The following is a 72,089-nucleotide window of genomic DNA, read 5'->3' as shown; positions in this document are numbered from 1 at the left end:
CAGGAGCCTTTTGGGCTACTTATTTTCCTCAGTTAAAGGTGATATTGGGGCTGCTAGTGGTGTTGATATTTGAGCTGATGTAGATGGTATTTATGGGGCTAGTTTGGCTAGGAAATTATTAGGTTTCGCTGCCCCCAAACAGGAGGTATTGCTAACCACAGACAGACAGGGTTGCTCTCAAAAATCCTGCTGTCCACTGCTATTGCCTTCTCCTATGGCAATCTCTTGCTGAAATTTGAATGCTGAGAACAGCCTTGAACTGGTGCTGAATGTTGGGTAGACTTATGGGTTGATTTCTCAAACGATTAGATCGAGAAAAGGCTCAGAATTGCTGCCCATAGAACTTCATTGTATTGGCATTGTATGGATTTCTGAGAATTGTTCATAGGGATTGCTACCCAGCAGAACTCATCAAGCCTATGTGCCAATGGCAGAACTGTCTTCGAACACCTGAATGCAAAGCTAGTTATGAGATACTACAGATTTTTCTGAACATGGACCTCATGTAATTTACTTGACAAGGAATATAGTGAACTTTGGCATCAAAATTTTGATTTCTTCTTGTTAGCTTCTTTCCTTGCTGCAACTTGAACTCCGTGTTCAGCAGCTCGTACACGAAATCTATGACATTTCTGGTGAACCCGACATGAAAGCACTGCGTCAATTTTCAGCAAGATGGGAGACTGCCAAGAAGAGATGACAGATGACAATGTCATGAAGCATCTGTTTCAGTCATTTACAACCTATATGCAGCAGCAAGCTCACGCGATATGCGATAGTGATGCCATTGATGCCTTGAAAGCTGTCCAACAGGAGATGAAGCAATTCAATGGCCAACAAGGTTCAACTTACCTACATTTGTATGAAGAAAAGATGAAGTTTTTTGGGGTTTCTTAAGATATTTGGAGCCGCTACTTCTTGCGGATCGTGGTCCGCGCTCTTGAAGTCCGAATTTCAGAAATTCAAGGAACACATGCTGGTTGGACAGAGTTTAAGAAGGCATTAAAAGATGAATATTTCCTGGAGGATACAGGTCTTATGAACCGCAGGAATTTCTTAGCATGGGTTTTTATGCCTAATAAAGGACTTTCAGTTACCGCCCTTCTGCGAGAGTTTGAGAGCCCCTGTGATTAGTTGGATGGAACTGAGCAGCAAGCTTTGGAGATGCAGAAAGTGGAATTATTTTTACAAGCTGCTGATGCTGATTTACAGGAAAAGTTGGATGATCTTTTGGAAGATCAAGCTACCAATTCAGGTTTAAAGACCGAGTGGAGACATGTCATTGATGCTGTGAATGCGCTTGTTAAGAAGCAGTGCAGGAGGGTACGATTGCATCGTAATATAGGATCTGCTTCTGAAAAATCCTTGGAGACCTCTACTTCTACCCCTGCTGCAAGTTCTATGCTTAAGCCTACTCCTCCTGTTGTAAATCCACCAGTCCCTGCTGCTCCAGTGCCATTATTCGTAGATGATGTTATTAAAGGCTTAGCAGATTTGACGATAGAGACTTCAAAGCTGAAGTTGGGAAGTTAAAAGAGCAACTTATGTCAGTACCTGCTGTAGCACCTTCTCCAGTGAGCTGCTTTTCCAGCTGGCCAAAGAAAAGGGAGACGATGTATTTGGTGCGATAGTACAGAGCACCAACACTGCAGAGATTGTGATGCTTTTCAGGAAGCGCGTAAAAAGAACGTAGTGTTTTGGGGACAAGATGGGAAGATATGGCTGACAGAGACTGGTACTCCTATTGACACGAACTTTGGTAAGGGAGGCATGAAGAAGCTCGTTGATGATATGGCTGCGGGATCAGCTTATGTGAGTGTTAGAGGAGATGCTTCAGCTTATGGAGTCCAGCTTGAGCAGAAATCAGATGGAGACTCTGCTTTATGGTCCTCTGCCTTGGAGATAGCGAGAAGAGGGAAAGTTCAGGCATCTACTATGGCTTGTGTGGGCTCCAGCATCCGAGGAGAAAACGGGATGGGATTCTCATGTTGATAGGTATTCTATTTTTGCTTATATGGCGAAAACACAGGGTTTAGATGCCATGGTTGAGGAAAAGAGAAGAAGACATGAGGAGGGTCTTAGCACCTCCAAAAAGACTAGAGGGGGTGACTTTGTTTCACCACCTGTTACAGCTCCACCTATGACGAGTTCTCTAGCTCAATCAAGTCCTGAACAACCTATGGGAGACAAGGAGATGAAAGAAAAGAGACAACCAAGAAAGGAGCCAGGATTCAAGCTCTTGTCAGACCTTGATATGCAGACAGATATGAGTAAGATTTTTCATGAAAGAATTTTGAATAGTGAAGTCACTTTTACTGCTGGTGAAGCTCTTGGGATTGCTAGAAGAGAAATACAGGATCAGATGCAGGATCTTTTGCGTAGGAAACGACATGCAATGGAAGGACCTCTTGGGGTTATGGCATGGAGCTCTTGGGGAAGAGCATGATGCTGCAGTGATGGTGGAGAATGCTTCTGTCAATCCGCAGTTGGAGAAAATAGTTCAGGCTATGCAGTATGAAGATGATCATACCCCTATCCTCATTCCTCGCAATCATTTTTCACGCAGTCATTGGGCTAGAGCAACCACTGAGACGGTGGTAAGGATTGGAGAGAAAGAGATTCCTTTGGTCGCTTTAGTCGATCATGGTTCCGAGATTAATCTTATTGCTCGAGGTGTTTATGAGAGTGGCAAGTGGCCTATGGATGCAGAGCATGGCTGGCGCATGAGAGCAACCAATAATACTTCTAGAGATATGTATGCTGCTTGTCCGAGCATCAGAATTTCTATTGGTAATGTTGAGGAGGATTATCATTGCTTTGTTCAGGATTCTTGCTCTTATCCGATTATTCTTGGACAGCCTTTCATTACAGAAGCAAGAATGGAGACGAAAGTGATGGATGATGCCTCAGCCTATGCACAGATACGCAGTAAGGATGGTATGCGAGCTGTTCAGTTTATGATTGTTGGAGTAAATCATCCGAGAAACAGGGACTCCTTGCGTGAGGCACCACTACTTGCGAAGGAGTTGGATTTTCATTAGGTACCGCTGTCTCGCGAGACGCCAATGGTACGGAACGGAGAAAAGAGGAGATCTCGCCTCCTGGCAGCCAGTCTTTCTCCACTAATTTTGTTGGTTTTTCTTCAGATAGTTCAGTGAGTTATCAGAAAATTTCAGATTTGTCTAGAGCTGTCAGGCAGTACATTGGTCGTAAGGAGAAAGAGTTGAAGACTGCAGGTATTTTGCAAGCAGAAGAGCATGTGGATGGGCTGTATGAAGGAATGTCTTATGCAGATACATTGTCTAAGATGGAAAATATGTTGAAAACTGATGTATGTAAGGGTTCAAAGATCATACATGTGCAAACCTTGGATATGTATCAGGAAATTTCTGATTTTATGCTGAAAACAGAGTTAGAGGCTGAGAAAACTCAGCAAACCGAATCTATGGCTGATCTTGATTAGCTTTCAGAGTTGCAGAGGGCTGAAACCTTTCAGCCAGCAGAGTTAAATGTTGTAGAAATTCAGCATATAGAGTATGAGGCTGCATCATGGTAGTCCATAGAGCAGAGGGCTGAAACCATTCAGCCAACAGAGTTTAATGCTGAAAAATTTCAGCATACAGAGTTTCAAGCTGCACCCATGCAGTCCATAGAGCAAAGGGATGAAATCTTTCAGCCAACAGAGTTGAGAGTTGCTGAAAATTTGCAGAAATTGTAGCAAAGAAAAGAGTGCCTGACTGATGCCAAGGTTGACACGAAGTATAAAACAATTGATAAGAAGGTTAAGCCGGTTGCAGGGCCACTTCCTCCTGATAGTGATGTGCAGATAGAAAAAGCTATGAAGCAGCCTATGTTGAGAGATCCTACAAATATTGGACATGAATTTACAGCTGAAACTCTTGTAGAATTGAAGATTGGGAATGATGATTTCTTACTTCCAGTGGAAAAAGAATGTTTTAGAGAGATGTGGACGACATGGTAAGGCATTTGCTTTCTTTCCTCATGAAATTGGCTGCATTAGTCCCGAATTGGTTGCGTCTATGGTCATCTTCACTATTCCTCATGTGCCATGGAATATACGTCCTATACCTATGCCTAGAGCACACTTGTCAAAGCTGATAGAGTTTCTGAATGAGAAGATTAAGATGGGAATTTTGGAACCCTCTTCTACGCCCTATTCTAACATGTGGTTTACTGTACCAAAGAAGAATGGAACCTTGAGATTTATTTAGGATATGCAGCCCGTGAATAAAGTGACAATCAGAAATTTGGGAACAGGTCCAGTTGTGGATGAGTTTGCCGAGGCTTTTGCAGGACGAGCCATCTATTCCTTAGGTGACTTGTATTCTGGTTATGACCAGTTTCAGCTTGCCTTGGAAAGCAGGGATATTACTACTATGCAGACACCTATTGGTATTGTGAGGATGTGTACCTTGTCTCAAGGTGCCACCAACTTAGTTGCTCATATGATGAATGCTATGCATAGAGTTCTACAAGACTATATTCCGTAGTATACCATGCCTTTCCTAGATGATGTGCCTATTAAGGGTTGTGTAGAAGAAGAAAAGAATGAGAGTCTTGATTTGCGAGGATGTAGAGAGTTTGTGGCTGAACACTTGGTTGCTTGTGAGCAAATATTGACACAACTAGAGGAGGTGAATTTGACTCTTTCAGGGCTGAAATCTGTCTTTGGTGTTAATGAAGTCATCATTGTTGGGCATATGGTTAGTTATTATGGCAGGAAGCCTTCACCTGCAAAGGTGGATGCCATAAGCAGGATTGCAGAGTATTGCTCAACTACTTCAGAGGTGCAGAGATTTGTGGGAGCTTGTGTATTTTACATGATTGGATTCCTCATTTTGCTCACATAGTAGATGTTCACTATCAGCTGCTTCGAAAGGGGCTGAAATTTCATTGGGATGAGAAGCATTTGAAAGCCATGCGTAAACTCAAGAAACTGTTGCAGTCAGCTCCTACTCTTGGCAAGGCGGATTATCAGTGTGGATGGCCAATCATGTTGACAGTTGATACTAGCCCTATTGGCATAGGTTGGGCAGTGGGACAGGATGAATCTGATGGAGAAACAGGTCTACCGAAAACTCATGAAGGATGCGCAGGTTTAGAGATCTGGCCGTTGATGGATACTAGTTCAAGTATAGGGTTGTTTGGCATAGATACTTTTCTAGCCAGAGATCTGGCCGTTGATGGATTCTGCAAGATTAGGGAATTTAGGAATGCCTTGCGAGACTGAGTGCATCGGCAACTACATTCTCCTTCCCTGGTCGGTACTTGATTTCAAAATCATATTCCTCCAATAGTTCAATCCACCGACGTTGTCTCATGTTGAGCTCGTTCTGGGTAAAAATCCATTAGAGACTCTTATGATCGGTTACTAGAGTAAACTTGTTACCCAACAGGTAGTGTCTCCAAAGATTTAGAGCATGGATGACAGCTAGTAATTCCAGATCATGCATGGCATAATTCTTTTCATGACTCTTCAATTTTCTTGAAGAGTATGCTACTGGATGACCTTCCTGCATAAGTACACACCCCAAGGCAAGAATGCTAGCATCAGTTACTACCTCGAAATCCTTATTGAGGTCAGTAAGTTTTAGAATAGGTGCTGATACCAAATTTGCTTCAATTTGTCGAAGCTATTTTGTTCGAAAATTGACCATGTAATGGAAGTCTGCTTCTTTAGTAAGTCTGTAAGAGGTGCTGCAATCAAAGCATAGTTTTTGATGAAGACCCTATACCATCCTGTCAATCCAAGAAAGCTACGTATCTCTTTGACGGATACTGGTATTGGCCATTCAAGCACATCTCTGAACCTTGGCTGGGTCTACTGATATTCCTTCTGATGATACTATGAATCCCAGATATTCAATCTGATGCTTGAAGAATGCACACTTCTTCATTTTTGCATACAGATTATGAGACCTCATTGTCTCAAGGACAATCCGAAGTTGAGGTTCATGATCTTCTTCTTCCTATTTAGAATAGACTAAAGTGTCATTGAAGAAGACAAGTACGAAATCATCAAGATATGGTCTAAAGATATCTTGCATTAATCTATTGAAGGTGGCAGGTGCATTTGTAAGCCCGAATGACATAACCAGGAACTCAAAGAGCCCATATCTTGTATTGAAGGCCGTCTTTGGAATATCTTCTTCCTTGATCCTTATCTGATAGTAACTTGACCTGAGATCAATCTTGGAGAAGATCTTTGCACCTTGAAGACGATCAAGAAGCTCATCTATTCTAGGAATAGGATACTTGTTCTTGACTGTTAATTGATTCAACCCTCGGTAATCAATACATAGTCGAAGTGTCCCATCTTTTTTTTTTCTGGAATAGTACTGGAGCTCCCCACGATGAGTTGCTAGGCCGGATGTAACCCTGATCTAACAGTTGCTTGAGTTGTTTCTTCAACTCAATTGCCTCCGGTATGGACATTCTATAAGGTCTCTTTGCAATTGGTGCAGCTCCAGGTACTAGCCTAATCTCATGATCTACTTCTCTTTGAGGCAGAAGTTCAATCAATTACTCAGGGAATACGTCAGCGTATTCCTTTAGCCAAGAAGGTCCTTCATGAGACTCTTGCTTTTGATCTAACTTGTTGAGTTTGATCAGGTAAATGGGTAATCCTTTTCTGACTCCTTTTATGATCCGAGATACTTTGGCTGATTGGATTTTTGGCACTCCTGCCTTACCTTGAGTTGTGACAAATTCCCTTTCAGCGTTTCGAAAGGAAACTTGACCCTTTCCACAGTGGACGTGGGCGTCGTTAGGCTTAAGCCAATCCATCCCGAGTAGACACTCATGGATACCTAAATTCATGACTCTGAATTTGACTGAAGTCTTCTTTCCTCCCAGAAAGAATTTCACCTTAGCAGTTTGCCTGGTACAAGTTACCTCACCACCGTTTGCCAACTCCACGAGCAGGGTAGGTGCTTCTACTGTGGTTATTCCTAAACTTTTTGCACATGCTGGTGAGATAAAGGAATGTGTACTGCCACAATCAATCAAGGTTTTGAAACCTTTACCTTGATAGTCTGACGGTGTCTAAATCACCGAGAACTGGCGATTTGGCCCTTTCTTGTGTAAAGCGGCAAGGACTGTCGCTTTTTCGAATTCAGCTTCCATAGTCGGATCTTCCTCTTCTTCTTCTTCGCATATTTGCCTATTGGAAATGCAAGCAGTTCTTCCTCTTCCATGGGTAATGGCTCCTTGACCGCGGCCTGCACCTTGGAAAGGCGTTTGGCGATGTCCTCCGCTGAGCTTGGGACATTGCCTCTTGAAGTGACCGGTTTCGTTGCAGTGGAAACAACAGAGGTTTCGGCCGTTACTTTGAGTAGGAACAAAGTTGTTGACATTATTTGTCCTTGCTTTCTTCCTTTGTCCCTGATTATGACCTTGAACTCTCTTCATTTGAGGTCTGAATGCTCCTCTGTTCGGGTCACTATAGGACCAAGTTTTGTTACCTCTTGGTCTAGCTTGCACCTCCTGAATTATAGGCGCTGCTCGAATGAGTGCATCCTGAAGATCTGATGGACGCATAGATTCGAGACGGGTATTTACGGGTGGATTTAAGCCCGCACAAAATTTGGACACTTGCTGTGTCATGTCCATCTGTGGCGCATACTTTAAAAGTGAGACGAATTTAGAGTAGTATGCGTCAAGAGTGAGTCCTAGCTGTTTTAGCTTGTAGAACTCATTCATTTTCTGCATATCTTCCCTGCACGGCTTTCTTCAACTTCTCCTAGGTAACGGACCCCTCTGAAATCCCTTGATCCCTGCACCATTGCTTCCACCAAAGTCTGGCTTCACCGGTGAGCTTTAACTTGGTGAGCATGGCCTGATTGGTAGGTGCAGTACCAGCTGCTTCAAAGTAATCCTCCATGGATTCAATCCAAATTTCAACATCAGCCTAGACGAATCTGCCTCTCCCGTCAAACTCGGGTGGCTTTATCTGCTTGAGGAGGAACTTCTTCTCCTGGGTCACAGCAGTACTTGATGTAGGAGGCGAATTTGGAACCTGTACCTAGGGTTGTGCCCGGATAAAAGTTTTCTTAACGTTATTATATGATAATCGACGTTAGCTTATCTTTCATTTTTAGTTCAGCTATCTCGTAAACAATGTAGCTACTTAACTTTTTAACAACTCTTATGCACAGCCAGATATTGATAAAAAGAAGTCTTTATTTGTATTTACATGGGCATAGCCTTTTTGAATACAACGTTTCGTGTGATGATAGGCCAATCATTACATTCAATTTGGGGAGAACAACGTTGTATTGCATTTGTCTACAGGAACTGTGTAATAGTAGGGTTTTGGGTCATGGATCTTTAGGAATCGATAATTCATTGGAAGTTCAGGATACCCTTTCCGTTGGAATCCATACTTCTCATGGCGGCCCAACACTTTAATCCTGTCGACTGGGATTACGCGGGTTACTTCCTCATATACATATGAGTTCATTTCAACCCTCCGACCTTGAATATGTAAAGTTGAATTTACGTGAGCTTCCACAAAAATGAACAGCTTCACGACTTTCAAGTCTTCCAACCACTTCATCCTCTTTAGGTTGGTCTGTAGATAAGCAAACCGGTGGGCAGCTATATAGTAGATTCCTGAAGACCCCGTCCATCTTTATTCTATGTATAAAGGTGATGGATTATAAATCTGCTCCAGGATGTTCATCATCCCAATTCTTTGTCTATAAAGGGGAGAATGCATTGCAGTCATAAACATGACCCGAAATACCAAAAACTTGTTCCACGCTTCATAATTCTGCAAGACAGCATTGAAGATGAGAAAATGTTTGGACAGCAACAATTTCTTTACTTCCTTTTATTGAGATCTCATAAAAACAATTCCGTTGTTGGTCGGCTCTGATATCAATTGTAACGTGTCCACTAGTATCATCCAGGACATGTCTTAGCAGTCCATCAGAAAGGATGTCTACAAAACTCCGCCCGGCACTCCCATGGAATGTTATGGGTTTTGCGATCTAGGTCTTCCCGCGTTTGCCACGTAGCGGAAGTATCCTGGCCGTTTCCACTTAGGATCGACCGTAATTAGGGTTTTCATGATTGGTCATTAGCTAACAGCAACTAGCGTCAGACCCGAGCGAACTACTTTACGCAGAAACGGCAGGTCCGAAGCGGATTCACGCTGCACTTGGTTCAAGGAGAATGGGAAATGAGAGGGATGCAAGGCTCAACCTCTCTGCCATAAGGCATAGTCCCATTCAATTCCCCTAAAACAATATAAATCGGGTAAGACGTAACTCTAGGTCATCGCTCTCGTTATTCGTTTTGATGATCATCCCGCTGTTCTTCGAGATTTTTGAGGAAATTTCTCGACTAACCGGGACCACCCAATCGTAGGACGGACCCATGGCCCATCCTCCGCACTTTCCTCGCTTTGGTTTTAGTTATGTAATTATCTAACACAATAATTTGACATATAACAATCAGCTTCATTAATTAATCCTGTTAAGCACTGGTTCCTTCACGTAATCTTATCACTTGACATGGAAAAACAATATCAAGCAAGTTCTTTTTTTTAACATTTCATCATTTTATCATTGAAATACAATAAGTTCCGCCCATAGGCTTGTCTATAATCCGCCCGACGGCTATCCAGTAATCCCCAGGGATCACTATTCCAAGCTTCCGCTGGTAAACTAGTATGCGGGCCTCGAGATCCAATCCCGAGTCACATTAGCCTCTTGTGCAGGACCCGGAAGGCAAGGGATTTACTGCCAGAGCCCCCCTTGGCACCCAACGTCCTCCTACTCCAAGTAGAGCTCAACGGAGAGACCTCTCGTAGCGGGTTCAGTCCACGTTCCCGGTGCGGTGAACAACCGCCTTGATTAGGGTTAGGCAGGTAGTCGGGGTTAACTGCAACTGCCTCTTCCTTCAGCCTTTAACCTGAAGTATAGGTACTCATTTAATTTGTAATTCATAATTCAAACAGACCCCTTAAATCTCTAGCAAGCACAAACATTTCCATTAATCAACCGTGTTGTTTGGCAAACTGCTAAGGAAGTTTTCTTTCCTTTTTGAGTGTATCAGCACTCATTCCCAAGGTGTCTTGTAAATTGGCAAGATCCTTTACATTACGGTGTAGGGCATACCTTATTAACCCAACTTGGTCAACCCTAAAGTTCCTTAGATATGCTAGTTTCCGGTTTACAACTTTCCTTATTTAGAAGGATATCCAAAACTACCTCCTTTTGCAAGATAACTTGCGTAGGGATATGCCATCGTTATTGAGGGTTTTTACACTTTCTCCTTGTGAATCAATGTCAAGACTAAATGATTTCGTACTTGCTGCGCAAGTCCTGCGATGGAATAATCCGTTTTAGATCCTTTAAGCTGACGTATGTCGGCCTTAGGGTTTCTTTTTAAGGATCTCGGGGACAGCCCTAGTTCTTTATCTTTACAAATTTTTCTGACCCTACAATAAGGAAAGTAGTCAAGTGCTTAGGGTATGAATATTTCTATGTTTAGATTGGTTTGTATATCTTTTGGAAGGTAATATTAATTGTCTTGTCACAGTTTTGCTATCCTTGTGACAATTTACTTTTCAGTCAATACAGTTCAATTTAAACTTCCTTTTTTCTTGCAGATGAACTCATGCCAAATAACAAACATTTTCCTTGCTAAGATGTGCAATTAGCAATGATAACTTCCTAGTAATTTGAGCAACGAAAGAAACCTTTCATGAATTTAATCATTTACAATGATTCATTGCAAAAGGAATAAGACTAATGGTGCAAGATATAATTTCTATACCTTTAGGATTTAACTAAAATATACTACTATAGTAAATGGATAATCTTGCTCGTAATTTATAATGCTTGATGCAATTCGAAGGAAACTAAGTTCTATACATTATCATTCATTCAAATAAGCTAAACTCCTTCATTACAAATAACTCGGACAAATATATCCTATCCCTAACAATTTCTCTTTGCATGATCGACTTAAAACCGAATTAAAGCCAAGAAGAAAAACCTAGTTTTGGGGTGAGATATCCACATGGATACCAGGAGATGACCCTCCCGCGGCTACGCCTTGAACTTTCTTAGGAGGCATCGCAATTGTAGTTTTTCGAACGTGGAAGCAGCTCTACAACTCCTCCTAGGAATTCCACCGTCACTTCCTTGCACCGCTTGTCGATAGTAGTTTTTGGAAGGCTCCCTCCTTGGAAGTCAGGGAAATTTGAAAGGGTGTTTCAGAGTCTTCTACGATTAAGACCCATTGAAGCCATGGGGAAGGCTTAATGGTCTTTTAATGTCTCGCTCAAACGAGGAACGAAAATGGATGGAAAAAACACAAGGTGCAGGAGAGAACTTCTAAGGGGATATAGTAACCATAAAGGTTATAAATAAGGTCGAAGGACCCTTAAGTCAAACTTAAAAAGGGGGTTTCAATACGCCACAAGGGGAGGGCTAGGGAAGGTATAAATACGGAGGAAAGAGGGGTGGTTCCAAAGAAAAGGGATAGGGGTTTAAGGGATTAACACGGGGGTGTGGTTCCAAGGAAAAGGGATAGGGGTTTAAGGGATTAACACGGGGGTGTGGTTCCAAGGAAAAGGGGGCTTGAGGATTTATAAAATATGAAAAAGGGGCTATGTGACTTTTAAAAGCACGGGGGGGGGGGGGGGGGGGGGGGGGGAGGGGGAGATGGTGGTTTTGAGGCCAAGAGAATGGGAGCTAAGGGGATTTTAAAACGGGGGGGGGGGGGGGGGGGGGAGAGAACAAAGGGTATGAAAGGGGGCTTCCTAAGGGCTTTGGGAGCTTCCCAAGAAGCTTCCAAAGCTTGTAGAGGCTGAATTCGCCACGTGGAAGAAAAGGGGATGTTGATGGCGGCAGCTTGCGATCCAGGCGACAGTTGGCGACATGTTAACGGCAGGGCAGACTGCACTTCGAGCTGCTGGAGGCGTGAATACGGGCAGGGGGTCGGACTGCTGCGGCAACTTAGAAGTGACTGCTGGCGTGTCTCGTTTCCCAACATCCAGCTTAGCTCCTCCCTCTCTCCTTCACGACCACCCTCTCTCTCTACTTCACGGCGGTGACAGTGTCTTCTCTTGTTCCATGGCAGCCCCGTCTCAGCAGTTTTCCTCCCAGCCTGCACACCCTCTCTCATAAATTAAATAGGGGAGGGGAGGGGGATCCTCCCTCCCTACGTGTCGACTCTATGGTGATTAGAGGTGAGGAAGCTCCAGCAAGGAGCTTGCTAGACATTCTATTTCCCTCTCCCCCCCTCTAGCACGACCGTCGGGGCTAGGGGGGATAAGGATTTTCCGGTTCTTTCCAACCAGTCATTCCTCGAATATACTGACTGGTGTTAGCCAAATCTTCTTTCAATGCTTTACCGCGTTTCATTTGATCTAGTGCCTGTATCCATACTTTAGATTGCACATTAGCTTTACATGCTTTTAAACTTGTTTTAATTGGCTCAATTTGTAGCCCATAGGTAGCTGCATCAATTGCTGCATAGGCATTCTTTACAGCTAAATCTTCTAATCTTTTCTTCATTCCACCATTGCCAAAATTTGGCTCCAGTGGAAGACCACTTTTAGCCGCATGAATTTTTTTGTCTTTTCAAAAGACGAGCTTCTGTGTGTCAGCCTCGTGGAAGGAAAAACACTCCCTCGTGTCATGTTGTTGACTGTCACACCAAATACAATATCTCTTAAAGTCTTCTCTCATGGGTCTTTGAGTTGATGCTTGTCCTCGCTCTTCGACTTTGACATCCACCTTCTCTACTTTGAAACTAATTTTTGTAAGATTTAGATGAAGGTCACACATGCTTTTAATGATTTCATCCATTACATCATTTTTCGAAGGAACTGAAGAAGAAAGAGTTGGTTGATTAGTCAAAGGAATAGGGGATTTTGAAGGTGGAAGAAGCTCCATCAATGGAGTTGTTGAAGTTGAAGTAGAGCCCAATCTTAGTCGCATCCACTCTCGTCGAGTAATCATGTTAGCTGCATGAGTAACATCTGTCCATGAAGTCTTGACTCTTGATTCAGAGGTAGCATCTTCTAGGTGATCAGCAAGCTTCTCTTGCTGATTGGGATCTGCAGCCTTAAGGAATAATTCAATCTTCTGACCTTCCATACTTTATTAGTCTTCAGCATCAAGTTGTCCAAATTTTCTTTCAAACTCATGATATAGAGCTATTGCAGCTAAACCATTGCTAGGGTTTTCAACCCATTCAGTGAAACTTTTCTTTATCATTAGGCCAGAGTCTTCTAAGAAGAATTCTTCACGTAGGGATTTTTTGAATGCAATCCAATTTGCATCTTGTTGAAAAAGACCATGGATTCTTTCTTAAAGACCATGCTTGGCTAGTGTGGTAAAATAACCACTCCATGCATGTTGTGGTACACCAAAGAAGAGCCTTTTTTAAACATATAAGCGAATAAAAACAGAGACATTTTGACCATTAAATTGTTTTAATTCACACCCAACTTCCTCTAGGGCCTTGATAGCTGTGGAATCAATCTTCTCATCGTCTTGCCTTTGTTGTTGTTGTTGTTGTTGTAACACTTGAATTTATTGTTGCTAAGTCTCTTGTAGTATGTGCACCAATTGTTGTAGAGTATCTCTTGAAAATCCCCATCGAAAGATGATATCATGGCTGCGGATCACTTTTCGCGCCTACGGATCCCATAGACGGTAACCCATCTCTCCTGCATCTCTATAGCTAATGAAAATGCATTTGACACTCTTCGGATCCAACTTATTGCGTTTGTCCTTGGGTACATGGCATAATGTCTCATATTCAAAGACACGCAAATGATCATAAGAAGAGGGGGACTTGCCTGCCCATACCTCCTCTCCAACCTGAAAGTCAATGCCACTGCTGCTAGGTGACCTATTAATGAGATGCACTACAATAGTAATTGTCTCAGCCTAAAAGTGCTATGGTAAGCTAGCATGGCTAAGCATGCTATGGACCCTTTCCTGAATGGTCCTATTCATGAGTTCAACCATACCATTCTGGGGTGGGGTGTAAGGGGCAATCAACTGACACTTAATACCCCGCTCATCAAAAAATTGCTCAAAAGCACATGATACATTCTCACCCCCATTACCTGACCTTAGGCATTTGAGCATTTTTCGAGACTGGTTCTTTGCTAGTGCAAGCGAACGCTGAAATGTGTCTAAGACATCGGATTTTCTCTTTATGGGATAAGCCCAAACCTTACGTGAGTAATCATCTATGAAAGTAACAAAGTACTTTGCCTCACCAAGTGACTAATAGGGAAAGGGCCCACATGCATCTGAGTGCATAAGAGCCAAGGGCTCACCCATGTGTTGCTTACGAGACTTTTATGTATATTTATAGTCTGCCTACCATACAAACAATGATCATAAGAATCAAAATGCGAAGAGTCAAAAGGCGGAAGATACTGCAAAGCACAGAGCATTTTCATTCCTTTAAGAGACATATGCCCTAAACGAGCATGCCAAAGGGATACATGGGGAATAGAACACAAAGACAAAACATAATCTAATGTAGCTCCAGATACAAGTAAGGGATAGAGGCTGCCAGACTTGACACCTCTTGCAAGCACAAGCCTCCCATGAGTAATCTTCCATGCAGAGTCTCCAAAAGACACAAAATACCATGCATCATCAAGCTGTCCAGCTGACATAAGGCTGTGAGTCAACACAGGTACGTGGCGTACATCATGCAAAACAAAAGAACTGCCAGAAAGAAATTGTAGCCTGACATCTCCAATGCCCAAAATGTCAAGAGACCTGTCATCACCAAGGTGCACAAAACCAAATATGGTATGATAGGTATGAAACCAATCGCGATAGGGTGTCACATGAAAAGAATGCATCCGAATCCAAGAGCCAGCACTGCGCATCCATAGAATGTATCTCAGAAGTCTCTAAGGCATTGCATGAAGAAGCTGCAAGTATGTAATCATCATCTGAATCAGTGGCATGCATGACATTAACCTCTTCTATCTTCACACTGGATTTTGCAGGTACAATACTACACTCAGAAGACTTTTTCTGCACTTTTTCTTTTCCCTTTTTCTTGCGCTTATCATCACACATTTTATGGCACTACGGCCTAATATGTCCTGCTTTTCCACAATAATGACATGTAAGATCAGACTTCCATCCACGGTGCTTCTCGGGGGGTTCACTATATATATATTCTCTATATAACATACGTTCATGGCCTATTTATAAATATCCTAATCTGTGAATTTTTCTTGAATCAAACACAACCCTTTTCTATTCAATCTGTAAGTAAATCCTTTATATGACACCCTTCTGTATGTAAAAATTATAAAATTGATTTTTTAAAAATCCCTTATTTTTAACTCACGTTATATATACATATATTCATGAGTGACCCTCCTGAGGCTCAGGGTAACCCTTTTAAAACGTTGATAGAGTCTTACAGCCTACCACAATTCTTCTATTGTTATTCCAAATCCTTATACCATAGTCATTGATTTGTGTTCCTATTATTGTCATATTTTAGTAGCTAAAAGCAAGACAAGGTCTACATTAAGAATGAGCAAGTCTCCAATGTTCAAAAGGATTAATATCATGATGTGGTAAGATGTGGTCTACTAGCTCCCAAATATTATTTTCTAGTAGTATTACCATTGTTAACATTACAACTTTTTTTTCAAGATTTGGAACCAAAACATCCTTCTCGTAGTGGTGCGAATTTTACTTTTTCTTTGAAGAGCTTGATCCATTTGAATTGGTTGCATCTTTATGGCACTACAACAGAAACGAGGCATAGACACGCATGTTAGACGCGCAAAGTCGGGCGCATCTATTAGAGCGTCTATAAGTGTGTGTAAATAGACGCGAATTTTGCGTCTATATATCCACGCAAATAGACGCTAATATAGACGCGCCAGTAGACGCACAATTATTTAACCACCTAAAATTAGCAATTCACATAATTAAAAAACCAAAGTTAATAATTATTTACCCACCTGAAATTGATTCTTGAGCATGCACATGTGCGCATGATAAAAACCATAGAATTAAGAATACACATTGAATCATTGAATTAAAAAAATAGAGTTAATAATTACTTTTTCATTGCTCTCTAATGAATGGCAGTTCCTCCAGTTGACAAGCCTAATATAAGTAATTAGCGGCAAGCGACAAAAACCTTACAATTAGTAGCAAGCATTGCAATATGTATCTCATAATTTCTCTACGTACTTGAAGATGATAAAAGATACTTCCTTTTTATTATGAAAAATTCAATTTAGCTTTAAAATTAACTATTGATTCTTGAGTATGCACGTGTGCGCATGATAAAAAGCATAGAATTAGGAATACACATTGAATCAATAAGCAAATTAAGTATGTTACAGTGAATGATCCATCTCATCTTCAATGAGATCAGCCCTTGCTAAACTATCTACTTCTAGGTCTATGTTACCAAGAGGTAACGAAACAAATAAGTCTATCCCACTATCAGATGTGTTGCTATATTGCTCAATAACTTCATCAATATCATCGACAATCACATTATTGTCTTCTTCTACATTTCCTTGAACATCCTCGCGAGGTTCATCTTGTACTATATCATGCATATCATCCATTATGGTGTCATCATGCACATCATCATTCATTGTTGGATTGTCATCTGCTATCTCCATGTCGGTAATATTACCATATATTGGTTTTGAACGATTAGATATAGGGATGACATACCACCATCGGTTATTGTTTACCATTGGATGATACACAACTTGTATTTGAAAAACAAAAGAAAAAAACTTAAGTACTTATTATATTGTGTATATGTATCACATGTATACATATAAAAAATTAGCCTTTGCATATATACCTGCTCGCATTGTTGAGGTAGTACTAATGTGTCATTCTTGTTTTGGTGAAATTTTGTAGAGTCAATAATTACAAAACCACTTGGATGGCGTCTGATTGTGCAATGCTCACCATTTGTTACGACTTCTTTAAACCACTTCACATCCAGTACATATATAAAGAATCGTCCGAAGTCAAGCTTCAGAATATCTTGGATCAAGCCACAATAACCTTCCATGGTACCATTGGCAGCCTCGAAGTGAGCAAGGACACCACAATCTTGGGTATTTCTCTTTTCATCTATACATTGAGTTCGAAGATGTTTACCCTCACACCAAAGTGCATTGAATAATGTGCACTAGTAGTAAAAGATAAAAGATCAAACATGTCAAATATTTATATAAAATAAAACTTATAGAAACAAATTAATTGATAGTACGTCTCACCTTTGATAAGCAACCTCGTGCGTATTCCCACTCTTCTTGAGATATATTAATTTCCTCCTCTTTTTCCATTCTCTCCATTTCCTCATGTAACCAATCTATATCAATATGAGATGGGAGCGCATTTAGATGATCTAGAAATGAGACATTACGTCCATATCTAGTGCAAAATTCTTGTCTTTCGCTTTTTATTATTGCCCTTGCTTCATTATATAGTGTCACCCATTTGCTCATTACATCACTATTGAGCACACAAAAACTATTTAACTTACGAAGTTCTTCTTTTGTTAGCACTTTACTCATTCCTTTTCCTTGAGGTACTATAGAGGTCATTCTCAAGTCTTCATCATCTTTCCATACTCGTGGTTGAGAGGGATCCACTTCAGCAAGATATTCAGAGATATAAACAAGGGATGATTTCACTAACAAACCCTCAGTCATGCTTCCCTCAGGCCGTGCTTTTTGCCTCACAAAATCTTTCAAGGTTTTCATGAAGTGCTCAAGAAAAAACATCCACCTTACATGAACTGCCCCACAAAGTGAGATCTCATCAATCAAATGTACGAGTAAATGTAATTGAGTAGTCAAAATGAATCGAGGAAAAATTTCCTCCACCAAACAAACCACCTCAACAGATAATACTCGAGTATCTTGCAATGTGTTTGGATCGATTTCCTTCGAGCTCACGTATCTGTCAAGATGTATTTGAGAATTGTTTATTTTTCTGTAGAAATTCAAAGATATATAATGAAAAAATACAATGTATACACACCTCACAAGCTCTCCCATCTTGTAAATGATATCACGTACATCTTTGGAGGCACAATGGGATATGCTAGTAGGAAGTACGAACTGAATGTAAACAATATTCATAGATCAAATGATTAGTTGAGGAAAAAGTCATCATACCCCAAAGTTTACACATAGTTACTCCACTAATTACTATATTCATGGTTAGAGATACCCTTACTTGAATCATTTTGTGCCAATCATGGGACTTCAAACCAGATAGTTTCTCCACACCTCTTTTCTTTTTCTTTATGAAGGCTCCCTTGAGACATCTCATACATCCTGTGGGTGTTCAAAAGCTATATATTTGTTCCTTCACTATTTTTTCCTCGTTATTTGACAACATCCAAGGTGCATGGGGTAGCTCAATCTTTCCTCTGGGTCCAATGCGTGGCCAGGCTTGTCTCATGCAACCAATGTTACGTAAATCCTCCCTTACATTAACTGAATCACGAGCCCCTATCAAGTGATCCCATAATGTAGACACAACATTTTTGAATATGTGCATGGGGTCCAACAGGTGATTGATCTTGAGTTCAGTCCAGTACGGAAGATGAAAATATAGAGAACCTAACAAACAAACAATATATTATGTAAACAATTCATCATGCTAAATACTTTAAAGTCAATCGAGAGAAATGCACTTCTTACTGACTCATGCCGGGTGGAGGGTGGTTGTCGGCATTAATCCATCTCTCCTTCCAATCTCGAATGGTTAGAGATTGTGGAGTCATTCCATTAGTAGGGAGAACATATTTGGGATGGTCAATAGGAAGAAATCTATGATGATTTTCGTAGATAACCTTCTTTAAACATGTCGGCCTAGAGGAAACTAGAGAGGGATCGCAAATAGGACATGTATGATATCCTGACGTGGTTAAACCTGAAAAAACAAGTGAATTAATAAAATGCAATTGATTCAAGTCTTGAATTTCAAATATAGAGTTATATACATGTACTTGAACACTTTCCGTATCCTGGAAAGTCGTGCATGGTCCACAACAACATGGCCTTCAATGTGAAATCTCTAGAGGATGCAGATGCACTTGTATCTTGCACCTCAATACATTCCCATAACATTTCTAACTCTTCAATCAAAGGCTCTAAGTAAATGTTCATGTTTTTTACCTTGTGCTTTCCAAGAATCAGGCGGGACAACATCACATGTCCCTTTTTAATTGCCATGGATGGAGGAATATTATAGTTCACCAATACCACTGGCCATACACTGTATGATGTGCTTTTGATGCCAAATGGATTGATTCCATCCATACCTAAACCAAATCTCAAATTTCTTGGCTCTTCTTTGAAAACAGGCCACAAATTATCTATATGTTGCCATGCGGGTGTGTTTGCAGGGATCCTCCATTTTCCATTACTTGAACGATGACTAACATGCCATGACATGAGCTTTCCAATAGACTTACACTTGAACATAAGTTTTATATGTGGAACAATCGGAAAATGTCGCAAAACCTTATGAGGCACATCCATTGACTTCATCTCCACTTCATATCTTGATTCACCACAAACAGGACACTCTCATGCGAACTCATGAATCCCACGAAATAAGACACAATCATTGACACATGCATGGATCTTCACATAATCGAGGCCTCCCAGAGATGTCAAGTAATGTCTTGCTTGCTCTCTCTTAGTTGGCAATTTGTTTCCTTTTGAAAGCATTTGTGATAATAACCTACATATATTTTTAAAAGTGTGTTAAAAAACCACAACATATATTTCTGTCTGATTTCAAAATAGAATTAACAATTAATATTATGATTCATATATAAGCCAAACTAAATTGATACCTACTTCAATAACGCATCCAAACTGACCTTACTCCATCCATAAATTGTTTGCAAGTTAAGTATCTCGAGGGATGCACGAAGAATGGAGTACGTACAACCTTCATACAACGGAGTAGATGATGCTACATATAGTGGATCATCTGGCTTCGTAGAGTGACCTTCTCCCTGAACCGGTTGCAAAAATAGATGGTGTACCATGTTGTCCAAAATCTCATCCTCTACGACTTGATGGGGCATTTCATGAGGGCTACTATCATGGTCGTCAGTCTCTACTCTTCTTGAAGACTCTGCCTCCTTGCGTCGACATTTTGCAGCCTCTCGACGCCCGGGAGGGAGCATCTGAGGATGTGGCACCGCATCCTGCTCAACCACAAAAGGGATTTTCATGTACATTGATATATAATTCCCGTATAAACATAGACATGCAATCTTAGTGGTAAAAAAAAACAATGAATACAGGTGATTTTTCTTGGTCCCATTCTCCATACAAGCTGAGGTGTGACATTGCAATTCGACGTGCTTCAAAAATACACCCTCGACAATGATCACATATGCATTTAGTTTTTCGTCATAGCCATGCATCTCGATTATGAAGACGCAAGGTTTCATCCTCACTTGAGGATGTGCTCATTGACTCACCAGCTTGCAACGCACTAGGTGATGACGACGTCGACATGATTAAACCTAATTCATGACAACATGATCAAAATATTTGTCATTCATATGTTTACATAAGATCTTAATTTTAAATATACAAAAATCATCATAAATACATTAAAACTTATGATAAGAATTCACTATCAAAACTTATCTTAAAAACAAAAAATTATGATAAATCAAACGCGCGTCTATATCCGCGTTTAACTACGCGTCTATATTCGCGTCTATCTGAACAATAGACACACATATACACGCGAAAATAGATGCACACGTCAAAATTTAAACCATACTTAAATCATTTCTTTTCAAACTGTGCCTTTCCTTTCCTACGTTTTTTGCGGTTCTGAAGCTTGAGTTTAGCCGACATGCAGTCTCTTCATGCCTCACCTCCTCATGACTCACCTCTTCTTTCATTTCAAACACACAAGAAGGGAAAAAGGAAAGCCAAGGAGAGAAAGAAAGAGAGAACAAGAAAGAGGAGAACAAGAAGAAGTAGCAACCAAGCAAGCAAGCATCAAGGGAGGGTAACGTTGTCGTGCTGCTGCGCATCCGAGCCGTAAACACCTCCATTTTTTTGTTGTGCATCTGTGTTATCTTTTCGCATGTGTTTCATTGTGTTTGATTGCTGCATTATCTTTCCGTCCTTTTCAGTATCCGCATCCAATGTACATACTCCACTTGTGTGTTTGTGTTTGTGTGTGTTTCAGTTTGTATGCATGTTGTGTGTGTATTAGAAAAATATGAAAAACTGATGCCAAAGAGTAATATCATGTTGTCAATTTCAATGATGAATTCCAAGAAAAGTGCAGGATACCGTGGAATCGAAGGAAGGCTTGGGAATTTGCTATGGATACTGCAATGAAGTGATTAGTTGTTCATCATTTGAAGCTCATGCTGGTTGGGGTTCTCGACGAAATCCGTATTTGAGTATATTTCTATCAGATGGGCAGTCACTACATGAGGTTGCAGTAGCTCTTTCAGTGAAGAGACAGGATAGAGCTGCTGGTATAAGCCCAATGATAATGATGACATTTGTGCAGAATGTGGTGATGGGGGAGATCTTGTTCTTTGTGATGGATGCCCAGCAGCATATCACATAGAATGTGTTGGTCTATCTTGCATACCGGAGGGAGATTGGTTCTATTCTCTCTGTCAAAACAATCTTGGGGGAGATAAGAGACAAGTGTCTAGAATAAGTGTAAGAGGTGGGTTAAGCTTCCTGTTTCAAAAGTTGGAGGGAAAGATCAAAAGCTTCGCATCCTCAATATAGCCTTACCGACGCTATGTTGAGATTGGGGTGCATTGCTATGGGAATTATGGACCAAGCTATGAAAAGCTTGTGGTTATGGTTGATGTCATCGATCAGAACAGGGCTTCCCCAGACATGATGCGTGGAGCCAGGAACTTCAGGCAGCTTTTCACTCACCGATTTAGAGATTGACATTCCTAGAATGAAAAAGAAAAAAAGCAGTTGATAGAGAGGACGGAGGCTACAGATGATCGATATGAGGATCTTAATGATCGGGGGACTTCGCCATCGCCTTTACTAGGAACCTCTCGATCCTGAATCGTTTGAAATCTGGCAAACTACAGGGAATTTTCCATTCTAGGGCATATCTCTGGTATTCTGAGAAGTTTAATTCATCGAATCCTATTCGCTCCCTCACCCATCCTCCCCTTTGTACATTCCTGCGTTCTGAAAGGAGGTAGATGAAGCTCTGCAAGCTGACGATGAAGGGTGAGCTCTCTGACATGGAGGCGATCGAAGATTAGTAGCGAAGAAGTTCAAGGTGGTGAAGCCAACAATGTGCCACAGAGAGCTGAAGAAAACGCCAACCTACAATCAAAGAGGAGCATTGCAACGTCTTCTACCCCGGTGAAGGACAACGTGCTGATGAGCTATGACGACGAGAGAATCGAAGGAGGACGAAAAGCCGAAGTTGACGAGCTCGGACGAAGGAGGAGGAGAGTGAAGATGAAGACGAAGACTTGAATGAGACTGCCAATAAAAGTTGCCTCTGTGACTCTCGTATTCGCTTGCCCTTTTCTGTGATGAAGATGGAGGCCAGTCTTTGGCTACTTTCCTAGAATCGGAGGTGCTAAGCTCCATAGACCAGTTTTTGGATTATGAAGACATCGAGGTATATGAAAGGAAAACAAAAAGGACTTGCATTGATATTGATGGTGAGGTGGTAAACCATAGCATTGATTAGATTGTGCCAACTAATGAGAATGGAAGCTTTGGTAAAAAAAACGATAATGGATTCAAGGAACAGGCCGCAGATGCTGGTGCACATCAGCAAGTCGCTCATCACCACCATCTACGACGCTCTCTGGGTGCCAAGAAGTATATGAGCTCAATGATGCTGATTTAAACAAGGTGTTGGCTGTCTTGAAGTAGGCACCAACAGCAGGAGCCTTTTGGGCTGCTTATTTTCCTCAGTTAAAGGTAATATTGGGGCTACTAGTGGTGTTGATATTTGAGCTGATGTAGATGGTATTTATGGGGCTAGTTTGGCTAGGAAATTATTAGGTTTCGCTGCCCCCAAACAGGAGGTATTGCTAACCACAGACAGACAGGGTTGCTCTCAAGAAGCCTGCTGTCCACTGCTATTGCCTTCTCCTGTGGCAATCTCTTGCTGAAATTTGAATGCTGAGAACAGCCTTGAACTGGTGCTGAATGTTGGGTAGACTTATGGGTTGATTTCTCAAACGATTAGATCGAGAAAAGGCTCAGAATTGCTGCCCATAGAACTTCATTGTATTGGCATTGTATGGATTTCTGAGAATTGTTCATAGGGATTGCTACCCAGCAGAACTCATCAAGCCTATGTGCCAATGGCAGAACTGTCTTCGAACACCTGAATGCAAAGCTAGTTATGAGATACTACAGATTTTTCTGAACATGGACCTCATGTAATTTACTTGACAAGGAATATAGTGAACTTTGGCATCAAAATTTTGATTTCTTCTTGTTAGCTTCTTTCCTTGCTGCAACTTGAACTCCGTGTTTAGCAGCTCGTACACGAAATCTATGACATTTCTGGTGAACCCGACATGAAAGCACTGCGTCAATTTTCAGCAAGATGGGAGACTCCCAAGAAGAGATGACAGATGACAATGTCATGAAGCATCTGTTTCAGTCATTTACAACCTATATGCAGCAGCAAGCTCACGCGATACGCGATAGTGATGCCATGGATGCCTTGAAAGCTGTCCAACAGGAGATGAAGCAATTCAATGGCCAACAAGGTTCAACTTACCGGCATTTGTATGAAGAAAAGATGAAGTTTTTTGGGGTTTCTCAAGATGTTTGGAGCCACTACTTCTTGCGGATCGTGGTCCGCGCTCTTGAAGTCCGAATTTCAGAAATTCAAGGAACACATGCTGGTTGGACAGAGTTTAAGAAGGCATTAAAAGATGAATATTTCCTGGAGGATACAGGTCTTATGAACCGCAGGAATTTCTTAGCATGGGTTTTTATGCCTAATAAAGGACTTTCAGTTACCGCCCTTCTGCGAGAGTTTGAGAGCCCCTGTGATTAGTTGGATGGAACTGAGCAGCAAGCTTTGGAGATGCAGAAAGTGGAATTATTTTTACAAGCTGCTGATGCTGATTTACAGGAAAAGTTGGATGATCTTTTGGAAGATCAAGCTACCAATTCAGGTTTAAAGACCGAGTGGAGACATGTCATTGATGCTGTGAATGCGCTTGTTAAGAAGCAGCGCAGGAGGGTACGATTGCATCGTAATATAGGATCTGCTTCTCAAAAATCCTTGGAGACCTCTACTTCTACCCCTGCTGCAAGTTCTATGCCTAAGCCTACTCCTCCTGTTGTAAATCCACCAGTCCCTGCTGCTCCAGTGCCATTATTCGTAGATGATGTTATTAAAGGCTTAGCAGATTTGACGATAGAGGCAGTCAAAGCTAAAGTTGGGAAGTTAAAAGAGCAACTTATGTCAGTACCTGTTGTAGCACCTTCTCCAGTGAGCTGCTTTTCCAGCTGGCCAAAGAAAAGGGAGACGATGTATTTGGTGCGATAGTACAGAGCACCAACACTGCAGAGATTGTGATGCTTTTCAGGAAGCGCGTAAAAAGAACGTAGTGTTTTGGGGACAAGATGGGAAGATATGGCTGACAGAGACTGGTACTCCTATTGACACGAACTTTGGTAAGGGAGGCATGAAGAAGCTCGTTGATGATATGGCTGCGCGATCAGCTTATGTGAGTGTTAGAGGAGATGCTTCAGCTTATGGAGTCCAGTTTGAGCAGAAATCAGATGGAGACTCTGCTTTATGGTCCTCTGCCTTGGAGATAGCGAGAAGAGGGAAAGTTCAGGCATCTACTATGGCTTGTGTGGGCTCCAGCATCCGAGGAGAAAATGGGATGGGATTCTCATGTTGATAGGTATTCTATTTTTGCTTATATGGCGAAAACACAGGGTTTAGATGCCATGGTTGAGGAAAAGAGAAGAAGAGATGAGGAGGGTCTTAGCACCTCCAAAAAGACTAGAGGGGGTGACTTTCTTTCACCACCTGTTACAGCTCCACCTATGACGAGTTCTCCAGCTCAATCAAGTCCTGAACAACCTATGGGAGACAAGGAGATGAAAGAAAAGAGACAACCAAGAAAGGAGCCAGGATTCAAGCTCTTGTCAGACCTTGATATACAGACGGATATGAGTAAGATTTTTCATGAAAGAATTTTGAATAGTGAAGTCACTTTTACTGCTGGTGAAGCTCTTGGGATTGCTAGAAGAGAAATACAGGATCAGATGCAGGATCTTTTGCGGAGGAAACGACATGCAATGGAAGGACCTCTTGGGGTTATGGCATGGAGCTCTTGGGGAAGAGCATGATGCTGCAGTGATGGTGGAGAATGCTTCTGTCAATCCGCAGTTGGAGAAAATAGTTCAGGCTATGCAATATGAAGATGATGATACCCCTATCCTCATTCCTCACAATCATTTTTCACGCAGTCATTGGGCTAGAGCAACCACTGAGACGGTGGTAAGGATTGGAGAGAAACAGATTCCTTTGGTCGCTTTAGTCGATCATAGTTCCGAGATTAATCTTATTGCTCGAGGTGTTTATGAGAGTGGCAAGTGGCCTATGGATGCAGAGCATGGCTGGCGCATGAGAGCAACCAATAATACTTCTGGAGATATGTATGCTGCTTGTCCGAGCATCAGAATTTCTATTGGTAATGTTGAGGAGGATTATCATTGCTTTGTTCAGGATTCTTGCTCTTATCCGATTATTCTTAGACAGCCTTTCATTACAGAAGCAAGAATGGAGACGAAAGTGATGGATGATGCCTCAGCCTATGCACGGATACGCATTAAGGATGGTATTCGAGCTGTTCAATTTATGATTGTTGGAGTAAATCATCCGAGAAACAGGGACTCCTTGCGTGAGGCACCACTACTTGCGAAGGAGTTGGATTTTCATTAGGTACTGCTGTCTCGCGAGACGCCAGTGATACGGAGCGGAGAAAAGAGGAGATCTCGCCTCCTGGCAGCCAGTCTTTCTCCACTAATTTTGTTGGTTTTTCTTCAGATAGTTCAGTGAGTTATCAAAAAATTTCAGATTTGTCTAGAGCTGTCAGGCAGTACATTGGTCGTAAGGAGAAAGAGTTGAAGACTGCAGGTATTTTGCAAGCAGAAGAGCATGTGGATGGGCTGTATGAAGGAATGTCTTATGCAGATACATTGTCTAAGATGGAAAATATGTTGAAAACTGATGTATGTAAGGGTTCAAAGATCATACATGTGCAAACCTTGGATATGTATCAGGAAATTTATGATTTTATGCTGAAAACAGAGTTAGAGGCTGAGAAAACTCAGCAAACCGAATCTATGGCTGATCTTGATCAGCTTTCAGAGTTGCAGAGGGCTGAAACCTTTCAGCCAGAAGAGTTAAATGTTGGAAAAATTCAGCATATAGAGTATGAGGCTGCATCATGGTAGTCCATAGAGCAGAGGGCTGAAACCATTCAGCCAACAGAGTTTAATGCTGAAAAATTTCAGCATACAGAGTTTCAAGCTGCACCCATGCAGTCCATAGAGCAAAGGGATGAAATCTTTCAGCCAACAGAGTTGAGAGTTGCTGAAAAATTGCAGAAATTGTAGCAAAGAAAAGAGTGCCTGACTGATGCCAAGGTTGACACGAAGTATAAAACAATTGATAAGAAGGTTAAGTCGGTTGCAGGGCCACTTCCTCCTGATAGTGATGTGCAGATAGAAAAAGCTATGAAGCAGCCTATGTTGAGAGATTCTACAAATATTGGACATGAATTTACAGCTGAAACTCTTGCAGAATTGAAGATTGGGAATGATGATTTCTTACTTCCAGTGGAAAAAGAATGTTTTAGAGAGATGCTTGGACGACATGGTAAGGCATTTGCTTTCTTTCCTCATGAAATTGGCTGCATTAGTCCCGAATTGGTTGCGCCTATGGTCATCTTCACTATTCCTCATGTGCCATGGAATATACGTCCTATACCTGTGCCTAGAGCACACTTGTCAAAGCTGATAGAGTTTCTGAATGAGAAGATTAAGATGGGAATTTTGGAACCCTCTTCTGCGCCCTATTCTAACATGTGGTTTACTGTACCAAAGAAGAATGGAACCTTGAGATTTATTTAGGATATGCAACCCGTGAATAAAGTGACAATCAGAAATTTGGGAACAGGTGCAGTTGTGGATGAGTTTGCCGAGGCTTTTGCAGGACGAGCCATCTATTCCTTAGGTGACTTGTATTCTGGTTATGACCAGTTTCAGCTTGCCTTGGAAAGCAGGGATATTACTACTATGCAGACACCTATTGGTATTGTGAGGATGTGTACCTTGTCTCAAGGTGCCACCAACTCAGTTGCTCATATGATGAATGCTATGCATAGAGTTCTACAAGACTATATTCCGTAGTATACCATGCCTTTCCTAGATGATGTGCCTATTAAGGGTTGTGTAGAAGAAGAAAAGAATGAGAGTCTTGATTTGCGAGGATGTAGACAGTTTGTGGCTGAAGACTTGGTTGCTTGTGAGCAAATATTGACATGACTAGAGGAGGTGAATTTGACTCTTTCAGGGCTGAAATCTGCCTTTGGTGTTAATGAAGTCATCATTGTTGGGCATATGGTTAGTTATTATGGCAGGAAGCCTTCACCTGCAAAGGTGGATGCCATAAGCAGGATTGCAGAGTATTGCTCAACTACTTCAGAGGTGCAGAGATTTGTGGGAGCTTGTGTATTTTACATGATTGGATTCCTCATTTTGCTCACATAGTAGATGTTCACTATCAGCTGCTAGTACTCTTCGCAAGGCGGATTATCAGTGTGGACGGCCAATCATGTTGACAGTTGATACTAGCCCTATTGGCATAGGTTGGGTAGTGGGACAGGATGAATTTGATGGTGAAACAGGTCTACCGAAAAATCATGAAGGACTGGACCTATTTGTGGACTTGGATGATCCTGGATAGTTGGCTCATCCGAAGGATGCGCAGGTTTAGAGGGGGTGGATGTCGTGCTGCTGCGCATCCAAGCCGTAAACACCTCCATTTTTTTGTTGTGTATCTGTGTTATCTTTTCGCGTGTGTTTCATTGTGTTTGATTGCTGCATTATCTTTCCGTCCTTTTCAGTACCCGCATCCAATGTACATACTCCACTTGTGTGTTTCAGTTTGTATGCATGTTGTGTGTGTATTAGAAAAATATGAAAAACTGATGCCAAAGAGTAATATTATGTTGTCAATTTCAATGATGAATTCCAAGAAAAGTGCAGGATACCGTGGAATCGAAGGAAGGCTTGGGAATTCGCTGTGGATGCTAAAATGAAGTGATTAGCTGTTCATCATTTGAAGCTCATGTTGGTTGGGGTTCTCGACGAAATCCGTATTTGAGTATATTTCTATCAGATGGGCAGTCACTACATGAGGTTGCAGTAGCTCTTTGAGTGAAGAGACAGGATAGAGCTGCTGGTACAAGCCCAATGATAATGATGACATTTGTGCAGAATGTGGTGATGGGGGAGATCTTGTTCTCTGTGGTGGATGCCCAGGAGCATACCACATAGAATGTGTTGGTCTATCCTGCATACCGGAGGGAGATTGGTTTTGTTCTCTCTATCAAAACAATCTTGGGGGAGATAAGAGACAAGTGTCTAGAACAAGTGTAAGAGGTGGGTTAGGCTTCCTGTTTCGAAAGTTGGAGGGAAAGATCAAAAGCTTCGCATCCTCAATATAGCCTTACCGACGCTATGTTGAGATCAGGGCGCATTGCTATGGGAATTATGGACCAAGCTATGGAAAGCTTGTGGTTATGGTTGACGTCATCGATCAGAATAGGGCTTCCCCAGACATGATGCGTGGAGCCAGGAACTTCAGGCGGCTTTTCACTCACCGATTTAGAGATTGACATTCCTAGCATGAAAAAGAAAAAAAGCAGTTGATAGAGAGGACGGAGGCTACAGATGATCGATATGAGGATCTTAATGATCGGGGGACTTCGCCATCGCCTTTACTAGGAACCTCTCGATCCTGAATCGTTTGAAATCTGGCAAACTACAGGGAATTTTCCATTCCAGGGCATATCTCTGGTTTTTTGAGAAGTTTAATTCATCGAATCCTATTCGTTCCCTCACCCATCCTCCCCTTTGTACATTCCTGCGTTCTGAAAGGAGGTAGATTAAGCTCTGCAAGCTGACGATGAAGGGCAAGTCTCTGACATAGAGGCGATCGAAGATTAGTAGCGAAGAAGTTCAAGGTGACGAAACCGACAATGTGCCACAGAGAGCTGAAGGAAACGCCAACCTACAATCAAAGAGGAGCATTGCAACATCTTCTACCCCGGTGAAGGACAACGTGCTGATGAGCTATGACGACGAGAGAATCGAAGGAGGACGAAACGCCGAAGTTGACGAGCTCGGACGAAGGAGGAGGAGAGTGAAGATGAAGACGAAGACTTGAATGAGACTGCCAATAAAAGTTGCCTCTGTGACTCTTGTATTTGCCTGCCCTTTTCTGTGATGAAGATGGAGGCCAGTCTTTGGCTACTTTCCTAGAATCGGAGGTGCTAAGCTCCATAGACCAATTTTTGGATGATGAAGACATCGAGGTATATGAAAGGAAAACAAAAAGGACTTGCACTGATATTGACGGTGAGGTGGTAAACCATAGCATTGATGAGATTGTGCCAACTAATGAGAATGAAAGCTTTGGCAAAAACAACGACAATGGATTCAAGGAACAGGCCACAGATGCTGGTGGACATCAGAGCAAGTCGCTCACCACCACCATCTATGACACTCTCTGGGTGCCCAGCAAGTATATGAGCTCAATGATGCTGATTTAAACAAGGTGTTGGCTGTCTTGAAGCAGGCACCAACAACAGGAGCCTTTTGGGCTACTTATTTGCCTCAGTTAAAGGTGATATTGGGGCTGCTAGTGGTGCTGATATTTGAGCTGATGTAGATGGTATTTATGGGGCTAGTTTGGCTAGGAAATTATTAGGTTTTGCTGCCCCCAAACAGGAGGTATTGCTAACCACAGACAGACAGGGTTGCTCTCAAAAAGCCTGTTGTCCACCACTGCTATTGCCTTCTCCTGTGGCAATCTCTTGCTGAAATTTGAATGCTGAGAACAGCCTTGAACTGGTGCTGAATGTTGGATAGACTAATGGGTTGATTGCTCAAATGATTAGATCAAGAAAAGGCTCAGAATTGCTGCCCCACAGAACTTCATTGTATTGGCATTGTATGAATTTCTGAGCATTGTTCATAGGGATTGCTACCCAACAGAACTCATCAAGCCTATGTGCCAATGGCAGAACTGTCTTCGAACACCTGAATGCAAAGCTGGTTATGAGATACTAAAGATTTTTCTGAACATGGACCTCATGTAATTTACTTGACAAGGAATATAGTGAACTTTGGCATCAAAAATTCGATTTCTTCTTGTTAGCTTTTTTCCTTGCTGCAACTTGAACTCCGTGTTCAACAGCTCTTACACGAAATCTACGACAACGTACCAAGGAGAGGAAGAAGGAGAAGGAAGAAGCGCCATCACCCGCCACACCAAACACCCAAGGTGAGTCTCTCTCTCTCTCTTTCTCTTTGTTTCTCTCTTCCTCTCTCTGCTCTACCTGTGTATTTAGGATTTGTGATACCATTATGTATTGCATTTTGTAACTCGTCAATGGCGGTCGTCGACCTAAAATCGGCCGACCGAGCGCGTCTACATCTCAGTGTAGACGCAGACATAGACGCGAAAAAATGTTTCCTCTCAGAGCGTCTGAGGGCGCGTCTTAGAGCGCTTGTGCTGGCGCGTGTGCTCTGCATTGTACAGGCGATTATACACGCACTGCACAGAAGGTTGACCTGCAGTCTACACACGATTATACACGCGCATTGACCTAGGATGCGCATCTGGCAGCGCGTTTGTGCTGCATGTTTAATGCGTAGATAGACGCGCTGGACAGAAGGTTTACTCTGGAGCGCCTCTGAGAGCACGTCTAACCTGCAATATAGACGCGGGGATACACGCGCCAGGTCTCCCAGTTCTGATAGTAAACAATATATTTTTGCAATGATGAATGTGGCCAATCCCATGTTTGTGTTTATCAGTTTTCTTGTTTAAGAGAAGCATTAGTACTTAAGTGTTATGTTCAATGTCTAAAAAAAGCTCTTTGAAAATGTAGGTAATATATGATTTTCTGTATGCAAATAAATTTATCTTTTTACTGTGTTTTTTTTGCAGATGTCGTATCCTGGTTCATCTAGCAATGACCCTGATGTGGATCGCATGAATGATACATTGGCCTCCTTTGGTAGGGGGTCAATGCATTTTTTGGAGGTTTTCCTAATAGGGAAGACTTCATGGGAGAGATGACCAGATACCTTGGCCGCTCTTCCACAGCGGACGAGGTGTTCAGTGTCATGTCGGGGACGCCTCAAGCGTCTTTGCCTGGCACTACTTTCCAGACTCCACATGCAGGTACTCCACATACAGGTACTCCATATGCAGGTACTCCATATGCAGGTATTCCATTTGCAGGTACTCCACGTGCTCCACGTGCATCGGCTGAAGCACAATCATCTGCAAAAGCACGTGCATCTGTAGAAACTCGTGCGTCCAGCGAGGCAGAGGGCAGTCGACAGAGAGGGAGGAGAGAGAGTCGAGGGGGAAGACGAGGGTTGTGTGGGGGTTTCTTAGGAGGTGGCGAGCGATCACCCTCACCAGTAGATCATGTAGAGGAGGTTGTACACCAGTACTATAGAGTTACAGATGCTGGTGGCATCTTTCATGATGATGAGGGAAGGGATGTAATGGCGTACATGAGGAGCGTCGTGCATGCAACGTATAAAGATTGTTTCATTGCCTTCAAATATCAGAAAAGCGGCTTGTGGCAGGAGGTGTTGAGGGTAGTCCATAGGAGGTACCCAAACCCTAAGGGTCAACGATTCTCGGATGATTGGGGATATACAAAAGTGAGGGATATGCTTCACAACAAAAGATCCCACCTCATGACATGGGCCAGGGACTCACTGCGGAGGCTGGAGGAGGGGCGTGGAGCCTACAGGCAACCACCTATGTGCCACCACGTAGAGTGGAAGAAAGCCAAGAAGAAAGCAGCTCAGAAATTGAAGAGTCGCCAGCACGTAGAGGCACGACGGATCCAAATGGAAACAATGGGATCGCATTACGGATCGGGCGGCAGAGAGTCATGGGGGGCAGAGTTTGTAAGTATATTTTGATTTCTAGTTTTTTAAAATGTATATTTCTTTCAATTCTTTATATATTTTAGTCTAATATATTGTGACTCATAATTGTTTGTATATCTCTAAATGTTTTGCAGACTACCATCGTTGGTAGGACACCTACTCCTAGAGAGGTAGGTTACCATCGAGGCCATAACCGCGCAGCGACATGGCTTCACTTTTATAAGGAGGGTCTCATCACTGAGGACCAATACAACCGGGCCATGAGGATTCTACAGTCAGAGGAGGTATATTTTTCTTACTTTCCCATTAAAAGTATAGTTAATTATAACTTTTTCTCCACCTTGTCTATGTAAGCAACCCTGATCTTTTGTGTGTGTAGGCGAATCCGGATGTGGAGCATAGCGAGGAGGGGGATAGCGACGCTAGTAGCCATGGTGGTACTAGTGAGGATGTTTCCTCTTCAGATTCGTAGAAGAGCACCATACCTCCTCATGAGGCCTTCTTTTCTTGTATATGTATGATATCTCTTTGAGCCTACTGCTTGCGGCCACACTTTAGGTCGCAAGCACTTAAACTTCCCTTGTAAATGCTTTGATATATAATGAATACATGGACTTTTATTTTCAATTCTCCTGCCCGTAAGATACATTGTCTTTTTCCCAAATACACAATCTGATGTATGGGAGGGGGAAAAAAAAAACCAGACCACATGCTCTCTGGTTTTTTTTTCCAGTTTTGTTTTGCGCGTCTATCAGCGCGTCTAAATTGCAGATAATTCGCGTTTATTCGTGCGTCTATAATGCAAACTACACGCGCTTATACACGTGCTTCATATTTCAAATTAAAAAAAGAAATTAAATATCTTTTTTAAAAGACATTTTTTGTTTTCCATTCGCGTCTATCAGTGCTTGTAAAAGCGCGTCTACCAGCGTGTCTATATGCGCGTGTATATGTGCATCTATTGCGCGTCTATTTGTGCGTGTAAATTCCTTGATACATGCGATTATAGATGCGAAATGGTAGACGCGCAAATAGACGGGCGGATAGACGCGCCCGTAAGTTTTTCTCTATATTCAAAAATCGCGTCTAAATGTGCGTCTATGAAGCCTTTTTGTTGTAGTGTGTGTGAATCTCATCAATAGTTTAGGCCCTTGTTGTTTGTTCTACACGTAGCTTTCAACTCAAGGAAAGGCTTTCCTAATACTAATGACGATAAGTCCTTTTGTATTTTTGAAGGTTTTTGGATTGAGAAGTAGCAATTTATAAGCTTCCATAGGCTAAACTACATATGTTTAGTTTGTTTACTGCTCTTCATGTGTGACATGTGGAACCTATGCATCATTTGTTCGAGGATATTTGACAATTTGAGCTCCTTACACAAATGGATATTTAACCATTAATGAACTGCACTAATAAGTGTGAGGTTCTTGAGCAAGAAAATGAGGACATTTAGGATGTTGTGCGCATTCCTACGTCAAAAGGACGAGAGGAAGCTTCTAAAGCTACTCCAAATCCCATGGTTTTTAACTATCACTAAGGACTACTAGAGAAAAGTAATTACTTCTAAATTCTAGAGCATGAATAATTAAACAAGAATAATATTTCACATTTGTCATTTGAAGAAAGGGTAAATGATTATGAGGATCTATACATATGCTTGCAATAAGAACCATAGTCTAGAGCATGTAGCTACATAGAATCAACTAAATTGGGAAAAATATATATGCCAAGGGTCCATAGATAATGACTATTTATGAATTATGAGATGTGATATTTACTTTTGTAATAGTGGGCATATACGTCTTTTTCAACTTTAGATGTACATGCTTGGTAAGGAAGTTTTGAATTTCTATGTGTGGTATCTCCTTTCTATGTATCTTCATAGCTTGAGGTAGCATAAGAACTTGCTTGTTTTATTTGGATATAGCCATTAAGGCTTTTTCCAATTAACATCACCTTTGCTTTGTGGCCTAAAGGCCATTATATAGACAAAGAATTTTTGGATATGTAAACTAAATGTGGAGCACTCGCATAAGCAAAATAAGTGCTTGCTAGTATGCCCATTATTGTTGCTTTATGATGGAATGTTCTTGAATAAGGCTACAATCGATACACTTCATGGTGGAGAGCTCTATGGTAAGAAAAAAAGGGAATTCCCTATAAATTCTCTAGTTAGAAATAAATATAAATAGGAAAAGTAAAAGCAAGAGAAAATGGAGCATTTCCTACTTGAGTAACTAGGGAATCACATAGGAATTTTGTGCATAGAAAAGAAATTTCCCTATGATCCTATGTAGAGAAATTTATGTGATTTCTTAGTTACTCTAACTAGGAAGTGTTCCACTTCTCTTTACTTCCCTACTAATGTGTATTTCTAACCAGGGAATCTATAGGGAATTCCTTTTTGTTTCCTACTTACTGAACGGTTAAATGTTCCTTTTAGTATCCAAGACAACCTCTTCTTCAGTGACCAATCGTGGATTAACGTCTAGTTTGAGTCTACTCCCTTATCCTCTCGTAAGTAATCACTGAAGACATGTGTTCGTGCCACAGGCACTATACATTCAGTGCTCTCACCATCCATTCTTCCTTGCTTCACGTTCATTTGTAGAACCAGTAGCAGCAGTACCGATCCGAGCTTCACTACCCATTGTCGCTTGCATTGCGTCCCTTTACATCTCCATTTGGCTGTGATAACTCGAATAAGACTACACTGTGACAGTTACATGCAAAAGGACAGGCCAACATTGCCGTACTATAACATTAGCTAGCTTTTAAAAATCAGTTACTGCTCTTATTGCACTTAATACCCTTTATCCGACTCACTCGTTATCGTGCGACGAGAACCGTCTCCCTTCGATAGACTATTAGACTATTAGACATACGCTTGCTGTCATGATCGCAGCCAGCAGGACTGATTACTATGACCGTAATGAAAAGGCATACAATCATATATCGGAATACGTGTTGGGAGACTAAGTCGACTGCTGGTAGGTTAAATAAATTTCCAATCATCATTCAAGGTTGAATTATTTGCATTCACAACAAACTCTAGACCACTTACTATATAGAAAGTTCACACTATAACTAGGAAGAATAGCAATCAAACTAGGAAGAATGTAGAATTTTCTAGTTATAACTAGATAATTTTGTCATCACGAATCTCTTCTAACTAGTAAATCCCTTTTTCTAGATAGTATCTAGAAATTTGAAGCCTTATCTAGTAACATTATCTAGTAAGTTATTGTATATCTAGTAACAATATCAGCATAACTAGGAAATTTTTTTTTCACTAGTCATAACTAGCAAGTACTATCATCTATCTAGGAAATTATGGATAGTCTTCCAAGTTAACGTAGACTCACGATTTTGCTAGGATAAACTAGTAAACGAATATTAGTTTATTTGAAATCTACATTTGTATATTACTCACTTATGAGCTAAGCTTTCGATTTCACACTTATAACTATACTCACTAGTTTGTATAGCCTATGCTTAGTCTAGCCTATCCATAGCTTATATATAGCCTAGCTTATACATTAGGCATAGGATAAGCACATGCTAGGTTAGGCATTGGCTCGATAATATAAAGTAGGAACATTATATGCTACGCATAAGAATACAACTTATATCTGGCATTTTCTAGGCACAAGGTAACCATAGAATAGGATAGGGTTGTGTTAGGCGTTGGCTCCTAGCATATGCTTACCCTATGTCTAAACTCTTCCTAGAATATGCTTAGACTATGTATACACATAGGATTGGCTTATAGTATGCCTAGTATTTTCTTAACTTGCCATATGTGTACCCTATGCCTACCCCTTGTGTATTTATGTTAGACATACCTATGTCTAGCCACTCTATAGCCTCTATCAGTTTGTCTGTATGAGGAGCCTATGCATATACCTTGCCTATATAACTAATCCAATCTAAACCTAAGCCTAAGCTTTAGCTCTACCTTACTACGAGCCTAGCCCTAACACTAACCTTTAATGCAGTATAAGGCTAGTATATATTGAGTCTAATTCTAATTTAAGGTAAAGAATATAGAGAGTAAGATAGGCTTATACATCATGTGTTACTTCTATAAAAATAAGTTGTATTTAGTCATTTTGTGGATTCTCATTAATTTTGACCTATTTGTAGTACAATTCTAACTTTTTATATGTGTGATGATGATCATATTGTGCTAAACAGATGATAATAGGCAATTAATTTGTTTTACTTTTGGTGAGCAAATAACTAGACAAGTATAGAGATGTAATGATTGTAATATTGATCACTAGTGGAGTGCAATGTGAAATTATTACTATTATGGAGACTATTATCATATAAAGCTATTTATACGCTTTAGCTTTAAAGCGATTGTACTCATCTATTTAGAGTGCATTGTTGTCTCTATTTTCTTTTAATTTATTCATATTCATTAAATTTGTCATTAATTTTAAAAATGTAAAGTAGAAGGAGATGCTAGTGGAAGACTATGTTGAACAATTCTAAAATGTATTAAATAGGCTTGACCAAAACAATCAATTATATTTGAACAAAAGAAAACTTAAGATGCTTGGTGCAACAACAAATGTGGACCTCACAACATAGCAAAAATTGGATACTTTAATTGAAGTAGTTGTATGGGTGGAAAAATAGCTTAATTTTTTCCTCAAAAGAGTAGAGATGTAGGATCAAGTTCCAACAATGACACCAATAATGATTCTAAAAGACTATTCAAATGAAGAAAGTGATATTTCATATCCTCTTCTAAGAAGAAATATTCTAGTAACTTAGATTACAAGATACTGCATATGTTGAAAGCTTTAGGAGTTTTGGTGTTAGAAAGGCAAGAAAAGATGTGCTAGAGTTGTGATAATATTGGTCATGAAGCAATGAGCCGGTCCATATATATAATCCAAATGTTAAAGATCCCTTACCACTTGTAAGAATACAACTAACAATGGTTCACCAAGTAGTTATAGATAATCAAATGCAAATAGGTTTTAGAGAACCTAGATAGTTTCCAAACATGTCAACATGGAATAGACCCCAAGAACAAATGGAGAGGCAAAAAGCAACTTGTCACTACTACCGAGGCCATGGACATTTCATGGGACCGCAATGTGAACTATGGACTAGGTATTAAGCTAATTGAGGAACATTGATAGCAAGGAATCACAATCAAATATGGCCCCGCAAAAGCACAACATCTACACTCACTAGCCCCAAGCATTGTTGTTATCACATATTTTCCCGAGGAGTAGGTGCACATACCATGCCTTACCTATTATGATTGTACTGAGTTATGGGAAGAGTTACTTGAAGTACATGTGGGTTAGCACCAAGTCAACAAGTGGATGGTATTCTAGAGTTATATGCTAGATGTGATTGTTCCAATTGCATGGTTGTGGAAGAGTCCAAGAGGATGCAAAAGCAATGACTATTATAACAAGAGCTCAAAGGAAGGGATTGGACTGGAAAACATAAAAGGAAATAAGAAATCAAGCATTACATCAAGTGTGACATTTTCAAGGTAGGACAAACCTATCCTAATAGAGGATCGTGATCAACAAGAGGGTTTTCAAGAGAATCCTAAAGAAATGTAGTTCAAGAAAGCTATTATTTTAAAACTAACAAGTGGTGATGCAAGTGGATTTGAAGCCCTATTTTAGGCATTAGAGTCACTTCATCTCAGCAGCTAGCACTAGAGTAGGTATTGGATCTAATTCTAGGTTTTAAGAATATTCTATTGTAAAATATTAAATAACAATGCAAGGGATTGATTAGCTAAATGCAGTGTCTAGAACCCATTGTCGAGGGCCTTAATCACAAGGATTTGAAGAGAAGAGGTGCAAAGAATAGGGATATGGAAGATTAAGAAGAAAGAAAAGAGACTTAATTTTAGAACCAAGAATCACCACAAGAATTTGTAGAGAAACTTTAGGTTGAATCCTTAGTCAGTAAATGTGAATCAATACATACACTTGAGATAGTAGCTCAAACCCTATGTTTCGGGACAATACTCCAATCTATTTGAGACAATGGCTCAAAAAAAACCCTGATGATGAAAAAATCTCTATAATATATAATCTTTAATCCAATCCATAAGCTTCATGTGTCATGATAAAACCCAAGATGCATGTAACAACTATCAAATACTATCAAATGGGAAGGCTTCCCTACTAGTAGAATGCATAGGAATCAAGGAAAATCCTCTAATATCTTCAATATTTGATTTCAGCTATATTCTTTTGTGTATTTATAGTAGTAAAAAAGAGTCTTATACTACTCAATATGCATTCAAAATCAATCATGTCCATGCCCTAAGCATATGCCCAAAGTATACATCGATATGGTTCTTATAAGTGGTTCAATACCTTACAGTAGAGATTGAGGGAAAATTATTAGAGCAATAATATGTTGTTTATAACACTATAAAACTCTATCTTAGACTAGTCCAAATTAGTCCTAGATTCACTTTCTTACTCCATTTGATAACCACAAAGCTTCTACCAAGTATATGCAAGAAGAGGCTTCATGTATTTGACTCGATAGCACTCATAAAAAGAAAGCTAAAATTTATTATAGAAATTTTTGATTACTGTGGATATTGCCCTATTCTCTCCTATTAAGATCAGACCATAAACTCTTCAAAAACCCTTGCTCTAATCTCCCATTCCCATGTTCTCAATCTCCATTGTGATTAGCTCCTCTCCTTCCCTTCTCCAAGCATATGACTTGCATGCATAAGCTTCCCTCTTTCCCTTCCAGTTTTGCATTGTCCTCCCCTTTGCCCCTTCATGTTTCTTTCCTCATGCCAACATCCCCCTTTACTTGGCAAAAGAAATTCACCCATAAGGCTCTTCCAAGCTTACTACAAGTTAGATACCAATTCTCCAACTCTAGGTCATAAGTAGGCTACACTTTCTCCAAGCTCTAGCATGACTTACCACTTTCCCTCTTCATGAGAAGCCAAACACTATCCATGCACAGGTAAGTCACTATAGTAGGTAAACTTCTCATAAAAAATCCCATCATATGTGCCCATATGCATGCCATTGAAGTGTTTGAGATACAATCTTTATTATGCTTTTATATTTTGGATATAGGGTCGCACGACATCCACCCCCTCTAAACTTACACATCCTCCAACATGTGCCACACTATGACTCTTCACAGCAGGTTCAAAACCCTCTTCATCATCCTCAATATCATCATCATCATCCTCAACATTGTCTTAGATAGTATCTGTAACAAGCTTCTCTTCCTCATATGCATCAAACTCTCTCATTTTTAAGTCTTTGACCCATTTCCCTACAAGTGTGCCAACGAACTCACTAAGGGAATATGTAGCATTATCATGCATATTCTTAACCACATATGGACTAATGTACCAACATTTATAGTAGTTGTTAATGCATTTTCAGCAACTATATATGTATTGTTTGTTGTAAATTCACCCTTATCATCACTATAAATTCATCCTCATCATCTTTATCCATCATCTCATCTTCATCCTCAATGTTAACCCCAAACAAAGGTTTAAGACCCAAGGAAGGGGGGTGGAAGGCTCATTTTTAACTTTTGTAGTGAGAGAGAGAGAGAGAGAGAGAGAGAGAGAGAGAGAGAGAGAGAGAGAGAGAGAGAGAGAGAAGAGAGAGCCCAGGGCCAAAGCATGAATTGATCGTCGCGTAGCACAGGTGTTTTCCAGCCGCACTAGGTATATGCAAACCTTGCCCCTTGTATATTCTTGCTTTCTGGAACTTGGTGTGGCCTAGCATCCCCAAAACTGTTTGCCATCATCAAGTCGATTTTTGTATTTGGTGGAGTCACAACCATCGGGACCAGATGATGCGACTGATAGAGTCCAATTCCTAGAATCTAACTTGGACCATCGGATTCCAGATAATCGAACGATCTAATTTTGGAAATCCGACCACCCAAACACCACCCAACCCTCCATGGCTCATCTAGTTTGGACAATCAGACAGTCGGGGACTCATGAGAATCAGATGCCCAAAATCGGAAGATAAGGTTTCTTAAAAAGGACATATGTGTTGGTGTTGCCTAGCTCTATGTGTATTCAAAGTGTGTTGCACTCGCAAAAGGAAAATAAGTGTTTGACAAGTTCCCAGTACCAAACAAAGTCTCTTGAAGTGCCTTGATCACTAGAGATAGGCAAAGCATGGACATGGTGCCGAAGCTTTGAGATGTTTTGGCAACATCTCAAAGGTGAGTGTCTCTCATTTTGGTCACCCATACTTGCATTATGAAAGCTTGTATCAAAGAAGGGAAAAAAGATACATACCAAGGTACACAAGCTAGGGCTTATTTAGTCACTTTTGGTTGCATCTTCAAGGCATGTGGATGCATAGAAGTGGCATAGAAGGGCTAAGAAATACACATGATATAGTAGTTGTGGCATTGTATTGGTAGATATGTGCGTTGAACTTAGCTTGCTTGCAAAAGCACAATAAGTGTTTAATAAGCTGCCAACTCGAAATTTAGTTAGCTTACTAACCAAGCCAATGAAAGGCAAAGTTGGAGGCTTTGATCATATATTACATGACTCTTTACAGATTGGAGGGATTTTGGAGCACTAAATATTGGAGGGATTTCGGAGCACTAATTAATGGTGCCAGGTTACCATCATCGATCTAGACAAGATGCTAACCTATCCTAAAATGCACCTTTACTAAACTGCAAGGATAGATGGAATTAATATGATGCTAACTTAAGGGATGTGCATATGCCTTTGTAGATCTTATGAGAACGTGGATCTATTGTGCTACACCTAGTTCCTTAATAAGGGATAAAATGTCTCAATATGGGACTTTCATGTTCAATAGTGTTAGGATGATGTCCTAGGCTTCTTTACTTTCTAAAGGATAGAGATTATAGCTATAAAGTGCTCTTGGTGAGGGGTGTGTGTGTGTGCACTACTTACTTAGTGTTATCTATACCTAATTCATGTGTACTTAATACTTTTGGTGACCTTGCCTTTAATTGAAATGACACACAAGGTTTTTCCTTTTAATATGTTCTCACCACATATGTTTCCTACAATGAAAAAACTTGATAAATCTCATGAGTATCTTCTATTTGCTACTTGAGAAAACATAGCATCTACTCAATGGTAGAAGTCAAGGGTTGATAAAAAGGAACATTACATCTACGTGTATGGTAGAAGGGAAGAAAAACTTTAGTCAAGGGTTGGTAGAAGGGAAATAACTCTACCTACCCCTTAATTCCCGCCAACGGATACTTCCCTCTCTTTTATATAGTCTCCATTCTTTCCTTCAACATCATTTTATCCTTCTCTTTTTGTACTATTATATTCTTGCACACTCGTCGCCATATCAGTACTACCTGATCAGTGCCTGATCTGCAGCTACCTGTAAGCCAGAATCGAACGCCTTGATCTGCAACGCCTTCTTCTGCCTCAAATCGAACACCAGGCGCTTCGAAGTGCAGTGAGCGCCGCTATTGCAGGGCGTTATTAATGTGCGCGCACTGCTATATTGCAGTACTGAGCTACCTGGTATTGTAATATACTGCACGCGCATTAAGTAATATATTGTTGCAGGCCGGCATTGTAATATACTGCGCGCGCTGTACCTTATGTATATGCGCCAGCTGTCATGAGCAGCTAGCTAGGGCGTGCTATTGCAGGGGCGCAAGCAGGATGGGATCACATTGGATCATCATATGTCGATCCGCTGCTGGCGCGCCTGATCATGATCTTTGATTGCGTCCTGATCTGCATCTGCAAAGATGCGATATCAACAATAGCTGTTTGCGCTTTTTGTCTGCACATCGACGACGGATCATATCATATATAAATACCTGTGCTGGAGATTAAGCAGTCTCGATCAATTTCCAGCTTTGATATACTAGTTGGCCGGTACTTTGCTGCACGAGGAGCTCCAATGACGTCGTCGCTCAGATCAACTGAACTAGCTAGTGCATTGCGCCAGATCTGCAGTGATCAGCGCTAACATTGCAGGGCGTTGTGCGCGCGCTACTTATATGCAGTGAGCTAGCTGCAGTTGCAGGGCATTGTGCACGCGCTGGTAATTAACGTGTACGGTGAGCTATTGCAGTGCGCTGTGCACGCGCTGCTGTACTGATCGAGCTGCTGTGATGGGCCCGTGCGCACGCTGCTGCGAAATGCTCATGTGCCCTGTGAGCTGTGCACTGCTATGAGCTGCTCATGTGCCCTGTGAGCTGCATATTGTGCCCTGTGAGCTACTGTACTGCACTATGAGCTACAGCTGGAAGCTAACGTGGCCGCGGGGTTGAAGCGGGACATCGAGCTGTACTGAGGCGCTGTGGTCGTGAGCTGGACATCGAGCTGTACTGAGGCGCTGTGTTGGACCAATTTACATCCAGCTTGGGCTTCACAACTTCTCTTGCAGTAGTTGGCATTTATATAAGCAAAGGTACCAATCAAGTACAAGGCTTTACACTAGCTTTTGTATGATTTTGTAATTTCTCATTGGCTTTTACACTAGCTTTTGCAAAGCTTAGCTTTATTATAGTAAGCTAGAAAGTTGAAATTGTAGAAATAGTGAACTAAGATTCCAAGTATCACTTATTTTAGGAGATGTGGAACCATGCAGCTTGAGAGAGAATAACTGTTGTGATGGGCTTTTTGGCCTTAGGGACACAATCTTCCTCTAGAAGTATGATTGGTAGATCTCTCATTGGCTTTTGTCCAAGGTTCTACCAAGTTTGGTTTGTGATATGGCTCTCTTAGGAGAAAGAGGGGGAATCATGCATTATAGTTATTTTGTTTTGAGAGAGAAGTACATTAAGAAAATTGAAAAAATGTTACAAAATTGGCTTTTTATCATGAAGTCCAATTCCTTCATAATTAGACTCATTCTCACTTCAAGAGATGAAAACAATGTGCATAAGAAGCCTAGTCTCACATGACCTAAGAAGGTTTTTCTAGCTCATTTACTATTATTTAAAAATGAAAAGTAATTTTTAAAACCCCTTATTTGAGACCAAGTCCAATATATATTATGATGGAAACTACTTAAATGATGAGTACTAAGATTAGTTTATGTATAAAGTCTATAGAAGAAGTAGAAGAAGTAGACTTTCCTCTTACAATTACAAAATAACTCCAAGGATAATATTGTGATGATGAAAAAGCACTTAGATTTTGAATACTTAGATGTATGTATGTATGTGCAAGCTCTCTAAAAGAAGCAAACATCCCTTTTTGTCATTACAAAATAACTCTAAAGATAACAAAGCACAAAGCTCTTTGTACTATATAAGATCTAGACTCTAAGGATCATAGGAAAAAATAAACAACATTATAAAAGTAATATACTCGATTTACACAACACTAGTTGGCTTAGACGGTTGAGTAATCACGCATTATGCAGTTTGTGTGCTTGCAAACAATTGGATGCTTTAGGAAGTTATTTCTTTACAATTTACTACATTCACTTGACATTCTTTTAGCACTACTTGGATGGTAATAAAACAATTTTCAACTAGAAAACTTCAAACTTTGTCTCTTAAAGTATCTACATTAATGAAGCATGTGATTTTTCTCAACTTGTTTGAAATCGTGTTCGGCTAACCAATCATGTAGTGGCATGCAAGGCATGGTACTAATTATTTGGTCTATTGAGAAGCTGGCCACATCTCTATGAGGATGTCACAAATATAGATCTACATCTTTTTCTAATATAGCTTTTACTAGCATGAAAGAATAACTAGTAGCATGAGATGTCTTTATTCTCTTGGACTTATAGTACTCTAATCTAACGTCTCTTATATTATATAATGAGAAGAGTGTATGGATGTATATATGGAATCTAAAGTGGTGCTTATATTAGTGCTTAAAGAATGGATCTACCTTACAACAAGATCCATGTAGATTGAAGATATGCTTTATTGCTCATATAAGTCCATGTGCAATTCTATCTTATCTAAAACATATGTGAAATAACTATTTGTAGTACTTCTTTTGTCAAAGTGTGTATGGACCTAATGAAGGAGCATACTCTAGGGCATTATCCTAAAATTTGATGTGATTGAGTAATTTCAAGAAGAGGGATATGTAGAAAGTTGGCCACTAAGAAGAGGGATGTGATTGAGTAATTTGATGTGATTGAGTAATTTCAAGAAGAGGGATATGTAGAAAGTATCACTTATTTTAGGAGATGTGGAACCATGCTTGAGAGAGGATAACTGTTGTGATGGGCTTTTTGGCCTTAGGGACTCGATCTTCCTCTAGAAGTATGGTTGGTAGATCTCTCATTGGCTTTTGTCCAAGGTTCTACCAAGTTTGGTTTGTGATATGTTCCTTCTAAGATTCAAGAGTGTTCCACATGGGTGCTATGTGGGTTTGTAAATGTGGATTAGAGTGTTTTTTATGTGCTTCCCTACTAGTGCCTAAGTCGTTTTCTACTTCGCATATGAAACACCTTACAATACTTTTATTTACTGAAATATGCTTGTTCATTAGACATTCTTGTGCTTGGGAAAGGATAATTGTTGTGATGGGTCTTTTTGGCCCTAGGGACACGATCTTCCTATCCAAGTAGGGTTTTTTAATATCCCCTTTGCTTGTTTGAGGAGATGTCTAACCATGCTTACAACCACCCTTTCAGCCTACAACCATGTTCCTTCTAAGATTCAAGAGTGTTCCACATGGGTGCTGTGTGGGTTTGTAAATGTGGATTATAGTAAGCTTGAAAACTAAAGTTGTTAAGAGATTATATAAAGTTTTAATTGAATGGTATTCTTGTGGCACAGATGGCAAGTTCCTCAAGTGATATGAGAAGATGCTCATGCCTCTACAAGTGTTCAAAAACTAATCAAGGATGGCAGATGGTTAGTCGAAGTACTTTCTACCATCATAGCCGCCAAGATTTACTTGGTAACATGCATAGGAGAGTCGGTTTACAAAATCCAAACTTGACTATGGCCGAAGATGAGGAACAATTAACTGAAACTATAGATGGGCCCACAGAGAGGAGACAGGTTTGGTGCAATTGCATTTTATATTGTCATGGTGGAAGATATGTTGTTCCTTCTACCTTTGCTATTCATCAACAATTGAGGTTGAAATATCGAGACTTGGGACTCGAGATAGGATTAACGCCGCAGAGCAATGATGATATAATAAGTGATGTTCATGATCATGGAGATCATGCATATAGTGACCCAGATCAACATTGTGAGGATAATGCTAACAATGTTGAGCACTTGGAAGAACATGATGAACATACCCATATACATGAAGACGTTGATCCAAGTAGTGCAAATGTGGATGGTACAGAGTCTTTACTTTGCATCCAGATACTTGAGAAAGTAATTGAGTTACAAGCTCTTTGGGATAAACATAAAGTATCTATTACAGCTCAAGATGAAATGCTTCAACTTTTGTTTGGTGATATGGGTGGCCAAAGAGTTGGAAAACGAGATAATGAGCCTTTGAAACCAAGCTTGAGTAAGCTCTTAGTTCAATTGCCTGAGACATGGGATGGGACCTTAGATGGAGTAAGGATTCCTGCATGTTGGGAGCAATTGTTTACAATGTATAATGGACTTGGAATGATTCAATCTCAACGCTATAAGATTTGTGGAGGTACACGTGATAATCCTCATGAGATAGAGCTTTTTGAGCCTAGTAGAGAAGATCTATATGTGGGAAATGTTGAAAAGTGTTCTTGTCCAGGAAATAGAAGACAAAGCATCTTGAAACGTGATTGCTTAATTTGTTCTTCCAAGTGTCCAAGGTGTCAAAAGCTACGAAAGGATATGCTTTCATTTGACTATTTACCTATTAAGAATCAACTACAACTTTTAGTAAAAAGTCAAAGCTTTTGCCATGGATTTTTACAAATGTGGCGCCACAAAGAGAGATGGCTTGGACAAGCTGTTTCTATGCATCCAAACTCATCCTTTGAATTTTGGGATGGATCAAAATGTCGTGAGGTCCAAGATTTTTGGAATCCAAATGCAGAGTACGAGCTACCTATCATCTGCCAAAACTCAAGGTGTAATACTATGTTTTCCACCTTTCCAAGAAAATCAGAAACACTTCAGCATGGATGAAGCGAATCTACCAAGGAGTATATATTTATATGCAATAAGTGTCGTACTTTGAATAAACACCATCAACAATTATGCAAGGTACATATTTCACTAGTTATCTTTTCAAAAGATGTATACCAAATCTAGTTGTGAACACATACAATCATACTAGTTATTGCTCTATGCGTATTTGTACTAAATTAATTTTTTATGTAGGGAGAACCTCGAAACTTCGCTCTACTTCTACATTGGGATGGATTCAAAGCTTCTCGAACAACTCAAAAGGATTGTGGAGCAGTAGAAATTATGATTTTAAACGGTGGCAAAAGGTCTAGGGTTGGGATTCTTCCTGTATTATTTTTGCCATTAAGTAGCAAAAAGTTGATTCGCAATTCAAGCTTTGCATTCGGGATCCTTTTGAGACCATTAATAAAAGAGCTTGAGGAGTTATTCATTGAGGGAGTAAATGTGTTTTATAATTATCCAATTGAACATATCTTTGATAATTCTGCTCAACAAACACAATTTTGCAAGATACGTGTAATGTTAATGATGGTCACAGGTGATCATCCAGCCCAATGCAAACTTGGAATGTTTAAAGATGGAGGACAATCCTTTTGTCGAAGGGATAAAGCTCAGGCTACCTTGGATAGTAATAACTCATCATTTCAAGGTCGCTATATTTATGATGGAAATAGATATCAAGCTCGGTATCCTCCAGAAAAACGTACCATAGAAGGAATGAAAGAAGCACTTTTACAATCCAAAAAAGCATTCACGCAGATTGAACGAGAATGTATACTCAAGGAATCAGGATTATCTGGAGAGTCTATAATGTGGAGATTGCATGATCTATATGGTTTCAATTTATCATTGGATTTAGTCTATGATTCAATGCATATTTTTGCATTGAATGTATTCAAAAAATATATAAGTGCTCTTATGCAAGCTGCATCCAATGAGACAAAGAGAGAAATAGATGCTTGTGTTGAAAAAGTATTTTCCCTCGCTCCACAATCCATTCGAAATGGTCGTTGGCCATCCACTCCAAGCAACTACCATGATATTTTTAAGGCAGAGGAGAATCAAAAGTTCATCCAGTGGTGTTTACCGTATATTTTACTAAGAATTTCTGACTTACATAGAGAAATCTATGACTTGCGGATTCTTCTAGTAGATATATCCCATGGGTTTTATAATTACAGTCGTGACAAAGGCTGGTCAAAGGAAAGCATAGAAATGATGCATTCCCTGCTTCTTTCATGGAGAGTAAGAAAGGAAGAGTCTATGGGGGCAAATTCTTCTCCTCTTGAGCATGTTGCAGGTATGAACCTTTATTAATTGCTCATATCAATTTCTCATAGCCTCTAATAATGTAAACTAACATATTTTATTTATAGGGTTTGGAGAAATACTTGATGATGTTTACAGGCATGGAATGCATGATATCTATTAGTGTTATGAATTTGAACGTAAGGTACTAACATATGTTGGTATCAAGACCAATAAAAAAGACATGGAGATGTCGTACATTCATTATTATAGAAGAATACTATTTACAGAGGTTTTCTCAATATTACAGCAAAACAAGGATAGCCTTTTGCCACATGAGAGGACATTAAAAAGTGTTCATATGTGTTTATCAGTTCCTTCTTTTTTTGAGATAAGAAGTCGTGACAGCACATCATGCCACGCAACACATGAACCTGGAATCTTGGAGGTTTCGTCAGTCAAGAGGGCGAAGGAGCTATGGAGGGAGCTTGAAATAATAAATCAAGATATTGCATGTTGGAGAATGATAAAACAAAAAGGTATAGCAATACGACAAAAGAGAGGAATAATTAGACCACTTATTCAGGAGGAACAAAAGTATGTGGAGCACTATTGGTCTCTTGAAGAGAATTCTCTACAATCCCAACATGTGACAATGTATAAAAAGTTATTGTTCAATGGGGATGTTTATAAGCTTGGGGATGATGTAGTAGTTAAAGTTGATGAGCCTAACACTACTGTTGAAAGCATGGGTCATTGGAAGGCTCGTATTACATCATTTTTTTCAGTTCAATGGAATAGTGAGATCATGCTTTTCTTTGGGGCAGAGTATTATAAACAATGTATCATAGTAAAAGATAATAAAGAGTGCTTACTTATCGAACCAACTACAGGAATGAGTGTGTTACAGAGAGAACGTCTTCCATTTGACTGGGATTGTGTAAGGCCTGTAAGCTCATTATTGCACAAGTGTATGCTTCTCCCTTTCACTAATAAGCTTATTGCTTATGAAATAAAAGATCTCTCACCCAGGACAAGACTGCTTCAAGTAGGTGAAGTTGGATGTATTCCTCCTTGGCTAGAGAAGAATGATATTGTGTTGGCATATATGGATATGAATAACGATTTAACCAAACATGCAGTGATACGTGAAGTGGATAGAGAAAAAAAAGAATGCAAATTAGCATGGTTGGAGAAAGATCGCAATCAAAATAACTTATGGAAAGTTTCTATGGAGGATAACTGCACGAGGGACTGGAATTGTTGTATCACAATAATACATGGATGGTTGATAAGGAAAAGGAGGAGAGTAATATTACCCTCTGGAGAATTATGTGATTTTCCAGTGTCATGGATATCCTAAATTTATGCAAAAAAGACATGTCTATATAGACTATATACATGCTTATAAATGTAAGTATTTTTTATAACATTTATTTTATTAGATCAATCCAAGTTTCATATATCTCTAAAAGTAATATTTACCATTTTGTGAATGATTACTATCTTAAATATTATGTTTATTTGACTTGTATGTTTTTTTTTTCAGGTTATATTTTACGATGGCGTCTAATGAAGTCATGGCTGTAGATACACCAACATATGAGCATATATTTTTTCCTCCACCATCAAACAATCGCAATCTTAATAAGAAATATGGAAGAAAATATCTCATAGCATATTGTCGTAGTACACAAAACCAAATTTATTGTGCAAATCAAGCTACTGTAAGACGTTGGGTGAAATATATGGAAGAAAAGTATAAAGATCTGCGACATAAGCTTGACTTGCAACAAGAGATAAAAGATTACATTGAGTCTAAACATCATGAGATTAAGCCACTTGAGTTTCCAGGGGCAACTTATATTTGGAGAAAAGAAGACATCTACCTATATTTCCTTCGAAATATGAAAACAAATAGAAAATTCAAGAAAAAAAAGACGAGACACTTATCAGAGAGCTCCTCTATGGTACATTCTTTTACATGTATTAGAACTTACTTTACTTTTTATGCTCCTTACAATTCAATGTCTTTTATAGAAATCAACTACTTCTATAGTTGGAGAGGATACTATAGGTGATCAATAAGTTCAACAGGTTTATTTCAAAAAATTTATTTTTATTTTAGAGTGATGTTTTTTTAAATTATAATTTGGTTTACATAAATGTACTGACATAAATTGTACTTTTTTGTTATATTTAAAAAAAAACATTGCAACAATCCCAAGCTTTTAACAATGAAGAAAATGAGGGTTTGGATCGTAATGCATGTGGCACAATAGAGGTTTGTCAATAAAACTATGATATGCACCTCATTGATCATTACTTTTTGGAATATTTATGTTTTTTATTTGAATACTGAGTTTTCTTTCAAACAAGATGGAGATAGAGGATGTTTATCGTCCAGAACTACCTTCACATACACAAGATGATTCAAATCACACAAAAAATGACGAGAATTTTGATACGGTGAGCATGATATTTATAATTATTTTTTATTAAAAATTGGATAATTTTACTAACATGTTTCATTTTCTTTTAAGGATGACATGCCCAAGAATTATAAATCATTTACCGATCTTCTTGTACATGCTACATAAGTTAGTTATTTTTAATGCTTTGTAAAAATTAAATATTAATATATATCATATTATAATTTAATAATATTATTTTTAAAAAAATTATAGATTGAGGAGAACACTATGTTGGCAAATAATGTTATAGTTGTAAATCGAAAAAGCAAGCGAATCCCAAAGGTACTAAGATATTTCTCTTTCTTTTTATCTCTATAGTTTGGATTAAAAGTTATCTTTACTTAATCAATTTATTTTTATCTTATAGTGGAGTGAAAAGATGAAAGATAACATGAAGGAAATGAAGAAAAAAGCTTCAAGGGATATAGAGAATCATAATAAATCCAAGGTATTTTGAGTGTATCTTAAGATAAATATGGATGTCTTTATTTTGGTAATTTAACCCTTTTATGATGGTTAATAGGGGATTGAAAACTCCAATGTGCGGCTAGCTAGGGGCCATGCTAAGACACTTGATAAATCCCAATCCTCTCAGGTTATATGTGTTGTGTTTATTTAGTATACGTGTGTATTGCTAAATATGTAAATATAAATTATTTTTACTAAAATCATTTTTTTGGAATTGCAGAGTATGTTGAGTGAGGTGGATGAAGAAACGATCTTGTTAAAATACTTGGATATTGCTACGGTGGATGAGCTATATACATCATTAAAATCCACTTTTAACATCATTAAGAGAGATCCCACTTTCACTACAAATCGTACAGAGCATAATGTGGATGCCATGAGAAAGGTTATAATACAGTGGCTAGTGGTTCAAAAACGAGTTATAATCAAAGATACACTCATTGGAAGTTTAAGCCTAGATGATGTTAATGTAGTAGAATAGGGACAATTTGGATTTCACATTATAGTATGCCACTTTTGTATTGTGGACATTGGCAAAAAATCTATTATTCACTTTTACTTTATTAAAATCACTTTTTAAATAAAGTATTCTTCTATGATTATTTATATCAAACATATAAAAATGTCATTCTATGAGATTTTGTTATATCATTATATGCCTCCTATATGCTAAGTTGTATGATAAAGTTACTACATAGATGCTATATGTTATAATTTCTTATATGGTAACTTTTTCGATGAAGTTACTATATAGATTATTTCTATATAGTAAATTAACTAGAAAAATCTTTCTATATTGGAAACTATCTTTCTAGATTGGCAATCTAGTAAAGTTTGATTTTTCCTATATTAGACTCTTTCTAGTTATGTGGAAATCTAACTAGCAAATTCTCTTTTTTTTCCTATATAGTAAGTGGTTTAGAGTTTCTTGTGATTTGTCCTTTTCCGTGAAAGGAGGAGGCGGAGAGGCAAGAGTTGCGGGGTTAAGAGTAGATTTTCTTATATCCCTCCTTGTTGGAGCATGACGACGAGGAGAAGCAGATGTAGGACCGTGGTGACAACTCGGTAGAGAAGGCATTAAGGATTTTGGGCCTACATCGCCGTGAACATTATGATGGTGAGTCGAGTCGCAGCAGCTGCATGGTGAGAGGTGGGTTGTAATTTGGTCGGCCTGCCAGTTTAGGTTCGTATGAGGTAACGACGAAGAGAAACCGGCGGATGCTGAGGCTCGATGATATAGCCAAGGTCGATCATTGAAGGTGCCTACTTTTGCACTCGGTCGATGATATGATCCATGAGGACGATCACCTCGCGCAGAAGAAACGCCGAACATCAAGCCAGTATCATATGCTGAAACGGAACGGCAGGGACTCGGATCAACACCGACAGTATTATCATAAACCATAATACTATGGACCATTATATTACCGCGTACTGGAGCCGCCGCCGCCGACGTCTCTGATGCACTTGTGCTGACACCAACGGTATTATTATCGCGAAATGGCCTCGCCGGCGCCGGCGCCTCCGATGTACGTGTACTGTGTCGACACGAGTGCGCCAGCTCCAGAAGCTTTTCCACATGTTCCCACGACATCCCACCCTTCTCGCCTTCCACGTCAGAAATTCCTAGCCGCTCCAATTCCTGTAGCACGTATTCGTCCATAGTGTTCGGCGCCGTGATCACTACTCACGAGTCACGATAATCTTTACGTTATCCTGATTCCAAGACACACTAGCCCAATTACACAACAATATCTCGACGCAAAAGACGGGCTTTCGCAATGCTCTTTGTATCATTTAGCGGGAAGTCTAGTCGGACAGAAATCAAAGGACGTCGGGAAAAAAAAGGTTAGAAATTATACTCTTAGAGGGGTTTCGAGCGGTAAGTGGACGTCAAACTATAACACAATTTGTGGACGAATCTTCGCACAGGAGCAACGATATTGGATGTTAAAGCTCCTGAGTCCTACATTGTGACCCGTTGTATGAAGTTAAATGGACAAAACTATCACCATCTTATACGCGAAACAAGGTTGCAGAGGCGGTTGTCTTCGATTACGCTTTTGTTCTTAGTTACAGCCACGCGAAACATACATGTGAGAACGTAGTTTTATTAGTTTTGTTATCTCTTGGCACTTTGCACTAGTGTTATTCTCCCTGTACTTTTTGTAACATGGTTTGAAAACATGTTTCATGTGGTAACTTGTAAGAGATTTTATGTAATGTTGATAAAAAAACATTATTCGAACTTCGAAAGCTTTGATAACTTAGGCAAATATAACATTGAATACATAAAGATGCAACATAAGGGGATGTGACACTCACTAATGTACAAGGAGCAAAAGGCCAACATTAAGGAATCAAGCCTAAACTATATCTCCAATGAACCTTACTGACCATTTTTCAAAGTTTTTCAAAGACAAAATATTGAATGGTAATTTTTATTAATATTGACCCTATCACGGCATACATATTATCCTCGCATATTAAGTCAATAACATCACATGAACTTGATAATCCATAAACTATATAGAGACTTACTTCTTTTGCTCGTTCCTCTCTCTCTCTCTCCCTCTCTCTCATAATGTAATATTTCTGCTAAAAATATTATGAGCCGCGTGAGTCTCATGCAATGACAATGTCGGTATTGTGGTCACGGACGGTGCGGGCTTTAATTGGTACACTCTCCACTGGCAAAGCAAGTCTAAGGACTAAAGATCCCGCATAGCTTCATAAGAACCTCCTCTTGGGAGGAGGTCATGAGGATAATATTGGAATTATGGCAAATTTCTTTTAAATTATCCCCTCTTTCCCCCAGCCGACGGCCATGCTGGAGGAGAGGGAGAAATGCGCTTATGACTAAGCATCTAGCTGGAGGACATAGGGAAGGAAATGGCCATGCAATCAGGCCACATGGAGGGGGGAAGGTCCTCTCCCACAAGGAACTTTCAATCGATCCCCATATAGGAAAAAAAGAGAATTCCCCATGGAATTCCCTAGTTGAAAATACATATAAGTGGGAAAAGTAAAAACTAGGAAAAATGGGACATTTCCTAGTGAGAATAAGTAGGGAATCACATAAAACCTTTCCTATGTAGGAAATATTTTCTACATAGGAAAATACAAAATTTTCTATATAGGGAATAATTCCTATATAGGAAATATTTCATATATAGAAAAAAATTTCTAGAGGTGATTCCCTAAGTACTCTCACTAAGAAATCTCTCATTTTTCCTATTTTTTACATTCCCTACTTATATGTACTTTCAACTAGGGAATTCCGTGGAAATTCTCTTTTTTCCTTATTACTTTATCTACTTTGCCCTTCCTCTTAGACATGCTAATATCAAACAAGAAATTGCACAATAAATTTTTAACTAGAAAATTATATAGAGAATATCATAATTTCTAAGTAAGGATCAGTAACATACATCTAATGATCAAAATAGATTAAACAAATTAAGACATCAACATCTACTTCTAGCAATCAAAATAAAAATGAAAATAATTTTAAAGGAGCATAAAACTAAAAACTAATTAAGAAACATGTGTGTCTTGATTGTTTTATCCCTTAAATCTCCAATATGTTGCAAAGTAATAAATGTTTGTCTACCCTCTTCTCTAAATTTTAACATGGGTGGCCGATAGATATCATCATATGATGGTATGCGTATCACTCCTATTGATACTCAAGTGATCAAATATCATTAGTTAGTATAACCATTTCAAAAAATGACTCATTATCAATATAAGAAAGCTGGTAATACCTGATTCTTGGCTTGAAGAAGTGTTAAGGCAAGCAATCTCAATGTCTTCCTTTCTTGCATTGTCTCTTGTATTATCTTTAGTAACTTGTTTACCTATATATACATAGAGTTAACCAAAGCTCACGATAATATAAGGTTATGAAAATTTTCAATAATACAAAAGAAAGTAATTAGATATTTTGTATCAATTTGGGTCACCAAATTTGTATAAGTTTTTGATCCTTAAAGTTGGTACCTGCATCTTGACTTGAAGAAACATTATTGCAAGTAACCTCCTGATCTCCCTTTCTTACATTACCTTTTTTCCCACCTTTTGTTGTTCTTTAATCTATATTTATATATATACACACAATTACTCAAAGTTTAAAAATATGAATAACTATGAACATTTTAAATTAGACAAAGAGACTAATTAAAGCTAGTTAATCTCAAAATGAATCACCTAATAAAGCAAGATGTAAAATATGTACAAATTTTAATTTTCAAAGTTTAGTAGAAATAAAGACATATACCTATATCGTGATTTGAAGAGACATTAGGGCCAATGACCTCCTTAGCTTTCATTGTTCCATTATCTCTTGTACCATCATTTGTGATTTTGTTACCTTTATGTACACATAATAAACCAAAGTTTAGAAACATAAGAGACATTTGTAAAACATCAAAACACGCATTTGTAAAACATCAAAACATCAAAACACACATACCTTTTTTGCCCTGTTCTTTACACCATCTGATAGTAAATTGAGCAGGTTTTGATGTTTTGATGAAAGCACCATCAGCTCGCACAAATGTCTCTGCCCCATGAGCAAACATCATCAAGTATCAATATTGTCATATCAAGAAACGGAAACCAGAATTCTTCTTTCAACTCACAGAGAAGTTTATAAAATGGATAATAAAGAATGCCTTAACAGCAGACAGCTCAAAAACAAGTAGCAAAGAGGGAAACCTGGATTCACACTTGTAAAAATGCCATACCACCGCTCATTTGTAATAAAAGACATTGCCCTTTTCACTGCACCCAAATAAACACCAGGTCCAACATTTGGAGGCAGTGGATGGAACATCTTCTGGTTGGGGTAGTCCAAATCAACCACAACATGTCGATTTGGCAGAAACCCAACCTGACTATCCTACTCTGTACTATGGCTCCAAGTGTACCAAATGTCTCCTGACCTGCAATCTGTGAAATTCACCAAAGAGAGAAACGTATCAGAATTGTCAAACTAGTAATGATGCAACAATTATTTGTTGAACAAAGCATGAGGGAGACGAGGAACGAAGGAAGAGAGAGGAAAAGAGAGACACGAGACACCGAAAGTGAAACCCCAGAAGTGTGTCAACTGAGCACACATGATAGAAATATATAGAGGGGACCTGGGGCGCTATATATAGACAGACTATATATAGCTAACACCCCCACTCAAATAAAGGTCCCTTACTATGGATGAAAAAACCCTTGGGGACTCAAGGGAAAAACCCACAGTTCTATATAGGCCTACCATTATATTAATATTCAAAATATAAAATTACAAAATTGAACTTACAAGAGCCTATTCATAGGCGCCAAAGGAGCTACATCACTCGTGAATTACAACATCAACGGAGAAGGAGCTACATCACTCCTGAATTACAACAACCTATGCAAAGGCATCAAAAGAGCTTTATCACTCCTAAAAATACATGTAAAATAAATAAAATCTCCAAGAAATTCCTTCAACTGAACTTGGGATGTAAGCAGTATATCTATCACATCAAAACTTAAAGAAAAACATTATAGTGACATTAGAATAACACAAGGTCTATAGAGACGGTTCGCGACGCCGCTCTATAGACAACATAACACATGTGGGGCCCCATGAACAGAATATAAATAAAACAATTTGTCATCAGCTGGAAAGAATATAAACGAAATAATGTGTCATCAACTGGAATATAGACCCTCATCAGCTGGAAAGAATATAAACGAGACAATGTATCATCAGCTATAATATAGACGCTCATTAATGGAATAACGAACGAGGACGATCATTATGAAGCATGGCAATATCAACATCCAAAAGTAATGTTGATGTTGAAATGTAGAGAGAAAGGCAAGCCGGCCATATACATATCCAGTTAATCAAAAGGCTGGTTGAGGCGATCACTCCCACAGCTTCATGCGGATCCATTTGGCTCTCTTTGGGGTCTTCGTCCCCTGTACAGGTGCCACAAGATGCAATCCTCCAAGCACATCATACAAGATGGTGAAAACAACTGCAAGTTGGCAAGACCAATACAACTGAATGCAAGGCATTGACAAACAAGAACCATCAACAGTGTACAAGGACAAGAACCACCAACAAGATAAACATACATCATGATCAACAGAGATGAACATGGTTGCACAATGATCTACATGATAGTAAGTATATGGGACAGACTAGATACTGATTTCCAGGAAACTGCATTAGCATTTGAATCTTTGTCCTTTAACTAAAGACAGTAACTAAAGACAGTAAGTATATGGGACAGACTAGATACTGATTCCCAGGAAACTGCATTAGCATTTGAATCTTTGTCCTTTAACAAAATTGAGGAGACCATACAATGATAGAAGACACAAACCTCTTTCTATAGAGAAGCTCTACAACACCGTCGTGCAAAGGCTCAGTAGAAAGAAGCCAGGACCTGGTTGCCTTGTAAGCTTCTTTATAAAACTTCTCCCACTTAGACTCTTCATGTGTGCGTGTTCTTCTCTCTTTCTGACATTTTCTGAACCATATTTGAAGGGCCTTGGCTGTTGTTCTTCTCTCTTTCTGACATTTTGTGAACCAGATTTGAAGGACCTTGGCTGCCTTTTCCTGCTCAAACAATATATTCTTCAAGTCCCTATGGATCCCCACATCTTCCACTTCCACTTCTGAGTTCACACTGTTCAAATGGGCATCCTCCCAAGCTTCAAAATCAGCTACATTCTCCAGCTGAATCTGATCATTTACTGGGGACTCATTGATTTTGATTAGAGCACCATTTCTATCAACTTCAAACTTGGATTTCACAGGATCAGAAAACCAAGATGCCGATTGCTTTCCAGCTAATTTTACTGCAACAATAGGATCTAAAGTCTGCTGCAACACCTCTAGAAAAGGTCCATAGAACTATGTAAAATTGGATATCTGAAGTAAATTTGAGAAATTCGGAACTTGCAGTCTCTGGCTTAGCCACAATAGTTGTGGAAACATTCTTTGATACATCATATTTTGTTCCTTTCTTGGAAGATGAGAGCAAGATAAAACAATGACAATTTGAATTCGCAATACTGCTGCTATTTTCTGGTCAATGTAATACCAAAATGACGATCTGTTTTCCCAAAAATAAAATGCCAATTCGCATATCGGTGGGGACGCCCACAAAGTGGAAGTCATGTGCCCTGATCTTGGAGTCGAAACACGAGCCCGGGATGTTTGAAGTGGAGAGGCTGAGGGTGCCGTTGACATGGACCCAAGTTGGAGGATCCATACAACACATATAGTGTCTCTCTGAGCAGAAAAACCGAGTAGAAAAAAAAAACATCTCCTGATTCTTACCAGCCCCTTTTCTTCTGGCTCTACATTTCTTACTACTATGAACTGAAGAGCCTAGGGAACGTGGTGTAGATGCATTTGCATCCTTGTCTAACAATCCACTGCTAGCTGAAGAGGCCTGAGATTAAAGGCATGCACTCACATCTCTTTCAAGGACAGTGGAAGGGGAACTGCTCTGTTCAGGATTGGGAATGATCTCCTACACGCAGGGAAGTATCCTTCTCTACCATTAGGCAGTGTCACAAAGTACCCCACGGGGATGACATCCTTGATGGGGAACTGCTCTGTTCAGGATTGGGAATGATCTCCTACGCAGGGAAGTATCCTTCTCTTCTCCCTGCAGTAGAATCTCATCGAGAAAGTTCATCTGCAAATTTGATGTCAATTGACCCTGGCCCTGCGCCATGGCAACTTCCACCACAACCTGGCGAGACTCCACAGATCCACGGAAGGGCACTGAGTGAGGGGGATCTCCTGCCCCCTCGTGAAACAGTCTTGCGCATAGGAGAGAGGCTCCGATCCTTACCTGGAGAGCGACAAGCTATGGTCTTTAGGAGATCGACTACCCCTGTCAGCATATGGCGATTCCTTTATGTCATAGGACGACAAGCTATGGTCTTTAGGAGATCGACTACCCCTGTCAGCATATGGTGATTCCTTTTTGTCATAGGATCGGTGCTTGGGACGATCATCAGTACCCCTGCTAGGGCTTCTACTACGGCTCTGGCTTGGACTTCGAGCAGGGCTTTGGCTCCTACTACGACTAGGACTTCGAGTCAGACTGCGGCTGCGGCTCCTGCTGCATCTGCGGTAGGAATTGTGTGGGCGATCTGGATATCCCACAAGCTAGGAACACCTTGTAAAATGTTTCTTTAATTGGTTTAGTGCTTTTGCATTCACGACAATAATGGGATTATCTTTTTGAAAGCATTGTGCTAAACACTCTTACTAGGTAGGTTCCCCGTGCATTGGCTTTGCTTGAAAGTATGCTCCATAGTACCAACCCTAAGTCTATTATCTTTTTGCACGAGCATATTTAGCATGAACAAAATAGTGCTCTAATAGGACCTTGTAGTATTCAAATGTGCTAGATTATTGTAGCAAAATGATGTGTAGTTTTCAAGAGTATAGACCACCACTTACAACAATCCTTATCATACTAGTGTTTGAAGCCATGAAAGAAGCATTCATTAATAAACGTCACAAGGCCAATAGTGTGAATAAGTTAGGAAAATCATCGATAGTAAAAAATAAGGCTAGAGTACGGAATCCTTTCTATAGGACCTCTAAACTACATGCTTAATGAGCTACAACATAGAGCATAATTGGAATGGCTACATTGAACAAAAAATCCAAATGATGTGCATGCTAGCTATTTGATTGATTTACTTAACTATCAATTATAATCACTACGTTCAAGAACTCTTACTTCCAATTTTCACACCTCATAATATAAGAAGTACAATACCCCAATCATGAATCTCTATTAACATTAGTACTCATCTTCAATATTGATGAATGAATGTAGTGTTGGAAATGTTCAAAAGTACACATGAAGGCTATGTTTCTCTTTAACCAATAAACATCAAAATCAAGAATTTTCTAGTAATCAAGGGCTCCTCAACCAAGTCTTGAAAAGAAAACAATAGTCTTGGCACAAATGGAGCCCAATCAAGCAAGTTGGACAAGACATTGTAATTGATCTACATAATAAAAATGCATGTGACTAACATTGTGCCTAAGCATGTATTGACATAAGACAATATGTTGAAAAGATACTCCTCCTGGATCGCCGTGGTCAGCAAGAAGTGTATCATCGGAGTTCCACAAAACATTATCTTCCTGGACCAAGTGCTCCAAAAGTCTCAAGTCCACCTTCAACAAGAAGTTCCACTTGCACTTGATCTCATGGGAGTTTCGCAGGATCAGGAAACCAGCCTCATCCCACTTTTGAAACAAAATCGATTATCTGAATCAGAATAGAGAAGTGAGCCACCTTTAGCGTACATATCCACCAGAGTGTTACCAATGTATTGGTCATTTTCCAGTCCATTTTTAACAATATCAACATGTATGCCTTTGTTTCGTTCCATGTCTTGTAGCTTAGTACGAGCTTTGAGCAGGGCAAGAAACGTATAATTGTTAGGTTGTATTCAAGCCTCTTCCATTTTTTGGTACAGATGGAAAGCATACTCTGTTTCCTCATAATTGATATAGCAGAAAATAAGGGAAGTCCAGGAGTACACATTGTGACAGGCATTTTCTGGTACAGATGAAAAGCATACTCTGTTTCCTCATAATTGATATAGCAAAAAATAAGGGAAGTCCAGGAGTACACATTGTGACATGGCGCTTCTCCACATTCTGCAGCGGCAGAGATGAGGGATGTCCAGGAATAGACATTGTGATGGGGCAGTTTGCCAAAGATCTACAGGGCACCACACTCGACAAGGAGCGGCACAAGGTAGTTGCCCATCAATCGATGAGTATCAAGGCCACGTGCAAGCATACAGGCGTGTAAGTGTCGAGCCATACACAGGTTCTTCTGCTGCCTGCATTTCTGCAACAAGGAGAGGCTCGAGGCGATGGAGCTGAAGATCATGAGCATGGCCGTGATACCGTAGACCCTCTTGCAGCCTAGCTTGTCACCCAACCAGCTGAAGAAAAGCTGCCCGACGAAGGCCCCCAGGAGGGAGATCCCGTTCACGACTGCATTCAAGCCTGGTGGCAGTATGCCAACCATGGCTTTCTTGTCAAAGCCATCTTCTCCCGTCAAGCCAAAACTGGGGAGAAGCAATGCGATAAAAATTGCAGATTTAATCCCCTCAGATTTGTCCCCCTCCTCTCATGAAACGCCAAATTCGACGCGTTTCCGCGTATTGAATCATGCCTACTCGTGGAGCTTCAGAGTTGATGGACAGGACATCAAGGAGGAACTCAATCAGCTTTTGAACATCCTAGGGCTTTTAGAGGGGCCTGATGCATTTGGTATCTCTCCTGAGGCTTGGGAGGCTGGAAAACTACGGTCTGGATCGTTGGAGCGGTTTACCGGAGCACAGCACGCTCGGTCCAGGTAGGTTGAGGAGTAGCATCAGGTAGGATTTTCTGGTCAGACATCTGGCGTAGAGAGAGGAAGCTGGCTTAGCTCTCAATTGTGACCAATCGGCCCTGTTGTCCAATCCAACTCCTCGTCATCAGACGATTCTTTCTCATCGGATGCAAGCAGCTTTGATACCATGTTGGAAACTGCGAGGAAGACAAGAGACGAAAGGAAGAGAGGAGAGAAGAGAGATATGAGACACTAGAAGTGGAACCCCAGAAGTGTGTAAACTGAGCACACATGACATATATAGCACCCTAGGTCCCCTCTATATATTCCTATCATGTGTGCTCAATTTACACACTTCTGAGGTTCCACTTCTAGTGTCTCATATCTCTCTTCTCTCCTCTCTTCCTTTCGTGTCTATATATAGCGCCCCAGGTCCCCTCTATATATTCCTATCATGTGTGCTCAATTTACACACTTCTGGGGTTCCATTAGACCCCCAAAAATGAAGTTGAGCCTCATATATGTCCTACTAAATTTGGAGGATCATGTATTAATAACTCCATCTAATGTTTAGAAAAGCTACCCAAATTATTAGGTCCATCTAGCCATAGATGATTGGTCATCAAGATTGAGGTATTCTCACGTTCCTTGATGGGATTTATTTTACTTATCTAATTAGCAAAGGTACCATACTATTACAATATAAAAAAGCATCTTCCTTTTATTATCATGTTACATAGGGTCCATTAACACAACATCTAGCACATGACAAACACTTTGGAAAACAACATTCTATTGCACAAAAGATAATATATAAAAACACCATTCCATGAAGTAGTATAAAATCCATATCCCTACAGAGAAAACAATTGTCTAGCCTAGGATGTGAGCTTCCAACCCCATAAGATTGGGTTGTACGTGATTACACTACTTCTGTCAACAACACACAGTAGGGAACTTATTAACTTAGAGCCATGATAAGCTTCCCTCAGCATTAAAGGTATCCTATATAATAGGGTCACTTGGCCTTTTGCCTTCTCAAGCACTCATGTAATCAAAAACACCTATCTCCTAAAAGATCATGGGATCCCAACCCACTAGTGAGTATTTTGGCATCTTATAGGATGCTAAGGCATATTGGGATGGAAATGCCAATGGCTTGAACTACAATGATAAAAATTTTGTCAGATTGTTCCATGAAAAATAATAATTTTAGAGAATAATTTCAAAATATTTGTTATAATTAGACAAAATGATAATTTCATAGAGTAATTTTAAAATATTCGTAATAATATTTTTTGGGGCCATAAATATAGTCGTTGGGATATGATCTTCACAAGTATATATGAATGGTCTTGCTAAAAATTCATGTATCTATTATTTCTAATGGTAGAGAAGGGATATGATAGTGCTCATGAATTTTCTTGAGTTGTTCCAAGATTTTTGGGAGCTTTGAATTACCTCTAAGGCTTGACTTATAGGAATAAGGGCTAGAGCAAGTTAGGAGGGATGAGAGGGTAGCATAAATAGACTTGTCATGGATGTTACACTTGATGTTTGTTATGACCACAAGATGATACTAGCCAAATAGGTGCCTATAGGAGAAGTTGCTACACAAGATTGCACACATCATAATTTTTGAATTGCCAAATGCATAGCATGATTGAAATCCTCACGGAGGGTACATTAAGATCCTCTAGGGGTTCAGCCTCTCTTGTAGAGATTCAAACCTATGGTTTTTTACCCAACATGGAAGGTTTAAGATGTATAGGAGAGAATAGCCCAACATGCTTTCCTCCCCTCCTTGCTTTTTATAGTACTCTATTTTAATATTGGCCTTGTTGAGCATGTTCTTAGCACAAAAAGCATGCCTTTCTTTTAGCTCTCTTATTTTTTCTCAAAAGATAAATTCAAAAATTTTCCAATCTTAATTTGATCTTTTTTTCCTCTTGTGTTTTCCTTTTATTATGATGCACTTTCAATGTTCCATTGAGAATTTGCAAGAGTTTCTACATTGTTTGAATTATTTCACCTACCTTTGAGATTGGTGAGAATTTGATATGCTCCCATCGATACTTTTCTATGGAATTTCTCAACTTCAAACCCTAATAAAATGAGAATATCCAATGAGGATTTCTTTGTTTTGGAGCACTAGTTCTTTGTAAAGGTAATATACTTCCACCCTTGTAAGGCTATTTAGGTGTAGCCTTCTTGTTATTCAAGTCGCCTCATAGTGAACCTTAAAGTAGCTTCCCATCTATCATGTTGCAAGCTTCCACATAGAGCTAGCTACAATAGTTGGCAATCACTAGAATCCTTGGTATTATATTTTTGTGTTAAGACATGAAGTTTATAAGTTTAGTGCTAGTTTGAAAGGTGATAATATTTCATCATACAACTAGCAATGTAGTTTGCTTTATTTTCTATAGCCACATGTTTTGGGAAATGCAATTTAGCTTTTTCTCAATATGGCTATGCGCTTTACCTTGGTGGTTCTTTTTTTCCATGTGCACTTCCATGACCAATATGGTCATGCACTTGGTAATGTGCTTTCCTTTTTGATATGGCTATCTAATTTTCATGATAGGGTATATATGATTGTGTGGTTTTCTTGCCATGCACTTTGAATGTTTGCTCTTGTTGCTCATTTGGACAGTAGGGAATATGATGTTAGTGTGTGGAGTTTCTATTTAATCCATTGGTGCAATATGCTTTGTCCTCACTAATATAATCATGAGCTTTGCAATAAGATGGATGTCATGGCCATGATATATGCTTGGTCAATGTGGCCATGTACTTTGCTCAATTTTGTAAGTGTTATTGTTGCTAAATGCAATGACTCTGTTGTTGGGGCCACACAGTTTGTGTTATTCATGTGTACTAAACATCTTTCTTTTAATTTTCTTTTTTGTTATTGTGATTACCTTTCAACAATTGTGGTCTTCCTTTTGTGTCAATGTGAAAAGCTTAGCTATGAGTAAGTATTATACAAATGTAAATGTCTAATCAATGAATATTTATTTACTAATTATACCTAGAAAAATCATGAGTTCCAAGTTAACTTGATAGAATATCTATAATTCCCTAGTTAGAGGATAGTACTTGCTAGTTATGACTAGTAAAAAGTAAAATTTTCTAATTAGGTTGATATTATTACTAGTTATACAATAACTTGCTAGATAATGTTGCTAGATAGGGCTTCAATTTTCTTGATACTATCTAGGAAAAGGATGTTACTAGTTAGCAGAGACTAGTAATGGCAAAATTATCTAGTTATAACTAGAAAATTCTACATTCTTCCTAGTTTGGTTAGTAATCTTCCTAGTTATAATGTGAACTTTCTATATAGTAAGTGGTTTAGAGTTTCTTGTGACCTTTGTCCTTACCTTCTCGAAACCATCATTATCAACTTAAATTGAGAAATAGAGAATTGTGATAAACATCATCTTTATCTTATCCTCATTGTACCTTTAATTCCCTATTACATAAAAGTAGGGAATCACATCCTTATAATTCTTTATGTAGGGATTTTCAAAGGAATGTGGGGAATGCTCTATATTCCCTATTATAAGATGTAGGGAACGTAGGGACTTTCAAAGGAATGTAGGGAATGTTCTATATTCCCTATTATAAGATGTAGGGAATGCAATTTCCTAGTTATAGATGGGGAATACGCACTTGTCTACATAGGAAATATTGGAGAATTTCCTATATTTCACCAAATTGCCTATGTGGGGAACGATTGAAAGTTCCTTGTGTCCCTATCCCATATATACCCCCTGTGGGGGGGGAGTAAGGGAGGTAGTAGTGAGAAGGGATGCTGTTGTCAAACGCTGCCGCGATTGGGTGAAGGAGAGAATTCTGAGAAGTAAGGGAGAGAGCCATCACACCGCCAGGATGAGAGAAGGAGTGAAGAGGGCTGCGCCGCTCTAATCGCGCCAAGAGGGAGGAGGATTGCCTAAAGAATCGCTGCCGCCATACTTCACTTCCTGCCCGCCAACAATCGGCGATATTAGTCATCCCCTCTCCCTCCACATGGTTTCTAACAACCATAGAAGCTTCTTGGAAGCTTCTAAGGGAGCTCCCTAAGCCCCTTTCCTATTGAAATTCCCCTTCAAAGTTCATTTTAAACTCGGGTTCTTTTAAAACCCCCTTTCCTATTGCCTCTCAAGCGGGTTTTTATAACCCCCTAGGATTTAAGCACCTTCCCGTGGTCCGTTTAAAACCCCCCTTTCTGTGGTTTTCCATAAGCCCTTCCCAAGCAATATTTACACCCCCTTTCCCCTTGGAGTTTAAGCCCCCTTGCCCCCAAAACCCACCCTAGACCGGGTTTTAAAGACCCTTTCCGTGGGAAATCCCCACTCAAATTCATATATACTTGCGGACCCTTAAAAACCCTTTCTATTGCCTTCTCAAGCGCTCTCTTATAACCCGGGGAATTAGGCTTTTCTTCCCCTTGCATCCCCAGAAATTAAACCCTTTTGGCCCTTGGTTTCCCCAAAAGTCACCTAGCTCGGGTTTTTCAAGCCCCTTTTCATAGCATCCCCACAAAGTTTTTTTTCCCTAGTTTCCTTTATAAAGCCTTCCGTTACAAGTCTTTTAAATCCATTCCCTACTTCGAGGAGGCAGCCTACAAGGCCTTCTAAAGCTTGATTCCGAAAGACAGTGCAATCAGTCAAGCAAGCCGAATCTCAAAGGGAGTTTTGCATGCGAGGGAGACGGGCCAAGATCATAAGTCTACGGCCAAGGCAAGAAATTTGAATACGCGATGGCTCCTAAAAAGGCACAAGGCGCAACCGCAGGAGGATCATCTCCTAACATCCATGTGGATATTTCACCACAAGTCCAGGTTTTCTTCCTAAATTTTGATTTACGTCGTAATATTATAATTGCGCATGAATCATTTATGGAATTAGGATGCGCTTTTTCAATTGAAATACTTTGGCTAAATTAAAGGAAATAACTTACAATCAAAGAATCGGTCATTTGTATTTTTCAAATAAATGAATGAAAAAAGAGCATAAGATCTCTATGCATTCCTAGCAAGTGGTTTTTATGCATTACAAAGTAACGAATTTAGATCAACTAAAGATCATCTTTATAAAGTTGAAATTATTATTGTACACTTCGATTATGCATGAAACAATAAATCGCATGTCGCATTATTAGATATCTTTTCTTTGCAATGATTTGTTAAAGAAAGTTGCTAATAACCGTAGGAATTTGCAAGGCATGGAAATGATTCTAAAGCTGCATGAAGTAGATTAATCTCTAGAAAATTGACATAAATCTCAATCAACTACGTAAGTAATTACGAAAGGTTGTGTAATTTTAGCATAGGAATAATTCATTTAGAAATGAAATTAAGAAAAGGTTGCATGGTTCATTTTTAACATAAAACCCTAAAGCTTAGTAGCATGAATCTTAATTTGCATGTTTTAGAAGGATCAATAGGAATTATGCCATAACTTAGCATACGCTTTGATCTTAATAAAAAAGTTAGGGATTGTAAATCTAATCATACGTAGGCAATAAATTGTGTGCTTACGAGAATGGTATCGAAACGCAACTAGTTTTTTTCCCCTATTTGATCAAGACTATCTTCATGAATAGACAAGTAAATTGGTTTACCCTAAACATCTAAAACCGTGAAGGAATTGCTTAGGAAGGGTTAAATCGATGCAATATATCCCAAGTGCTAACTAGGATTTAGCACGTTAAAGACGTGACCGAGTCGCTCTTATTGCCAAGCTGAAACTTTCATACCCTAAAGGACCTACCCACATTCACGGAATGTAGGGACAATAGGACATTCCAAGTTAGATCAAGTGGTTGAGAAAATGCTTTAGTCTAATTCTCAAACCAAATAAGAAATGGAGAAAATGGCCCACTCTACTAAAGACTTTGGAGAAATTTATAGCTTCTACTAAAGCATCTATGGACAAGTTCACTACTCAAATATCTCAACTTCTTATAGTGGCATAATTAGCAGATAAGGAAATTAGAGACAAATAGTCATTTTAGCCTCCTAATCCTAATCAACAACCTACAATCATTCGTAAAGAAGGCATACCTCATAGTACCCTATGAGATAGGAAAAATATCCTTTAATATTGAAGAGTCAATCTTGAGTATTCATGCATCCAATCCCCTCCCAGAGATGTCAAGTAATGTCTTGCTTGCTCTCTCTTAGTTGGCAATTTGTTTCCTTTTGGAAGCATTTGTGATAATAACCTACATATATTTTTAAAAGTGAGTTAAAAAACCACCAACATATATTTCTGTCTGATTTCAAAATAGAACAATTAATATTATGATTCATAAGCCAAACTGAATTGATACCTACTTCAATAACGCATCCAAACTGACATTACTCCATCCATAAATTATTTGCAAGTTAAGTATCTTGAGGGACGCACGAAGAACGGAGTACGTACAACCTTCATACAACGGAGTAGATGATGCTACATATAGTGGATCATCTGGCTTCGTAGAGTGACCTTCTCCCTGAACCGGTTGCAAAAATAAATGGTGTACCATGTTGTCCAAAATCTCATCCTCTACGACTTGATGGGGCATTTCATGAGGGCTACTATCATGATCGTCAGTCTCTACTCTTCTTGAAGACTCTGTCTCCTCGCGTCGACGTTTTGCAGCCTCTTGACGCCCGGAAGGGAGCATCTGAGGATGTGGCACCGCATCCTGCTCAACCACAAAAGGGAGTTTCATGTACGTTGATACATAATTCCCGTAACATAGACATGCAATCTTAGTGATAAAAAAAAACAATGAATACATGTGATTTTTCTCGGTCCCATTCTCCATACAAGCTGACATGTGACATTGCAATTCGACGTGCTCGAAAAATACACCCTCGACAACGATCACACATGCATTTAATTTTTCGTCGTAGCCATGCATCTCGATTATGAAGACGCAATGTTTCATCCTCACTTGAGGATGTGCTCATTGACTCATCAGCTTGCACCGCACTAGGTGATGACGACGTTGATATGATTAAACCTAATTCATGACAACATCAAAATATTTGTCATTCATATGTTTATATAAGATCTCAATTTTAAATACACAAAAATCATCATAAATACATTAAAACTTATGATAATAATTCACTATCAAAACTTATCTTAAAAACAAAAAATTATGATAAAGCCTAAATGCGCGTCTATATCCGCGTTTACCTACGTGTCTATATTGGCGTCTATTTTCGCATCTATGTTCGTGTCTATACTCGCGTCTATCTGAACAATAGACGGGCATATACACGCAAAAATACACGCACACGTCAAAATTCAAACCATACTTAAATCATTTCTTTTCAAACTGCGCCTTTCCTTTCCTGCGTTTTTTACGGTTCTGAAGCTTGAGTTTAGCCGACATGCAGTCTCTTCATGCCTCACCTCCTCGTGACTCACCTCTTCTTTCATTTCAAACACACAAGAAGGGAAAAAGGAAAGCCAAGGAGAGGAAGAAAGAGAGAACAAGAGAGAGGAGAACAAGAAGAAGCAGCAAGCAAGCAAGCAAGCATCAAGGGAGGGTAACTTACCAAGGAGAGGAAGAAGGAGAAGGAAGAAGCGCCACCACCCGCCACACCAAACACCCAAGGTGAGTCTCTCTCTCTCTCTCTCTCTCTCTCTCTCTCTCTCTCTCTCTCTCTTTGTTTCTCTCTTCCTCTCTCTGCTCTGTCTGTGTATTTAGGATTTGTGATTCCATTACGTATTGCATTTTGTAAATAATCAATGGCGGTCGTCGGCATAAAATTAGCGGACCGAGCGCATCTGATAGCGCGTCTACATCTCAGTGTAGACGTAGATATAGACACAAAAAATGTTTCCTCTCATAGTGTCTGAGGGCGCGTCTTAGTGCGCGTGTGCTGGCGCGTGTGCTCTGCAGTGTACACGCGATGATACACATGCTGCACAGAAGGTTGACCTGCAGTCTACACGTGATTATACACGCGCATTGACCTGGAATGTGCGTCTGACAGGGCGTCTATGGTGCATCTTAGATGTGCAGATAGACGCACTGGACAGAAGGTTCACTTTGGAGCGCCTCTGAGGGCGGGTCTAACCTGTAATTTAGATGCGGGGATACACACGCCAGGTCTCCCAGTTCTGATAGTAAACAATATATTTTTGCAATGATGAATGTGACCAATTCCATGTTTGTGTTTATCAGTTTTCTTGTTTATGAGAAGCATTAGCACTTAAGTTTTATGCTCAATGTCTAAAGAAAGCTCTTTATAAATGTAGGTAATATATGATTTTTTATATGCAAATAAATTTGTCTTTTTACTGTGTTTTTTTGGAGATGTCGTATCCTGCACTACAATAGAAACGAGGCATAGATGCGCATGTTAGACGCGCAAAGTCGGGCGCGTCTATCACAGCGTCTATAGGCGCGTCTAAATGTGCGTGTAAATAGACGCGACTTTCACGTCTATATATCCGCGCAAATAGACGCGCTTATACACGCAAAAATAGACGCACACGTCAAAATTCAAATCATACTAAATCATTTCTTTTCAAACTACCCTTTCCTTTCCTACGTTTTTTGCGGTTCTGAAGCTTGAGTTTAGCCGACATGCAGTCTCTTCATGCCTCGCCTAGTCTTTTTATGCCTCACCTCCTCATGACTCACCTCTTCTTTCATTTCAAACACACAAGAAGGGAAAAAGGAAAGCCAAGGAGAGGAAGAAAGAGAGAACAAGAGAGAGGAGAACAAGAAGAAGCAGCAAGCAAGCAAGCAAGCATCAAGGGAGGGTAACTTACAAGGGAGAGGAAGAAGGAGAAGGAAGAAGCGCCACCACCCGCCACACCAAACACCCAAGGTGAGTCTCTCTCTCTCTCTCTATCTTTTTTTCTTTCTATCTTCCTCTCTCTGCTCTGTCTGTGTATTTAGGATTTGTGATTCCATTATGTATTGCTTTTTGTAAATGAATAATGGCGGTCGTCTGCAAAATCAGCCGACCAAGGGCGTCTGATAGCGCGTCTATATCTCAGTGTAGACGCAGATATAGACGCGAAAAACGTTTCTCTGGGGGTGCATCTTTGAGGCGTGTGCTCTGTAGTGTACACGCGAGGATATACGCGCTGACAGATGCCCACACAGACGCAGGTATAGACGCGCACAGAGACGCAGGTATAGACGTTGTATGTAATATGTTTTATCTACACAGGGTAATATGATTTTTCTTATGTAGATGTGGAATCTTGGATCCTCCAGTACCCCATTCAACAAGGAGCAATTCATGGGGGAGATGACCAATTATCTTGGTCACCCTCCCACTGCAGATGAGGTTTTCAGTGTGATGTCTGGGACACCTATCACATCTTTGCCTACACAGGGATCAGCTGAGGTACAAGGATCGGCCGAAGCACGTACATCTACAGAGACACGTATATCGAGTGAGGTAGAGGGTAGTGCACGTCGAAGGAGGAGGGAGAGTGGTGCGGGAGGACGAGGAGGTTGAGGGCTTTGTGGGGGTTGCCTAGGTGGTGGCTCTCGATCACCCTCACCGGAAAATGAGAGAGGTGAGCCTCCACAAATGTACTACTCTATCACTGATGTTGGTGGTATCTTGCATGACTTCGAGGGGAGGGAAGTGATAGCCTACTTGAGGAGTGTCGTGCATGCCACATACAAAGATTGCATGATTCCCTTCAAGCACCAAAAAAATGGTTTGTGGCAAGAGGTGCTGTGGGCAGTACATAAAAGGTACCCTAATCCCGAGAATTCACGATTCTCAGATGATTGGGGACGGTCAAAGGTGAGAGACGCGCCTCATAACAAGAGGTCTCACCTTATGACGCGCGCCAAGGAGTCATTGCGGAGACAAGAGCAGGGGCACTGTGGATATGGCCAACCATCCAATTGCCACTGCAAGGAGTGGAAAGAGGCCAAGAAGAGAGCAACGGGGAAAATGACAAGTCGCCAGCCAGCAGAGGCGCAACATATCCAGATGGCAACCATGGGATCGTTGCATTATGGATCGGGTGGCAGGGAGTCATGGGAGGCTGAGTTTGTAAGTATTATTTGATTTTTTTAAAATTAAATTTTGTAATTTGTTTCACTTCATTATGTAGCGTGTTTTACTACGTTGTATGTTCAAATTGTTTTGTAGTTCCATATCGTTGGTAGGATGCCTACTCCTAGAGAGGTAGGCTACCATCGAGGTCATAACCGGGTGTCCACTTGGCAGCATTTCTACAAGGAGGGACTCATCATTGAGGAGCAATATAATCGCACCATGAGGATTCCACCACCAGAAGAGGTATGTTTTATTTTTTACATGAAAAGTATAGATCAGTATGATTTATTGTTTGTAATGGTATTTATATACTTTAATCCTTTGTGTAGGCGAACCTTGATGCAGTTGAGGATAGCGAAGGGGGGGAGTAGCAGTAGCGGTGGCGGCAGCGGTATAGGTATAGGCAGTGGTGGTGGTAGCGATGATGATGCCTCTTCTGAGGAGATATAGAGGAGCCCCATGCATGCATGCCTCCCCTTGGCTTGTAATTTTCATTTTTGATATGTATTACTTTCAGCTAGTGCTTGCGATCATGATGTCACAAGCACTAGAACTCATAATGTAAAAATATTTCATCTATATATATGAAATTTCGTGTGCTACATACATTGTTTTGTTTTCAGTATCCAATCTTCGAAATAATCTTTCTCTGTTTTTCCTAAGTATACAATTTGATGTTGATGGGGGGAAAAAAAAACCAGAGAGCATGTGGCCTGCAAGGCCACATGCTCTCTGGTTTTTTTTCCATACCTCTGTTTTGCGCGTCTATCAGCGCGTCTAAATTGCAGGATAAATGCGTGTCTATTCTCGTCAAAAAATTTCAGAGTAAACGCGGTTTTAGATGCGTAGATATACGCGTGTATAGATGCACAATATGAATATATCCACTTTTTTATAAATATTATTATATATTTACGTAGCGCGTTTATACGCGCTACGTAAATATATATATTTACGTAAATATTATTATATATTTACGTAGCGCATTTATACTCGCATCTATAGGCGCGTCTAAGTGTGCATCTACTTCTGACTATAAGCGCGCTTTTAGACGCGATTTTGTAGACGCGTTAATAAACGCGCCGGACTTTTTTTTCACAATTTAA

This window comes from Lygodium microphyllum, chromosome 4 (genome assembly GCF_053477565.2).
Source record: "Lygodium microphyllum isolate KBCC chromosome 4, Lygodium_microphyllum_v1.1.10, whole genome shotgun sequence".
NCBI lineage: Eukaryota > Viridiplantae > Streptophyta > Polypodiopsida > Schizaeales > Lygodiaceae > Lygodium > Lygodium microphyllum.
This window is presented reverse-complemented; position numbering follows the sequence as displayed.